Raw genomic sequence first — 72,089 nt, 5'->3', positions numbered from 1 at the left:
CAACGTCGTTTTAGTAAACAAAATAGTGTAATTTTAGTAAAAAAAAAAAAAAGTCAATGAGTTGTAATCAAATTTTTTACCGAATCAGCTCGTCGGGTCGCACCAGGTTTTTCCTTCCCCTATTTTTTTTCAACCCGCCCCAGTTTTAATCTCAGGTCTACCTGCTGAACTGAACCGGGTTTTAAAATTATGGTATAAACAACTTGTAAAATTAGGTATTTGAAGTCTAAAACCTTGAGCCCTGATTTTTTATAATAAAAGATAACCAGAAAATATTAAACTATGCAACATATAGCCCAGTTCAAAAAAATAAAAGAGATGACATACTCTTGAGAAGAAGAAAAATAGGTGTTGGCTTGGGCTTTGTGGGCCTAGCCAACATCATCTAATTTGTTTTTGGTTAGTTTTTTAATAAAAAATTAATTAATATCCTTGTGTTTTATTTTTATATTAATTTTTTATTTAAATTTCAATTAATATCAATTTTTCTCTTTAATTTTTAAATTTTCTTGTTTATTTTTTTTAAAATAGTAGTTATATTTTTAATTATTTTGTACTTTTATAACATTTCAAAAAGATTGATTTAATTTATATTTTAAATTGTTTTCTTTTATATTTGATATAAATAGAATTATATTTGCATGATGTATTTATAAAAATAAAAACTTGTCATCTAAAATAAAAAAAAAATGTATAAATTAAAAGAAAAGGTTATGTTTAAATGTTTGCATACTCTTGTCACGGGAGCTGCGACGTCGTCTAGCGACAACGGAGGCTCTTTGTTGTGCCTCATGTCTGAGGTATGGTGTATTGGGAAGGGTTTTTTTATTTAATCATAAAATTATGATTAATATTTAGGAGTCGTCACCTAGTATTATGGTCACTAGGAACCTATGGTTTGCGAAAGTCTGAGTAAAGGACTAGTTGTGCAAGCGGAAGACGCATCACCTTCAATGCACCCTACCTAAGGTAAGCTGCATTGTTGTTTGATTGTTTTGTGTTGGTCTTTTCTAAGGTTCAAGGTAAATCTCTCTTCATGAGAGAGTCTCTACCTTATCGGGTTAAATCCTTAATCATTCTAAAGTCTGAACTTTAGCATCTCTTTGTATCTTTAAAGCCTGAAGGTGTACTTTATTATATAATTTTACACTCCATAAATATTAAAGTCTACATTTGGACCCTAAAAAAGATTGGAAAAAGATTTTTCACATGTTGGCCAAATCCTAATGAATAATCGTAAATTGGTTACGATATCCATTTTTGGAATTTAAAAAAAAAACATGAAAAATATGCAATTATTTATTTTTTTTGTATGAAAAATATGCTTGGAAAAATTTTAGAATTTGGCCGAATACAATAAAATATTTTTTTGAAAATGTTTTGATTTTTTTTTTGAAACATTTCGGAAAAAACCGGGTATTTTAATACCGAATTTGTATTTTACAGTGTAAATATACAACCAGATATTATGCAAAATCGGTAGGAAAATTTTTGAGAAAATCAAAAAAAATTTTTTTCAAATGATTTTTGAAATTTTTTTTTGAATTTTTTCGTTTTTTTTTTTTAAATATATATATAATATAGTATATTTATTAATTAAATATTATTTAAAACAGTTGGGCCCGCCCGACCCAGATAACTGGGCCAGGCATAAAACCAGGAAACAGTTGGGCCGATTTCGGCCCAAAATGGTTGGGCCGATCGTGGCCCAACATATTTTCTTCTCCTTTTGGGGCCGGGCCAGACCCAGCCAAACATTTGGGCTAGGCCATAGCTGGGCCGGCCCAAGTGAGAGATGAATTAATTGCAAAACGTGAACAGTAAGTTCACGTTCTGCATGCAACTTTGCAGTTGCAGCCAGTGGAGTGAAGTCGGAGGCAACCTTGCGGAGGAGAAGAAGCTGTTGTCGTTGGATTGGAGTGAGGTTGGATGTGGTCTGGTCGTGGAAGACGTGAGGCTGATGCTGGCATTGGCAGAGAGTTTTGGGCGGTAGAGTCGTTGTGGGAGAAAGAAGAAATCAGTTTACAGGGGAGAGAGAAAGGTTCACAGTGGCTCTCGATGGTCGGTTGGTGGCTTACTGTGGTGGAGCTAGTGGTGGAGAAGCCGATGGTGGCTCTGTTAGGAGGCTGGAACGGCGGGGAGAGAGAGGGAGAGAAAAAAAAAACTGTAGAGATGGGGCTGAGAGGCTGGTTTTTTATGATTTTTTGGACCTGATTTTCTCCTCCCTCAGGCCATCAATTGCACATCTATTTGTAAGCGGTGGAAGAGGGCAATATTGTCTACATAAGGAAAAAATTTCAGCCCTTGATTCTGTTAGGAATGATCCCAACTGTTGGCTCAAAGTAGGCATCATGAGTTGTCAATTCTACAGAAAAAGCTGCATGAGTGGGTATGTTTAGGCCGACTCTGATGCCAATTGGTTGTCATTCAGACTGAGAGATTCACATGGGGATGTAGAATGACTGTAGAGGATCATTTTCGTGCAAGTTTGGTTAAATTTGGTGGACGTTTGGTGCATTAAATGCACCTGCAAAGTAGGCGACCGAACCAACTTTATCCGGTTAAAAGAAGAAGACAATGAATAGTGACCACATAACGCGTCGTGTGGTTCTTTTTTTATATATATACATGTAAAACAACGCCGTTTTGGACTGAATTATGGATTTTTATTGAATTTCAATTTAGTCCTTATTCTTTCAATTGAACCCTTAATTGACCCCCTGAACTTTTGATTTAATGCAATTAAGCCCCTTCTAAACTTCAATTGCAACCCTGTATTTACGTCTTTTACAATATGGTCCTTGGTCTCGAATTTTATCAATTTAACCCCTGATTGACCATTAAACTTTCAATTTCTTCAATTTCACCCCTGGATTTTTGTCAATTAAGCTCCTCAAGTTTGGCGCCTTTTGCAGATTGGTCCTTGGCTCTAAATTTCTTCAATTTAGCCTCTAATTGACCCCAAAACTTCAATTTTCTTGCAATTTGGCCCTTGATTTCAATCAATTAAATTATATTTGGTCTCTTAAAATTCCAATCTTCTCAATTAAGTCTAAATTAGGCTCTCAAACTTAATTTTTTACCAATTAAGCCCCAAATAAAATTAATTTGACCCATTTAAAGTATAATTAAGTCCTTGCACTTAGTTATATCCTTTAATTGGACCCAAATTAATTCTTAAACATAATTAAGAATTCAATTTGGCCCATGATTAAATCAAATTGACCTATTAAAAATTTAATTATGTCCTTGGACTTAATTTTTCACTAATTAAATCCAAAATGAAATTAATTTGACCCATTTAAAGTATAATTAAGTTCTTACACTTAATTAAATCCTCTAATTGGACCCAAATTAAGTCTTAAACATAATTAAAAATTCAATTTGGCCCATGATTAAATCAAATTGGCCTATTAAAAATTTAATTATGTCATTGGACTTAATTTTTATGCAAATTCGTCCAATAATCATTTAATTTGACCTTGAATTTGCATTGTTTTCTTCTTTTTTGGGAATAATAGAGTACAATTAGACCTTGAATTTCCTTTAAAAAATTACAGCTTAATTCCCCGGTCTACTTTCTCCATATTGCCAGTCTTTATTTTATTTTTTGATTTTTATTTTTTTAAAAAATTATTTTTTTGGGAATAACCCAGAATTGGGTTGTGACAACTCTCATGTATCTTTGTCTTTTAAGAGAAAGATTAATTTTCTATATAGCTTTTAAATAATATTAATAACTATTTCTCAGTGGATGATGAATTTTTTTTATTTAAATTTAAATCAATACCTTCTCTCTCTAATCTTTTAAGTTTTTAGTTTATATTTTTTAAATAGTACTTATTTTTTAAATTATCTTATATTTTTATAATGTTTTCAAAGATTTTTTTTTCTTTTATGTTTGAAATAAATAGAATTTATTTCATGATGTATTTATAACAATAAAAATCATGTGTTCACGGTAAAAAAAAAAAAAAAAAAACTTCTAAGATTCAAAAAATATATAAAAAAGTTAAAGAGAATAGCTAGAGTTAAATATTTGCATATTCAGTTATCTTTTGCTTTAAGAAGAAAGATTAGATTTTTATTTAAGTATTCAATTAGTATTAAAAGCTCTTTTATAGTTTATAAATACATATATTTTTATAATTTATTTTTTAAGCACAAATAACATCTTTGTTTTCTCAATTAAAAAAAATATGATACAATAAAACATATTTGTAACTTTGACATTCTACTGCATTAAAATTTGACTTGAAATATTACTTGCAATGTAAATAACATGTTTGCTTTTCTAAATTTAAAAAACAAATCATGATATTTTAAAACACTTCTAAGTACGAGATAAAACTAGTAAATTATAAATTAGTTGTTCTTGTCTTGTTAAATGAATTATATGAAAATATAACTAAAACCTGTGAGAACTAAAAATTAATATCCATAAAGCTCACAAATGGAAATATTGTTAAAAAAAAACTCTAAAATAATTGGGAAATTTACTAATTATATATGACACTATGATAACATTTGTGGTTGTGATTTGAAAAAATCAGTTTTATAAAAATCATTTTTAGTTGAGGATTGTTTTATAAATTTAAGTGTTTGGTTAAAACTATGATTGAGATTGATTTTAAACAAAAAACAATTTAACGTGTTTGGTTAATATGCTTCTCGTATTGATGTTTGGAAATGAAATTACTTAAAAAGACATATAATATTATTGGACATTTTTAATTTAAATATTGTAGATTTAATTATTATTATATAATTAATTAATAATCCATTTAAAAGGTTCTCTTTTTATTGTCCCATCAAACTATTTCTAATTTCATTGCGTACAAAATCCATACGTGAATGCCTCTACAATCCTTGGCTATTTGAGCGAGTAATAAAATCTGGTAAAAACTCATTGAGGACAAAATTGGGACTGCGATCATATTCTGCAAGAGTCACATCATCTTGTGATCTCCTTCTAATAAAGTTATGTAGCGTCATTGATGCAGTTATAATCTAAACTTGCGTTTTGTATGGATAAACATGCATGTTTTGTAAAATTCTCTACCTCTGTTTCCATACTCTAAAAGAACATTCTATTAGATTACATAGTGATGAGAGTGCAAGATTAAACACTTTTTCCTTGACTCTTGGTTGTCCATGACACCTAAAATCCTATAAGTAATACTTCTCACATTTATATGGATCTAAATACCCATACTCGCTGGGATATCCAGAATCAACTAAATAATATTTAATTGCAATTGAGAACAACATGACAAGTTTTTCATTAAAAATCAATAACTAAAAAGCATTTTATTAAACTTACAGTAGTTGTTCTTCAATTTATATCATATGAATACCTTTCGGTGGTTTAGAAAATTTTATACTACTATTGTAAATAACCTCAAGAAAAATACGTGTATTGTGTGCACTGCTTTCTCATCCTACCCACATAAACATGAACGACATGTCACAAGCAGCCATAATATTTTGTGTTAGTACATCTTTTCTTCTAATAAATGGAATTTGATTTTTAAATAATATGTAGGCATGAACATGTGTGCCATCAATTGCACCGACATAATTCTACATGTAAAAAAACATATTTAGATTGTTAATAATTACAAACATTCATTAAACAATTAAGATTTATTGTACCAACAATAAATAAAATACATCTTACCTTGAAATGTGGCATAAATCTTGGATTCATTGCAATTTCTCTTCAGGTGTTTGTAAATTTAGAATTTACTAGTTTTATGACATCTACAACAAACAAACATACTACTATAAGGACTTCATTTATGTATCTATTAACAGTTTTACCTGAATGTTGAAATCTCTTATACACTTCCTTATTCAAAGCCCCTAATGCTATCATATATAAAATTGATGCCACATTTTCACTAATGCTCATCCTTTTTAGAGGTTTTAACCCATATTGCATTTCTAAATCATTACATAAGCTCAACAAAGTCATTGTGTTCATCTCGAACATGTTAACACATCATTTCAAATTACCTCTAAAAACTTCGTTCAACCAACACATGTCTATGTTGTATGAAATAATATAAGGTTTTTTATGCATATAATTAATATAATACATGTCCATACTCTAGTTGTGCATAAAATTAATTTATGCATATCAAATTGTCTCCTTATAAAAGATTCATCATCCTCATCACCGTCATTGTCGTCGTCGTTGTTGTTTTCATCATTGTACCAAGGCATCATTCCTTCACATCTACGATAATTAATGTGGTCTACAATGCTGTTCATTATATTTTTATAATAGTCATTAAAATCTTCATTAAATATAGCATTAAACCGTGCATCATTCATATCTTTAATGACATGTAAATAGAAACATTAATAGTTTTTTAATATAATAGCATAATTACAAAAAATATGCATCCTTGAAAAAATTAATTAAAGACTTGGAACGAATGATTTTATGACTGACCTAGCAAAACCAAAAAAGTTGATTCACTTGCTAATAACTATTTTAGTTGAGATGTTTGTTGTGAACATAGATTTTTTTTTTTTTTTATCATAATACATAATAGAAGCCTTCCCCTTGTATATATAAAAAAGGAAATGCAACCTAGCATGAAACATTTGAAATTATATGCTGACATTGATTAATTATTATTTATGCATCTTCTATATATATTTTTCATTGCAAATAATTGTCTGCACAACTTATATTTATGAGCTGGAAAAATTATATTTCAATGTCCTATCATATCAAACCTCTCTTTTTTTCATGTGGTTTTTGCCAAGCTATTATTCCTTCTCTATTTTTCACGAGATCAAATCCTTACATATTTGGACTATTTATGCATGCACATCTATATATATATAAAGGAATATAACATTATCATATGCTTTATATTCACATGTGAGTCCCTAAAGAATGTAGCTCATCAACTTTTTTTATCTTTTATTTTGTTAAAAATGCATTCATTGCAGGTTGTGTCATCCTATTTTACATATTTTTGTATTTTGTATTTTTTCTTCTTTGTTTAATTTTTGTAGTTTGACAAATTGTGTCATAAAGTTTTGCTTCTTTCTTTATTTCATGTTTTTTTTTAGCATCATTATTCTTGTTATGCTAGATTGTGTGATCAATAATTGCTTCTTTATCTATTTTCTTTTTCTTTTTATGGTATTTGATAATATAAAATGTTTTAATTTATCATATTATTTTCACCAAATTTCACAATAGAAATACAAATTGAGTTATTGAAACCAATATACATAAAAATAAAAATTTTGATTTAATTAAAATTTAATTCTCAAACTAATCGATGCTTTATTTCATTTCAAGTTTATTTTGAAATAGTTATACTCTCTAATTTATTACATGTCTAAGGTTAATTAAACAAAGTTCACCTAACAATGCATTAATACAACATCAATAAAAGGTGAATTTTTCTAAAACTAATAGCTAGTCTCTTAAATTACAATTCAAATACAAACAAACATATATAAACCTGCAATAAAATAACTCATATAACAAGCTCATAACTTCAATGACATTTCAATAAAGAAATAATGCAATGATAACCAACTGAAATGCAAATGACCATAACTAACAAGTTGAGATGTTGAATAATAATACATACCAACTTCAAGGATTCATTAAATGGCAACTAATCTTCTCAAATTTGTAAGCATGTTTGAATAATATAATTAGGGGTGATTATTTTCGGTTCGGTTCGGTTTTTATCAAAAAAAAGTAACTAAATCAAATTTTTTTTTTTAAAAAAAAAACCAAAACCAGTTCAAACCGACCTGTTTCGGTTCGGTTTTTTAAGACAAAACTAGTTTAAACTGATTTGGCTCGGTTTTGGCTTGTTTTTTTTGTTTGGCTTGGATTTTTTGGTTTGGCTTGGTTTTCCCCTAATTTGGTTCAGTTTTTCCTCGATTTGGCTTGATTTGGCTTGGATTTTTTTGGTTTGGCTTGGTTTTTCCACAGTTTGGCTTAGTTTTTCCTCAGTTTGGCTTGGTTTGTTTTCTAGTTTTTTTTTCGGTTTGGGTTTGGTTCGATTTGATTTTAGGCTTATAAAATCAAAATGGTCGATTTTTTCAAAATCATAATCGGTTTTTTTGGTTTTTTTTGTTCTGGTTTTCTTGGTTTAATCGGTTTTTTGGTTTTTTTGCTCACCCCTAAACATAACACATTGAATTTAGCTAACATTTCAAAAGAATAAATAAGTTAATGCATCAAGGAAAAAAAAAGGCATATCATGTTAGCTAAGCCTATTTACTCCATCCATGTATACATTCTTTGCTTCCATTTGAATATTTTCCCAAGATTTTTCATACTTGACCACATTTCTCTCTTTCTTTTTAAACTTAGATATTCAACAACGAAGTCATGAAAATCATCTTTAATTGTGACTCTTGGAATTGAGTGTAACTCGGCCATAACCTCTAAGATACTACATTTTTTTTTTTATCCATATACAAAGATGTGGAATCACTCTTGGTTAACATGCTCTTAACAAGCTGATCCCACCTCGATAATAGTTGTAAGCCAATTTTAGAAGTCTTCTTCTTTCCAGCTCGAACCTCTGAATGATCTTTTTCTTTTCGCTTGTCACTATTCCGCTGTTGTTGTTCAACATATTAACTCTACTAACTATTCGAGAAATGTCATTTTTTAAATTTGAAATCATATCTGATCTGAATCACCGTTTCCTTATTTCAAATCATCCTTATCAACGTTGGCATTGCTAATGCTAGCATCAACACCATCATGGCCACCAAAAACTTCTGACAATGGTGCCCACACATATTCTCTAGTAGTAACAATGTTGAAGTATATTTGGTCAAATTTAAATTTCAAAGACGACTCAATACCAACATTGTTTTAATTTTTTTTGCTTCTCTTATTTCTTACATAAAAGAATTACACATAATTAATGCAATATTAAATAGTATAGAAATTTAAGAAACATGACAACAACAAATGAAATAGTTAAGATCATGAAAAATAACCTGAATTTTCATTTCCCACCACTCATCACTAACCCATATTTTTTCTAATTCACTACTCCAACTCACATCAGTTTTAGAAATAAGTTTTGTCCATATCATCCAATCCTTTTTGCATCAATCTCATTTGTTTTTCAATTTTGTTTTGGTGAATGTATGGTCAGTTTGTTCTTTGAATGATGTTATAAGAAATTTCCAACCCGTTTTATTAAAATAAGTAATAGGTCTTATTCCCATGTCAATTGCCTTAATGCATAACATTTATGCAACATTTTCTTTGTCCAAGCAACCTTATCCATAGATTCAAGACCTTCCATTGTATCTTTTAAAACATTTAGCAAAGGAAACAACCAATGATATCATGCTTATGTGCAAAATTCAACATTAATACAAACATTGAATATTTATTATAAATAATAAGATAAATTGAATAATATAAAATGCATGTTGTGGAACACTTTAGTTTATTGAATAATTGACAAGGTGATTAGTACTTAAAAGTGCATTTTTATCAAGGTTTTATATCATCATTTTGCACTTGAAGTATTAATAACTCCTTAACTAAAGCATGTTTTATAATAACATATCTAATAATATAAGATAGCTTTAATTTATGGTAAATGTTCATCTTAAATGCAGGCCTATCACATAAATAAAAGGATTGATTGATGAGTTTAAGTACTGAAATTGAAAGGACAAAGAGAAGGCCAAACTTAGAAAAGAGATGTTGGTGTAGTCCAAACTGGAACACTGTTCGGTAATTGAGTCATATCTAGAGCTGTAGATCTTGGATTTAGATCTGTTTTATATAGATGGAAAGGTAAGACATAGGCTGACACGACCAAAAGATTGATGTCTTCTCCCAAGTGCAGGAGAGTCGAAGTAATAAATAACCTGGCAAGACCAGGGTCGAACCACAAAGAGGTTAATTGCATAAATTATAAACAACAACAACAACAACAACAACAACAATAATAATAATAATACTCAGTACATGACGTTGTTATACCTCAGAATGATCTAAAAGATCGGGTCACAGGTTTCCAGCCTATATACTGAGTTTATGAAAATATCAAAGAGATATATTATATAATATAAACAGATTTCTGATGTGAATGAACAAGGCAAGACCAACAATATCAGGATCCTTGATCAAACACAGAGCATACTTAACGTACATAAAATATGACAAGAATATAAATAATAATAATAATAGAAGTAGTAGTAAGTAGTAGTAGTAGTAGTAGTAAAAAAAGAGAAGAGGAAGAAATTAATGAGAACTTTGAGATGGAAGATTACTGTAAGGATTAAACAATGATAAAAACAAATGTCAAGGTTAAAGGATACACTAATGGTATTTCAAACAAGTATAGTATAAACTCTTATTACTTAATTTGGAAACCACACACGAAGGAGGTTCCAATCGGATGATTTGTCATTAATAACTCATTATAAATTGTTAACATGATCATATTAATTATCTTATTTACATAACACCAAACTTTTAAATATTTTCAGGAATTCATGATGCTAACTTATATTAACAACAAAGCAAGTTCCGTTCATAGCACAGGTGTAGGTAATACCATACGGTTGGGCTATGAGAGTGCCAAGCATTTGTTGTACTAAGTGTTATACAACACAAATCTAGATCAACCATTTAACAAGCAAGGTATTAAGAATTAGTAAGATAAAAATATAAGACATGTTAATATTAAACATTAAGGTCCATGTTGAGTTTATACTATACTTATTCTTACAACATTAGTGTAACCTTTTCACCTTGACACAATAAACTTAGCTAAACATAATGAAGAAGAGAAACATAAATAAACAAAACAAGAACATAAATAAGATACAAGTTAACTAAGGAAAGGAAAGGAAATGAAAAGCATAAACAAGATATTAATGAAAGCAAAACTTAAAAATTATATAAAAAAAATATATAAAGAGAGAAAGGAAGAGCAAGTTCTTGATCTGAACAATCAAGCCCCTAAATACATGACAAATGCCTCCTTTTATAGGCCAAAATTCAGAATTATTGATTTGATGACTAATTATTGAGTGGGTGGCCAACTCTTGACTTTGTGAAAATCCTTATCTTCTTGTCTGAATAAAACGAAATTGTTAGCATCAGAACTGGGACCACTTGAAAACATGAAAGTTGTAGGAACTTAACTCAGCTTTCTAGAAAAAAAAATGGAGGTCATTTGGACTTCTAAAACTCTAGATATAGGCCAAACACTAAACAGTATTCGAGCTGCAGGACAGATACGGACTTCTCCGTTGTTGCTATAATTTGGACTTGCAAACGGCCTTCTTAGATCTTGGTGTCCACATGAAAGTTGTAGGCCCATGTCTTACTGAATTTTTGTAAAAAGTTGAGATCATTTTGATATCTAGAACTTGAGATATGACCCAATTACCGAACAGTGTTCCAGATTGCACCAACATCTCTTTTTCTAAATTTGACCATCTCTTTGTCCTTTCAATTTCCATACTTGAACTCATCAATAAATCCTTTGATTTATATGATAGGCCTGCATTTAAGATGAACATTTACCATATATTAAGACATTTTATAGTATTAGACTTGATGCTTAAGTTAAGGAGTTCTTGATATTTTAAGTGCAAAATGATGATATAAAACCTTGATAAATATGCATTTTGAAGTACTAATTATAGGCCTACAACTTTCATGTGAAGTCCAATATTTAAAAAAGCTATTTTCAAGTCCAAATTATAACAATAACGGAGAAGTCTGAATATGTCTTGCAGCCCAGACATTGTTTAGTGTTTAGCCCATATCTCGAGTTCTAGAAGTCCAACTGACCTTAATTGTTTTTCCTGAAAAGATAAGACAATTTTCTATAACTTTCATGAGTACAGGTGGTTCTAGTTTTGATGCTAGCAATGATGTTTTATTCAGACAAGAAGATAAAGATTTTCACCAAGTCAAGAGTTGGCCACCCTCTCAACAATTAGTCATCACATCAATAGTTCCAAATTTTGGCCTATAAAAAGAGGCATTTGCCATGTATTTAGGGGCTTAGTTGTTCAGATCAAGAACTTACTCTTGCTTTCTCTCTTTATATTTTTTTTTGTAATTTTTAAGTTTTGTTTTCATTAATATCTTGTTTATGCTTTTCATTTCATTTCCTTTACTTAGTTAACTTGTATCTTATTTATGTTTTTATTTTGTTTATTTTTGTTTCTCTTCTTCATTATGTTTAGCTAAGTTTATTATGTTAAAGTGAAAAGGCTACACTAATGGTGTAAGAATAAGTATAGTGTAAACTCAACATGGACCTTAATGTTTAATATTAACATGCCTTATCTTTTTATCTTACTAATTCTTAATACCTTGCTTGTTAAATGGTTAATCTAGATTTGTGTTGTATAACACTTGGTACAACAAATGCGTGGCACTCTCATAGCCCAACCGTATGGTATAACCTACACATGTGCTATGAAAGGAACTTGATTTGTTGTTAACATAAGTTAGCATCATAAATTCCTGACAATATTTAAAAGTTTGGTGTTACTTAAATAAGATAATTAATATGATCATGTTAATAATTTATAATGAGCTATTAATGACAAATCATCCGATTGGAACCTCATATGTGTGTGGTTTCCAGTTGAATAATAAGAGTTTATACTATACTTGATTGAAATACCATTAGTGGATCTAACATTGACATTTGTTTTTATCATTATTTAATCCTTACATTAATCTTCCATCTCAAAGTTCTCATCAACTTCTTCTTCTTCTTCTTCTTTATTATTATTATTATTGTTGTTGTTGTATTATTGTTGTCTATAATTTATATAATTAACCTCCTTGTGGTTCAATCCCGGTCTTGCCGGGTTATTTATTACTTTGACACTCTTACACATGGGAGAAGACATCAATCTTTTGGTCGTGTTACAAGGCAACATCAATTTTAAGACCATGATCAAAATTGTTATTGTTATCATAATTTTCCAATCTTAACTATTGCCAGCTTTAAAAGTCTTTGCCCAAATTAACAACCAAATTTAACATGCATATATTCAGTATGCAACTTCAAAACCTATATCAGACAATAAATGATGAATATAAGCATGTATGTTTCTCATCTCCAGTTATAATTAGCTGAAATGGATATTGCAAAGTAAATGAAAGCAACAATGCTATATGATTAATACTTAAAAGTGCATATTTATCAAGATTTTATATCATCATTTTGCATTTAAAGTATCAATAACTCCTTAACTTAAGCATGTTTTATAATAACAAGTCTAATACTATAAAATGCCTTAATATATGGTAAATGTTCATCTTAAATGCAGGCCTATCACATAAATCAAAGGATGATTGATGAGTTCAAGTATGGAAATTGAAAGGACAAAGAGAGGGCCAAACTTAGAAAAGAGATGTTGGTGCAGTCCAAAATGGAACACTATTTGGTAATGGGGTCATATCTCGAGTTCTAGATGTCCAAATGACCTCACATTTTTACACAGATTCAGTAAGACATAGGCTTACAACTTTCATGTTTTTACTAAGATCTAAGAAGGCCGTTTGAAAGTCCAAATTACAGTAACAACGAAGAAGTCCGAATTTGTCCTGCAACCCGAATACTATTACGTGATTGGCCTATATCTGGAGTTCTAGAAGTCCAAATCACCTTCATTTTTTTTTTTCTGGAAAGCTGAGTCAATTTTCTACAACTTTTATGTTTTCAAGTGGACCCAGTTCTGATGCTAGCATTTTTGTTTTATTCAGACAAGAAGATAAGGATTTTCACAAAGTCAAAAGTTGGCCACCCACTCAACATTTAGTCATCAAATCAATAATTCTGAATTTTAGCCGATAAAAGAAGGCATTTGCCATGTATTTGGGGGCTTAGTTGTTCAGATCAAGTTCATGCTCTTTATTTCTCTCTTTATATTTTTTTTTTGTAATTTTTAAGTTTTGCTTTCATTAATATCTTGTTTATGCTTTTCATTTCCTTTCCTTTCCTTAGTTAACTTATATCTTATTTATGTTCTTGTTTGTTTATTTATGTTTCTCTTCTTCATTATGTTTATCTAAGTTTATTATGTCAAGGTGAAAAGGTTACACTAATGGTGTAAACTCAACATGAACCTTAATGTTTAATATTAACATGTCTTATATTTTTATCTTACTAATTCTTAATACCTTGTTTGTTAAATGGTTAATCTAGATTTGTGTTGTATAACACTTGGTACAACAAATGCTTGGCACTCTCATAGCCCAATCGTATGGTATTACCTACACCTAGGCTATAAAAGGAACTTGATTTGTTGTTAACATTAGTTAACAACATGAATTCCTGACAATATTTAAGAGTTTGGTGTTATGTAAATAAGATAATTAATATGATCATGTTAATAATTTATAATGAGCTATTAATGACAAATCATCCCATTGGAACCTCCTCCATGTGTGGTTTCCAAATTGAATAATAAGAGTTTATATTATACTTGTTTGAAATACCATTGGTGGATCCTCTAACCTTGACATTTGTTTTTATCATTGTTTAATCCTTACATTAATCTTCCATCTCAAAGTTCTCATTAATTTCTTCTTCTTCTTCTTCTTCTTCTTCTTCTTCTTTATTATTATTACTATTACTATTACTATTACTATTACTATTACTATTATTATTATTATTATTATTATTATTATTATTATTATTATTTACATTTTGTTTATATTATATAATATATCTCTTTGATCTTTTCATAAAACTTAGTATATAGGCTGGAAACCTGTGACCCGATCTTTTAGATCATTCTCAGGTATAACAACACCATGTACTGAGTATTATTATTATTGTTGTTGTTGTTGTTGTTGTTGTTGTTGTTGTTGTTGTTGTTGTTGTATTATTGTTATTTATAATTTGTACAATGAACCTCTCTGTAGTTCGACTCCGGTCTTGCCGGGTTATTTATTACTTCGACACTCCTACACTTGGAAGAAGACATCAATCTTTTGGTCGTGTCAAGTTTTTGGCATCGTTGTTGGGGAGGTAAATTCTTGTACAAATCATAGTATTTATTTTGTTTTCTCTTTTCACTTTTCTTGTATCTAACTTTGTTTCTTTTTCTTTTGTTTTCTTCTTCCTTTTATTCTCTTTCTACACGTGCATGAGTGTTTGGTCATATACATTAAGTGGTAGACTTCGTAGGGTATCCTCATCATTTTCAGAAAATATGGTTGAAAAAGATAACCGGTCACTTCATAATGAGAATAATGAGAATAACCGTGTTAGGACACTTAGAGACCACATGAATCCTGCAAAAATAAGTGCATCCTCATACATAGTTTTCCCTCTTGATGCATCCCATTTTAATTTTAAGCCATACATTATTCAACTTTTTTCCTTCTTTTCATGGCTTAGATCTAGAAAATCCATACTTACATTTGAGAGAATTTGAAGAAGTTTGTAACACCTATAATGACTTAAATTCTAGCATAAAAACCATTAGATTAAAGCTTTTTCCTTTTTCATTAAAAGATAAAGCTAAAACATGGCTACAAAATCTTAGGTCAGGATCCATTCATGCTTGGGATGAAATGCAACAACAATTTTTAAAGAAGTTTTTTCCATTTCACAGAACCAACTCTTTCAAAAAACAAATCATCACTTTCACTCAAAAACCAGGTGAAACATTTTACCAATGTTGGGATAGGTATCGAGACTTGCTTAATACTTGCCCTCATCATGGTTTTGAAACATGGAGATTAGTTTCATAATTTTATGAAGGATTAGCACCTAAAGATACGCAAATAATTGAATTGATGTGCAATGGAACTTTTGAAGATAAAAACCCTAATGAAGCAATGGAGTACCTAGACTTGCTAGCTGAAAATGCGCAAAATTAGGACACTACAGGCACTTATGAGGCACCAAGTAAAACCCAACCTCATACATCTAGTGGAGGTATGTATAACCTTAGGGAAGATTATGACCTCCAAGCCAAGTTTACATCTTTAGCTAGAAAAGTCGAGGCACTAGAATTGAAAAAGAGTGGTCAATTAAAATCTATTCAAGACATTGTGTGTCAAATCTGTGAAACAAATGAACATGCAACCAATGATTGTCTAACTTTGCCTTCTTTCAAGGAATGCCTCCATGAACAAACTCATGCTTTAAACAGTTTCCAAAGGCCCAATCATAACTCATACTCGCAAACATACAACCCTGGTTGGAGAAATCACCCGAATTTCAGTTAGAAGAGTGATAACAACAATGCACAAACTTCACAGCCACCATTTCAAGCACACCATAATTTCCAAAATTCTCATGGATATGCACCTCCTTATGCTCCACCTCCTAGAAGAAATCTTGAGGAAACATTGCATGCATTCATTGAAAAGCAAGAGACAATCAACACTCAACTTGCTCAAAGCATGACAAATTTTAAAGATGCTCTTGCAAAATTCACATCTGCTCTCAGTTTTCAAGAGAAAGGTAAGTTTCCATCTCAACCACAGCAAAATCCAAAGGGGCAATACAATGCAAATGCAAGTAGTTTCAGAAGCCAACACATGGATCAAGTGAAATCAGTCATCACTCTTCGCAGTGGTAAGGTTATTGAAAAACCCACTCTTGAACCTTGTGAGAAAGATGATGAGTCAATCTCTGAGGGTAAGGAAGGGATTGAATCTGAACATTGTAAAGAAAAGACTGATTCTCCGCCATCACTTCAATTTCCTCATGCCATGACCAAACAAAGGAAAGTCAATCACAATTCTGAAATCCTTGAAACTTTCAAACAGGTAAGGATTAATATACTTTTGTTGGATGCTATTAAACAGGTACCTTCCTATGCTAAATTTTTGAAAGATCTATGCACTGTGAAGAGAAAACTGAATGTGAAAAAGAAAGCATTTTTAGCCGAACAAGTAAGTGTTATTCTTCAGAACAATAATGCTTTGAAATATAAAAACCCTGGTTGTCCCACAATTTCTAGCTTTATTAGAGAACATAAAATTGAAAGAGCTTTACTTGATCTTGGAGCTAGTGTGAATTTACTTCCATATTCAATTTTTCAAAGTCTCAATCTAGGTGAGTTAAAACCAACTTCTGTAACTCTTTTACTTGCTGATAGATCTGTAAAAGTGCCTAGAGGAATAGTTGAGGATGTGTTAGTACAAGTTGATAAATTCATTTACTCTGTAGATTTTATTGTATTGGATACACAACCTGTTGAAGCATGTAATTCAATTGCTGTTATTTTAGGACGTCCATTTCTTACAACTTCTAATGCATTGATTAATTGTAGGAATGGACTAATGAAGCTATCATTTGCGAACATGACATTGGAGATGAATATTTTCAACATTTGCAAGCAACCTGGAGATAATAATGATTTACAAGAAGTGGAATTTATTGAAAAAATTAGTTCATGATTAATTTTAAACCACTTCTAGTGAAACTGAGATTGATGAACCTGACGAGTTGCAAATGGTTTATTTTCAAGAAGAAGTAAAGGCATGTAATTGGAGACCACAAATTGAAGAATTAGTACCACAATCAATTGAGTCCATACCTTCAAGTGTTCAACCACCAAAACCTGATTTGAAGCCGTTACCAATCAATCTCAAATACTCATTTTTGGGAGAAAATGAAACTTTTCCGGTAATAATCTCCTCCAAACTTAATGCACATCAAGAAGGTAAGTTATTACAGACTCTGAAAATGCACAAAAATACATTATGATGGACCATAGCTGACATAAAAGGAATTAGTCCTTTGATTTGCACACACAGGATTTATTTGGAGGAAAATGCTAAACCATCTAGAGAAATGCAACGAAGACTTAATCCTAATATGAAAGAAGTAGTGAAAAATGAAGTCATTAAGCTTCTAAATAATAGAATCATTTATCCTACTTCTGACAGCAAATGGGTAAGTCCTACCCAAGTTGTACCCAAAAAGTCTGGAGTCACTGTGATAACAAATGAGAAAAATGAGTTAATTCCAACTCGGACTATTACTGGTTGGCGCATGTGCATTGACTATAGGAAACTTAATTTAATGACTAGAAAAGATCATTTTCCTTTACCTTTCATGGATCAAATCCTAGAAAGAGTTGCAGATCATGAATTTTATTGTTTCCTAGATGGCTATTCAGGTTACAATCAAATTGAAATTGCATTAGAAGACCAAGAGAAGACTACTTTCACTTGTCCATTTGGTACTTTTGCATATCGAAGAATGCCTTTTGGGTTATGTAATGCACCAGCCATATTTCAAAGATGCATGCTTAGCATATTCAGTGATATGGTTGAACGTTTTCTTGAGATTTTTATGGATTATTTTTCTGTTTTTGGTGATTCATTTGATGATTGTTTAACTAACTTGGAAAAGGTTTTGAACAGGTGTGAAGAGAAGAATCTTGTACTGAATTGGGAAAAATATCACTTTATGGTAACAAACAGCATTGTACTTGGTCACATTGTTTCATCAAAAGGAATTGAGGTTGACAAATCTAAAATCGAGCTAATTGCCAACTTACCAACACCAAAATCTGTTAAAGATGTTAGATCATTCTTAGGACATGCTGGTTTTTACAGAAGGTTCATCAAAGATTTTAGTGTAATATCTAAACCATTGTGTAACCTTCTAACAAAGAAAAATGTTTTTGAATGCACTGAACAATGTGAAAAAGCCTTTGTTAAACTTAAAAGCTTGCTTACTTCTGCTCCTGTCATTCAACCTCCTGATTGGTCATTACCTTTTGAAATAATGTGTGACACTAGTGATTATGCCGTTGGTGCTGTCTTGGGACAAAGGAAAGATAAGAAACCTTATGTGATTTACTATGCAAGTAAAACTTTAAATAGTGCTCAAATGAATTACACTACCACTGAAAAAGAATTACTTGCAGTAGTATTTACATGTGACAAGTTCAGATCTTATCTTGTTGGCTCACCTGTTGTTGTTTTTAGTGATCATGCAGCATTGAAATATCTTCTCTCTAAGAAAGATTCTAAGGCTAGATTGGTGCGGTGGATTTTGTTACTTCAAGAATTTGATATCACAATCAAAGACAAGAAAGGCACCGAAAATGTTGTCGCAGATCATTTGTCAAGATTGACAACCGATTCGAGATCTGACATCACACCAATCGATGACTACTTTCCTGATGAATCTTTATTTTCTGTCTCTATAATGCCTTGGTTTGCTAATATTGTTAATTTTCTTGTTACAGGACAATTGTCAGCTCATTGGAGTACCCAAGACAGAAGAAAGTTCTTAAACGAAGTGAAGAACTTTTATTGGGATGACCCTTATTTATTCAAATATTATCCTGATCAAATATTTTGAAGATGCATTCCTGACAATCAGGTAAGTAGTGTCATTAAATTTTGTCATTCTAAGACATGTGGGGGTCATTTCTCATCCAGAAAGACAACTGAAAAAATCTTACAAAGTGGATTTTACTGGCCCACCATGTTCAAAGACTCACATGCATTCTGCAAGACTTGTGAAAATTGTTAAAAGTTGGGATCTATTTCAAAATGTCACATGATGCCTTTAAATCCTATTCTTGTCATTAAGATCTTTGACTGTTGGGGTATAGATTTTATGTGTCCATTTCCTCCATCATTTGGTTTCTTGTATATATTGGTCACAGTAGATTATGTTTCAAAATGGATAGAGGCAATTCCAAGTCGAACCAATGATCACAAAATAGTGATAAAGTTTTTGAAAGAAAATATTTTAAGTCGATTTAGAATCCCTCGAGCCATGATAAGTGATGGTGGAACACATTTTTCCAACAAGCCATTTGAGTCTTTAATGAAGAAATATGGAATCACACACAAAGTTGTCACCCCTTATCACCCTCAAACGAGTGGACAGGTAGAACTTGCTAATAGGGAGATCAAACAGATCTTCAAGAAAACGGTGAACCCTAATCGTAAAGACTGGTCTTTAAGACTTAATGATGCATTTTGGGCTTATCGAACTGCGTATAAAACATCATTAGGTATGTCACCTTATAGACTAGTATATGGAAAACCTTGTCACTTGCCTGTGGAAATTGAACATAAAGCTTATTGGGTTATTAAAGCTTTCAATTCAAACATTGATGATGCTAGTCAGCTGCGAAAATTGCAAATAAATGAGCTTGAGGAAATAAGAAATGATGCATATGACAATTCAAGAATTCATAAAGCAAGAATCAAAGAGTTTCATGACAAGAAAATACTGACATTCAATGTTGATCAAAAAGTCTTGCTTTATAATTCTCGATTCCATCTATTTCTTGGAAAACTAAGATCAAGATGGAGCGGTCCTTTTATTGTGAAAGATGTGTATCCATATGGGGCCTGTGATATCGAAAATCCAAAGAATGGTAATGTTTTCAAAGTAAATGGCCATCGTTTGAAAGTTTATTTTGATAATTTTTCAGTTGAAAATGACTCTATTGAATTGGTTGATTCTGTATATAAAGATTGATTCTTTTTCTCACATTGTTTTTGTGTGACTTTTGTTTTGCTAGTCTCTCACCCCGGTTAAATGGCAGATAACGGTGCTCCGTGACTTTTAAGTCGATTTTTTCAGTTTCCCATGATAACTGATATTTGTGTATATATTTGTGCAATTCTTTGCTCTTTCTCCTTTCTTTGAATCTCTCCCCTAATTCTCAGTTGAAAAAGGACACCACTCTTGAAAAATTGAAAAAGTTTTTTCCCGCTCTGCCTTAGAATGCGATTACAAAAATTTACCGTGCTAGATGTGAAAGATTGAGTTTGTTAATGAACCATGGAATTCCTGAAGATATTCGTTGGCTAATTGAAGCAAAGGTCCGATTATCAGGTGAGTCCTCCAATTCTTTCATTTCATACATGCCTTGAATAGGTAAAAGCGCTTTTGCAAAGAAACGTCGTGCAAAACGACTGAAAATCTGTCATAAATATGCCAGATGGATTTGTAATGCGACATGTCGTGCTTTAGGAATGATATCTGTAAACCGTGAAGATAAAATATAATTCATTAAGGATGGCCTGAGTAAGGGGTCTTTAAATAATCTTCTATTGACTCTTGAGACGCACCCTATTGGAGATGTGCATCATGCAATTTATGATTTATGGCCACAATTTCATAAAGAACATGCTCGACTTAGTCTTGGGAATCTAACTAAAAAAAACCATGTTTGCCGGTTTTTAAGAAAACTGGATGGAAAGCCTATCCCCGACCCATAGAAGGCATTTAAGCTGTTCTTGAACGTAAAACCAAGGAAAGATGTGAGCCACAATCACAACTACCTGTACATACACATGCTTTTTCAAAATAAATAAATAAATAAATAAATAGAGAGAGAGAGAGAGTGAGACTACGGTTGGCCTATATATAGGTGGTATGATTGCATTTTCAATTTCTCATCTATAAATTCTTCTCTTCCTTCCCTTCATTTCTACTCAACCCGTACATTTATCAAATATAGAAGTGTGTAGAAATGGAAGGTTCCTCAAGTCATCACATAAACAATATTTGTGTTTTCGGTGGATCCAGTCCTAGGAAAGAAAAAGAGTTTTTAGAATTAGCAAATCATCTTGGTTAGGTGCTAGCTGAGCGAAAGATTCATTTAGTGTATGGAGGAGACAGCCTTGGGTTAATGTGGGGAGTGTCAATAGCTACATTTTTAGGAGGTAGTCAAGTTTTGGGGGTAGTCCCTAAAGCTTTAGCACAAGGGGACATCATTGAAAAAACAATTAGAGAGGAATTACAGGTCCCCACAATGTCTAATTGACTGAATGCAATGTTTAACCATGCTGATGCCTTCATTACCTTACCAGGTGGTTTGGGCACATTGAAAGAGATCTTTTATATTTCCTCGTGGGCCCAACTGCACATTCACCATAAACCCATAGGTTTGTTAAATGTTAATGGTTTTTATGATAAGTTGTTGTTTTTTCTTGATCATGTTGTGGAACAGGAATTTCTAACATTTTCATTACGACAAATCATAATCTCTACTGCTACTGCTGAACAATTGATTGACCAACTACAATCTTTTATCCCTGTAATTAATCCCTCCATGAGTCGCATAAATTGGTCAACTAAGGAAAGCCGTAAAAGATTAGATTGGATTCGAGCCTGTGTTTGTAAATATTTACGTCTTTTGGTTTTATTATTGTGTTTTATTGTTTCTTATATTTGTTTAACTATATATCAGGTTTGTCAGTGTTCGCTATTTCAGGTGATGTCTTCTATACTCTATCTTTCTACCTTAAGACATTGAGGACAATGTCTCATTTTGGTTAGGGGGAAAGGGTAGTAGTTAAAAAAAAAAAACTGTGTTTTCTATTTCATAAACTATTTGCAAAACTGTTGTTACTAGGATGGAAGAGTAAAAGGAGTTTTTTTGTTAAAGTGACTCTTGAGACGCATCTTAGTAAACATTCTTAACAAGGTCTATCAGAATACTTCTTGAAATATTCAGGTTTACAAACTCTCGTATTGTTAGCACTTGATTCTGCTCATATGCTCATTTAACAAGTATTCTTAAATCTTCATTTTCACACACATACTTTAACATATGATTGTGGGTTGCACATTGGATTATTACATTATTTATGTTCTTTTGTTAAAGGTAACAACTAAGGGAAAGGGATAGTATATAATTTGCAAAAAAAAAACAAAAAAAAATAATGATAATAAAAAGGTAGATAAGTTTGGTTTCGTAGCCTCCCTAACCTAAGCAATTAAGCCCAAATGGGTGTTTTAACACTTAATACCCTAAAATCAATTGACTTGGGAGCTATTGACCCAATGATTGTTACATGGGTTGAGGAGAAAAGCTTAAAGGAATCAAACATTGCACTATCTACATATCAATATCTGCAACCCAAGTTACTAAGCTCGTAGGGGTGTCTCAACACCTAATACCCGAAGACCAACTGGTCTGGGAGTCATTAGCCGAAAGCTCGTTATATGGGTTAAAGATGCATTGTGTTTTAAGTTATATATATATATATATATAAAGATAATAATCTTAACCAAAGGATGTTAACCTTAAACATTAGAGCAAAAATTTGTTTTTCTTCCAAGTAAAGCCCCATAACTATATGTTGATATTTTGAGCATAAAAGAAAGGTTTAGTAATATCTTGTTTAAGAGGTATTGAGTAGATATATGAATTTAATGAGAGTTTGTTTATCTTAGTAGATTAATGGAAGTTGAATGATGAATGCCTTGCTTTATGGAATTTACAAATTGTTTTTCTATTTTAACGCTTTGATTACTAGGGACTAGTAATAAGCTGGTTGGGGGGTGTGATTAGTACTTAAAAGTGCATATTTATCAAGGTTTTATATCATCATTTTGCACTTAAAGTATCAATAACTCCTTAACTAAAGCATGTTTTATAATAACAAGTCTAATACTATAAAAATGCTTTAATATATGGTAAATGTTCATCTTAAATGCAGGCCTATCACATAAATCAAAGTATTGATTGATGAGTTCAAGTATGGAAATTGAAAGGACAAAGAGAGGGCCAAACTTAGAAAAGAGATGTTGGTGCAGTCCAAACTAGAACACTGTTCGGTAATGGGGTCATATCTCGAGTTCTAGATGTCCAAATGACCTTATATTTTTACACAGATTTAGTAAGACATAGGCCTACAACTTTCATGTTTTTACCAAGATCTAAGAAGGTCGTTTGCAAGTCCAAATTATAGTAACAACGGAGAAGTCCGAATCTGTCCTGCAGCACGAATATTGTTCAGTGTTTGGCCTATATCTGGAGTTCTAGAAGTCCAAATCACCTCCATTTTTTTCCTGGAAAGCTGAGTCAATTTCCTACAACTTTTATGTTTTCAAGTGGACTCAGTTCTGATGCTAGCATTTTCGTTTTATTCAGACAAGAAGATAAGGATTTTCACAAAGTCAAAAGTTGGCCACCCACTCAACAATTAGTCATCAAATCAATAATTCTGAATTTTGGCCTATAAAAGGAGGCATTTGCCATGTATTTAGGGGCTTAGTTGTTCAGATCAAGTTCATGCTCTTTATTTCTCTCTTTATATTTTGTTTATTTATGTTTCTCTTCTTCATTATGTTTAGCTAAGTTTATTATGTCAAGGTGAAAAGGTTACACTGATAGTGCAAACTCAACATGGACCTTAATGTTTAATATTAACATATCTTATCTTTTTATCTTACTAATTCTTAATACCTTGCTTGTTAAATGGTTAATCTAGATTTGTGTTGTATAACACTTGGTACAACAAATGATTGGCACTCTCATAGCCCAACCGTATGGTATTACCTATACCTAGGCTATGAAAGGAACTTGATTTGTTGTTAACATCAGTTAACATCATGAATTCCTGACAATATTTAAAAGTCTGGTGTTATGTAAATAAGATAATTAATATGATCATGTTAATAATTTATAATGAGCTATTAATGACAAATCATCCGATTGGAACCTCCTCCGTGTGTGGTTTCCAAATTGAGTAATAAGAGTTTATACTATACTTGTTTGAAATACCATTGGTGGATCCTCTAACCTTGACATTTGTTTTTATCATTGTTTAATCCTTACATTAATCTTCCATCTCAAAGTTCTCATTAATTTATTCCTCCTCCTCTTCTTCTTCTTCTTCTTTATTACTATTACTATTATTATTATTATTATTATTATTATTATTATTATTATTATTATTATTATTTACATTTTGTTTATATTATATAATATATCTCTTTGATCTTTTCATAAACTCAGTATATAGGCTGGAAATTTGTGACTCGATCTTTTAGATCATTCTCAGGTATAACAACGCCACGTACTGAGTATTATTATTATTATTATTATTATTATTATTACTACTACTACTACTACTACTACTACTACTACTACTATTTCAATTATTGTTATTATTGTTGTTTATAATTTGTACAATTAACCTCTCTGTGATTTGACTCTAGTCTTGCCGGGTTATTTATTACTTCGACACTCCTACACTTGGGAGAAGACATCAATCTTTTGGTCGTGTTACTATACATAATTTAGATACCTTAAAAACCCCTAATAATTTAAATAATTGCTGAAAAATATAATGTTTCAAATTATTCAACAAAATCCAGTCATTAAAAAGTGTTAAACTAGGCTATAGAATAAACAAATTTGAAGGGAAGAGATTAATAAGAATGGAAAGAAAATAAGGAAAACTAAAAGACCTGAAACAACAATAAAGACTAAACTTAATGTTATTTAGTATAACAATTAAAAAGTCAAGAAAAAACATTGTCCAAAACAATTTTATCAATTTAAATGATGAGAGAGTAGCAAGTTATTGAAAAAAGTGTTGAGATCTTATCTAATAAAAACCTTATAGTTCATAAAAAATCATTAGTAGAAGTGAGACCAAAATAGTACTTTTTATTATTAAAAAAGAAGAAGAAAAAAACCTTTCAAAAATCAATGTTATGAAAAAACATTGGACTGTGTTAATAACCCTTCTTTAAGGAAAAGTAAAAGCACGAGGTGTTAATGCAATGTAGTTTTAATAATTTATACGAAAAAACAAAACAAAAACATCAAGTTGTGGGGGGAAAATATGAAGATTAATAAAGACACGTCACATGCTTGCTTTTACCATCGAATGCCTTTTACAGTGCCATGTTTCCCCATCTAAAGTGCAAACTAAAAGTATGAGCAACTTATAGAAGGGCTAACAACAAACTAATATAGTACAGACCAAGGTCCAAAGTTCAAAGAGGATAAGAGCATTAGACTTACTTTTTCAAAAGAAATGCTTAAATTTCTTGCAACTCTCCTTTCTTTAATTCAATCGTAACCAGGTTACCTAGTTACAACAAACATTGCTTTCTATAAATGAAACCCAATACGTAATTCAAGACTTTGTCTCTTATAAACAAGATGATTATTTACTCATCTTTTTGAAAAAAAATCAAAACTTCATCAATTATACAACACCCTAATTCAATTCATACAAAACAAAATATTCCATTTCCTTTTAGTTATATACAAAAAGAAAATAAAAAAACAACAGCTAAATCCAAGCATTAAGCAAAAAAAAAAAAAACCCATTTTAGAGCAAACAAAACCATTGTTAATTAATACAAAACTCAAAACCAAAACATACAAAAACTCAAGAACAATATATTTTGGTTATATCAAACATGACTAAATAAACATAAATTAATCAAGAAAAGAAAGAGAATTTTTTAGTTTTTTTACAAGTTTTACACCACTTCCCCAATACAATTCTATTGTTTATTTATGCAAAAATAAAAAAATATCAGAAACATCATAGGCAAATCTTAAGTTAAATTTGATTTGATTTGAAGAAAAATGAAAAAAGGGGGTACGGGGATATCAAATTTGACTTTATAAAAAAATCATTATAGTGTTTATTTTTTTGAACGAGTAATCACTGAAAATACTTTTGTAGAATGAATCTGACAAAGTGTTGTCAAAGAAATATTCAAAAGTTGAAGGGGAATAAGAAAGATACACATGACTAAATAAACATAAATTAATCAAGCATCACAAAAATTAGAGTTTATAGTTAATTAGAACATATTTTTGGATGGAGATAAGGAAGAAACTCATAGTCAGTGTTTGTTATGAGAGAACAAGTTTACCAACACCTTTACTTGTTGGTGTTTGAGTTTCCCCAATACAATTCTATTGTTTATTTATGCAAAATAAAAAAAAATATCAGAAACATCATAGGCAAATCTAAGTTAAATTTGATTTGATTTGAAGAAAAATGAAAAAGGAGGTGCGGGGATATCAAATTTGACTTTATAAAAAATATCATTATAGTGTTTAATTTTTTGATGAACGAGCCTACATAATCACTGAAAATTAACTTTTGTAGAATGAATCTGACAAGGTAATGTCAAAGAAATAGAAGGAGGCAAGCAAGAAAAAATATCAAAAGAAGAGAAGAGAATGAAGGGGAATAACAAGGCTAAACTTTTTTTTGGAATGAGATGATAAATCTTAAACAGTGGTTAACAATGGTGGTAAAGCAATATTTTCAAATCTACTAAAGGTTGTTTTGGAATTTTTTTCCAACAGTTAATTTCTCCATAATTTTATGGCTTTTTATTATTATTATTATTATTGAGAGTGAAAGAAGGTCTTCAAGTTGTCGATGGAGAGGTAAGAGAGAGGTAAAACATGTGTGGGTTACTTTTCAAAAATCAAGATTCAACCTTTATTTCTGGTGGGACCCACATAAAAAAAGGTTCATGAGTAACCAAACACTAGATTTTTATGTTTTAACACAACCTCACCCATGACTGCAACACCAAACACCTTCTTATTATGTGAGTATTTTGTATCAAGATTCAATAAACTATAAACTTACATAATGGGTCTTCATACCTCTTCACTTCCTAGGACGTAAGTCCATTCTCTCTTCGCTGTAATGTGATTTGATTTTGGAGGGTTTTGGCCGGGACTTGTTTTCTCTTCTCTAAGCTTTGGTTGGTGAAAATTCTTATGGTTGCATTTGGTTTGTTCTGACTAAAAAGAGTCATTTACATCTATCTCTCTCAGTTTTCTTATAGGGTTTGGGTGAGCTGGGTTGGGTTTGGCTTAGGTTTTCTTTTGGTCTGTTCAAACACCTTTAAAGCAATGTTTCTAGGATTTCCTAATGACTTAAGGATTAAAAGGATCTTTAGTGTTGTCATGGATGTGTTCAGTTTCATTCGATTATAGATTTTGGCTTGGAAAAGATGGCTCATAATGATGATAATACATTTAATGCACTACCCATTTAGAAGGACCTATGCTCCTGCAACATTGGAAAAGATGATGTTTACTGGGTGAGATTGGACGTTCGCTTGCATCTGAGTAATTGATTTCTCATTTATGTTATTAAGCTAATTGGTTCGCAATAGGTTTGTGAAGTTTTTCTATTGTTCTAGTGTAGTTTGTCTTTTTATCGACCTTAGTTTGATATGTTTTCATTTTAATTCTTGTTTAATTGGACTTCTTTACTCCAACATGCTACTACTTTTCCTAGGCTTTCCATGTTGGGGATATTTATTTTATTTCTGGAGTTTTTCCATTATAGGTTCATTATTTTCTCTTTTCCTTTTTCTTAGCCTTGCTCGTGGTTCCTTTGTTGTTATTCAGTTATTTGTTGAACCATTGATTATTTTTTAGGCTTTGACTATGAAGAGATTTTTTTTTTATGTGGATGAATTATTACTTGATAGCAGAGGCACAATTTATAGTTTTTTTAAGCATATTTGCTTTTAACTTAATGTTGATTACAAATTAGTTTTGATGATGTATTGATTGTTATTAAAGAATCCTTCTATCTAAAACCTCGAAACTTGAAACCCACCTTTTCTTATTTTATGTCACCTAAAATGCTTTTAACCAAGTGTTCTTAAGTGGGAAGGTGGGTTTATATATATATATATATATATATATATATATAGAGAGAGAGAGAGAGAGATACTTGTCAATCAAAAAGAGGCTGCCAAGCCGACACTACAACAGGGAACTTCAACTCGAGCTTAGTCGTTATGTAATTATGCAATGCTTGAATTTATTATTGGTCAATATATATTTTTATTTGATTAATTGTGGGTAATAAATTAGTAGTTGTTATATCATTTACTTGAGAAAATAAGATATATGATGCAAAACTGGTTCGCTGGCACACAGAATCATCTGCGAAACTGGTTTACTGGAACACAGAATAGTTAGTGAAACTGGTTCTTTGGTGATGCAAACTTGTCAATAAACTAATTCACTAGAGCAAAAAATAGTCCCCTAGAACATAAAATTCAAAAGAAATCACAAACGCATGCAGGCCACTGTTGATGCAAAAATCATTGACAAAAATTGAGTCGTTGTCGACTCAGAATTCATCAACGCAACACAATTTTATAGTTGACACTGAAATTATCAGTGCATATGGTTCACAGCTGACTTAGAAATCGTTGACAAAAACTGAGTCGCTGTGAACTCAGAAATCATTAAAGCAACACAATTTCATAACTAACGCTTAAATCATCAGTGCATATGGTGCACAACTGACTTAAAAATCATTAACGAAAACTAAGTCACTACTGACTAAAAAATTATCAACGCAACATAATTTCACAGCTAACGCTGAAATCGTCAGTGCATATGGTCCACAGTTGGCTCAGAAATTATTAACGAAAACTGAGTTGTTGCCGACTCAGAAATCGTCAACATAATATAATTTCATAGTTGATGCTGAAATCACAGTGCATATAGTCCACAGTTGACTCATAAATCGTTGATAAAAAACGAGTAGCTACCAACTCAGAAATCGTTAATGCAATATAATTTCACAGCTGACGCCAAAATCATTAGCGTGATCCATGTTGCTGTTGATTCGAAAATTTTTAGTAATGATGGAGTTGTTTCTAGTTCTACTTCTTTCCTTCAGCCGAAACATCCTTACTCTTTTATCCCCAACTTGGACATACAATTCATCACATTTTATCATAAACCATACTCGAAACTATAATTCACAAACATATGTGACACTACCAAAAGCTTGATGTCTTCTTCCAAGTGCAGGAGTGTCGAAGTAATAAATAATTCGGTAAGACCGGGGTCGAACCATAGGGAGGTTAACTATATAAATTATAAACAACAACAACAATTAGTAGTAGTAGTAGTAGTAGTAGTAGTAGTAGTAATAACAATAATAGTAATAATAATAGTAGTAGTAGTAGTAATGATATTAATAACAATAATAGTAATAATAAAAAGAGCTTTGAGATGTAAGATTGATTTAAGGATTAAACAATAATAAAAACAAATGTCAAGGTTAGAGGATCCACTAATGATACTTCAAACAAATATAATATAAACTCTTATTACTCAATTGGAAACCACACACAACGGAGGTTCCAATTAGACTATAATTGTTAACATGATTACATGAATTATCTTATTCGAGTAATGCCAATACTTGTAAATATTATCAGGTATTCATGGTGATAACTTATGTTAACAACAAATCAAGTTCCTTTCATAGCACAAGTGTAGGTTATACCATAAGGTTGGGCTATGAAAGTGCCAAACATTTATTGTACCAAGGGTTGTTTAACGTAAATCTAGATTAACCATTTAACAAGCAAGGTATTAAGAGTGAGCAAGATAATAAATATAAAACATGTTAGTATCAAGCATTAAAATCCATGTTGAGTTTATACTATACTTATTCTTACACCATTAGTGTAACCTTTTCACCTTGACATAATAGATTTAGCTAAACATAATGAAAGAAATAGATTTAGCTAAACATAATGAAAGAAAGAAACATAAATAAACAAGATAAGAACATAATTATATAAATAAAGGAAAAGAAATGAAAAGCATAAACAAAAGATTAATATAACATTAAATAAAACTTAAACATTACAAAATACAAAGAAAAAGAGCAAGAGCATGATCTTGATCTGAACACCAAGATGTCTAAATGCATGGCAAATGCCTCCTTTTATAGGTCAAAATTTGGAACTATTAATTTGATGAATAATTGTTGGGTGGGTGGCCACATGTTGACTTGGTAACAATCCTTATCTTCTTATCTGAACAAAATATCATTGCTAATGTAAGAACTAGAACCACCTTTACCATGAAAGTTCTAGGAAATTCTCTTAGCTTTCCAGGAAAAAAAAATTGAGGTCATTTGGACTTCTAGAACTCAAGATATGACCTAATTACCAAACAGTGTTCCAGTTTGGACTGCACCAACATCTTTTTTCTAAGCTTCACCCTCTCTTTATCTTCACAATTTCAGTAGTTGAATTCATCAATGAATCCTTTGATTTATGTGATAGGCCTGCATTTAAGATAAACATTTACCATATATTAAGGTATCTTATAGTATCAGACTTGTTATTATAAAACATGATTTAGTTAAGGAGTTATTGATACTTCAAGTGCAAAATGATGATATAAAACCTTGATAAACACGCACTTTAAAGTACTAATCAACATGCTTACTTTATTGATTCATAAACACATATGTCCATTCAACACATCAATAAAACCAAGGCATTAACTAGAAGGAGTCCTATTTCAGTTACAACATGCCCTTTCAAGGTTTACCAATAGCATAATTGCATTTCAACAACATTTCAACATGTTTTCACTGAATTTTATCAATGACATATGCAGAAATTACATCATTTATACATATATAATTATGTTTTCTAGTTTAGGTATGACTTTAAGGTCTTGACAGGGTCATCTTTCAAGTATTTGGTCACCTAAGTTTATGGTTTGTCAAGCTTTCATTATGGCTGGCCATTTAATTAAGTTTGTACATTCAAAATTATACATCTCCCTTGTTGAATTTTTTTGTATATAGATCTCTAATCCGGACCCATTTTCATCCCTTTTCCTAGTCTAATTTTCCTTGGCAGCTATTGGAAAATCCTAGGTCATTTAGTTGAGGTTTTCATCTTCCTTTTTAGTCTCAAAATCACAAAAACGATGGAAAAGAGTCCTTGTTCATACCTTATGGTTCTCAATAGCTTTAGGAAGTGGTTTGGTGGTTTGTTCTTCTCTTTTAGTCTAGTTTCTTCCCTTTCTCACCTGTTATCCAGCTAGCTAGTTACACCCCTTCTCCTTCCTAGATTTTAGCCATTAACCTCACTCTCTAGCTCTTTTTTTACTCACACAATCAATGAAGGGGGCATGTAGCTGGATTGGGTCTGGTTTTTTATAGAGAAGAGTTTGAGGAGCAAGAGCATGCAACTGGACACATGTAGCTGATGCAGCTGGTCATTGGGAAGATGATGGGTCACCCTTTTTCTCTCCTTGTATTTATAGCCCCTACAAGTGTGCTAGAGGTGTTTGAGGGTTGTTCTACCTTATCCTTGTTCCTTTTTAAGTTATCTCATAACTAGTTTTCCCCTTTTCCAAGGTCTCTCAAGAATAAACCAGTCTGGTTCCTTTAATTTTATTTAGTATTTGTTGGCCTTTTGTTTAAGTTTTCATCAGGATTTCATTTTTTCTCTAAAGTTGGCTGGTTTTTCACCCCTTAATTCTTCCAAGTATAGTTTGGCCAAAGACAAGAATTGTCGGGTTTTACAAAACACATAGATTCATCAATACATATAGCCATTGTTGACTTAGAAATTGTCAACAAAAACAGCGCCATTGTTGATTCAGAAAATCATCAACGAAGATGATCTCACAGCTAACACATGGATTCATTAGCGCACACAGCCCCTGTTGGCTTAGAAGTCGTCAATGACAACTATGTCGCTGCCAATTAAAAAGTCAGCAGCAATGGTGAAGTCGTTTCTGGCTTTACCTTTTTTTTTTTTATTGGGTGATAACAATATTTGAAAATATAAATGTTTAAATTTGTAATAAGTAATTAATTTTTATATTATTTTAATTCCATTTTATATATTTGATTTTAATGTTTTTTAATTATTCTTCTACTTCTAGTCATATAATATATATATATATATATATATATATTTTAAAAATATTATAATTTATTACTGATGGGGCTACCGACAAAACACTTCCGTAGGTATATATTTCAAAGAGTTGGAAAATAATTATTGCAAATATCATTATTATTGTTAACTCTTTGATGGAATTATAGATGATATTTCTTTGATGATATGTTACATTTACCGACAAATATACCGACAAACAAATAAAAACACTGATAGAATTGCATACGGTATTTTGTTAGTTACATGACAAACATCTCGAGGGAAATATTAGCGGAATGAACCGACAAGAGTTTTGCTGATTGACAGTTTTCATTCGTGAACTCGTTGGTAAAATACTTATTAACAAACTATGAGTGTAAATACTGATAAAAATTTCCATTAATAAAACTGTAAAATCTAGTGATGCAAGTTTTGAATTGAACAGAGCAATATCCATTATCTATTTAAAACCCAACTTTGTCCTTGTTATCTATACTCAAATCCATCATGAACTCGAACTATCTTTAAAATATTATACCATTCAAACAAATATCCATCAAATTCCAATGAAATTGATATTTTGTAAAGACTTGTTTAAAACTAGATTATATACTAAATTGAATTTAACTTGTAAGCATATTTTGATAACTTAATATATATTTTATGTTTGGGATAAAATATTAAGCCATATAATTGCATTCAATTATACTGTTTGTAATTCTTATAGAAATAAATTGAATTAACAATTTTAAATATTTTACTCTTAATTTAGAAATATAATTTTTGTTATAAGACAACTTCTCATTACCCTAAGAGGTATTGATATCTCCCTTTGATAATTTCTTAGTAGTGTTGATCGTAATGCAAGAAGAAGATTTAGAGCATGTTTGGATCCTATTTTAAAAAAGTTTTGAATTTTTTTTTAAATAATTTTTTTTATGTTTTAAAATTGTTTTAATATGTTAATATTAAAAATAATTTTTAAAAAATAAAAAAAATTATTTTAATATATTTCTAAATAAAAAATATTTTATATCAATATTATTATCATCGCAATTTCAAATAATCATTTCGAAAAATCACTTTCGCTATTTCTTCAGAATAATTAAGCACTCGAAACATGTTAATTTACTATCGGAATCAAGCACCCGAGGCTCCCAAGTTCAAGGTTTTCAATGTGGCTCCATTCAATGCTGAGCTATAATTGAAGAAATACCCCGTTAAGAAATTGCATAACATTTGTCAAAATCCCATCCCAAATGTGATTAGATAAAACTTTTAAATTAGAAGTGTTTGTAAAATATAACTGTAATTATAGTTTTTTTAAAAATATTTTTGTTTAAAAATATATTAAAATAATATTTTTTTTTTTTTAAAAAATTATTTTTAATACTGATATAACTGTAATTAAATATAACTTTAATTATGGTTTTTTTTTAAATATTTTTTGTTTGGAAATACATTAAAATAATATTTTTTTATTTTAAAAAAATTATTTTTAATACTGATATATAAAAAAAAATAATATGAAATATTTAAAAAATATTAATTTAAAATAAAAAAAATTTAAAATTTTTTAAAATACAAAAACAAATAGTAAAAATAAAAAAAATCCTTAAAAAGCCATTTATAAGAAATATGAAGCTCAATCTCGACTGATAAACTAGGGATCTCATCGCTAAAATCCAGATTCATCGCAGCCAGCACGTACCCCCAGTAAAAAAAAAAAAAAAAAAAAAAGTCAATAGGAGAAGAGTGTTATTCAGACCTGCACTTCCCATTGGTCTAGAACCCCGCAGCGTATCAAGGATCGATGATGTGTCTGCAGCCATTTCCTTCACCCGCGATACAAAATATCACGTGCTTTAATTCATCTATATATATATATATTTGATAATATTTTTTAAAATATTTTTTATTTAAAAATATATTAAAATAATTTTTTTATTTTTATTTAACACATCAAAATATTAAAAAAAATACTATTTTTAAAGAAAAATATATATTTTTTTAAAAAAACCGAATACCCAATAGGTACAAACAATGTTGTCAAAAAATCGAGTTTCACTTTTAAAATCTTACGATTTTACGAATCAACATGTATTTAATATGTCAAATCGGATTAAAACTCAAAAACTAGTAAAATAGGTCAAATTTGTTCAAATCTGGTAAAGTCGGGTCGATTTTACAAGTTTGAAAAATATATAAAATGTGCAATTTGATAATCAATGTCTCGATTTTAACTATAATTATTATAATTTTTTAATAACACAAGTTACTTGTGGATTTCATTTTTATAAAATTAAAATACCTATTCATTCTTATGTAAATTATTAACATATTAATTGATATATTACTTTGTTTTAGCTGGCAAATATATAAAATAAAAATTGTAAATTGACATACTTGATATTTGAAGTAATTAATGTTAAATGGTCTATCAAAATTTAAAGGGTCTCATTTATCGTAAATGACAAAATAAGTGGATCGATTTGTTCAAAAAATAGAGGAATCAATGTGAAAAAAAATAAAGATATTTAAAATTTTCTATTATTTATTTTATTTTTATTTTAATTATATTATGTTATTAATTGTCACTTGATTAAAATTATTAATATATAATTAATTAAAATATTTTACTTATCATTTTACAATTTTAATTTATATTATTAAAAAAGCATTTCAGACAACATCGGGCACGGAAGCCGTCCCCACTGCGCTTCCCAACATAGAAGACAGACACCACGAGCAAAGACAAATAACAAAACCGTAATTCGCCTCGATCATAAAAGGGCCGGCAAATTAAAATACACACGTGTCACCATAATCTTAGCGGCCCGGAACCCACTCCATCGAACGTGCCTCTCCTCTCTCTCTGTGGCATCCTTTTGTACTTTAATTCCCCACAGCTCAAAAAGAAAAAAGAAAAAGAAAAAAGAAAAAAGAAAAAAGAATCCCTCCAAGTTTTCGACTTTCTCGGAAACCAAGCACACTCTCCCACGCACGAAACACTCTCTTTGTTCTCTCTAGAATCTACCGTCAGATCTGGATCAGAACAAGAAGAGCTCGCCGGAGCCGGTTGCTGCGATGGCGGAGTCGCAGCAACGGAGTTCGTCTTCTTCGAGTTCCGGCGAAATCTCGGTAAGAATCGAAGGGGAAATCAGCATTGGTGTTGAAACCAGCGGTGATGGTAATGAATTGGAGAGAAGAGATGCAGTTGATGTTGCTTCAGTTAGTAACGGTAATTCGTCAAGTTGTTGAATTTAATTCTGTTGTCAAAAACAGAATTCTGTAGTTCGTTTCTAATTAGTAGATTCTGATAACATTGTTGAGCATAGGGATGATAAATTTCCGTTGACAGTTTGTTTCTTATTGTGTTTGCCTCATTTCTTGGTTTTATGGGCTTATAGATTTCTTTGTTTAGGAATCAGCGGCGGCGGGACATCAAACACTTCAAGGGTTGAAAAGCCTGGTGTCAACGAATCAGAATCAACTCCGAGTCGGCTTAAGTTAGAAAGATCCAAAACTGAGGGGCAAAGACATCAAAATATACTTGCTGAAGAGGCTGCAAAAATTTACGATGACAAGCTTCCTGATCAGGAGAAGGTATTATTAGCCTTCTGCTAATATTCGGTCTCCAATTCCTAATTACGATGGCTATTCAAGATGTGGAATAATTTTAGTTAATTTTGGGACAGTGATTAGTTGTTCCTAGTTGATTTAGGTTTTTATTTCCTATAATTGTGGTGTTTTAAGTTCTTGAAGATGATGGAACCATGGTTAGAGTTTTTATTTGATTTTTTTTTTTTAAATATGCAGCGTATATTGTTGAACAGAATGGCAACTGTCAAAGATAATGGAACTGTAGAAGTTGTGGTTCCAGGGGATGTCGAACCCCGAACTCTTGGGGTCGAATCTGATTATGCATGTAATACAGTTGCTGATGACGAGCCTCTTGATGCAACAGACCAGTATGTACCGCCACTGCAAATAGTAATACTCATTGTTGGCACGCGAGGAGATGTGCAGCCATTTATTGCGATAGGTAAACGTCTACAGGTTAGTCGATGATTCTTATTATCAGCTTTTCAATGGGAGCCCTATTCATGAACAGTTGTTTGAACTTTTAATCTTCAAATTTAAGCATGTGTAATATGTTTGCTATTTATTCCACAGAAGCTTTTAAAAAAAAATGAAGGTTGGGTTGACTTAGCCATTATTCATTCTTTTGCTGCATTTGATCACCCCCATCATTTTTGGCCTATCTTTCTAATGGTTTTATTTATGTACAATGCTGATTGTGTGCTTTCTTAAGTATTGGTTGCTGAAAAAGCTTGCTTCTTGCTATGTTATGTGAACAAAGAAAATCTAAAGTTCCGTGTTGTTCACTGTATTGTTTTCAATGAAAATGCTAGTAAATATAAGGTCGGATTATTATCTACTATTTTGTTTTCAAGGCTTAATCAGTTGCAAATATCGGTTCATTTACAAGGGCTTTTTGTGCAGGATTATGGCCATCGTGTTAGACTGGCAACTCATTCAAATTTCAGAGAATTTGTCTTGACAGCTGGGTTGGAGTTTTTTCCTTTGGGTGGAGATCCTAAAGTTCTTGCTGGCTGTATGTATTTAGAAATGCCACTTCTTTTAAGTTATTGGGCTCTTTTCCCCCCTCAGTCTTTATGTTAAGTCTTTTGGAATAGTTCCATATCTCTTAAGTCATTGAAAGAATTCCAGGAAATGGTTTTCATTGTTCATGCTGCAGCCTATGAACCATTCTTTTTGTGCAAAATGCACTGTTTGTTTATTATAACAAAGTGCAGTTCGGATGATATTTTGTCAAATTTGTAGGATTCTACCTGTGGATTACTCAGCATGGACAAAAAGTTTTAAGTTATACTTCAACAATAATAGTAACCCGGTCTCACTAGCAACAGATAATGCATACTTTTGTCTTTGTATTTATTTCTGTATGTTCAAAAGAGTGCTATAGACAAATTTTTTATTGCAAAAGTTTTGACTGGAGAATTTTGGAGTTTATCTGAAACATTTAATTTTTCTTTCAAAGCAGCTTTCTAGCCCCAGTAAGTGGCTTTGTGTACAAGTTTCTGTTACAAATTTCTTCAAATATTTTTGAGACTGATTCTCCAAAAGAATACATTGTCGATTGCAACTCTGATTTACTAGAGTTTATGCTTTATTGGATGCTTGCAAATTCAGAATTTAAATTCCTTCACTAACTTTCATGTTTTGTTTGGCTTTAATGAGCAGACATGGTAAAAAATAAAGGATTCTTGCCATCAGGGCCTTCTGAGGTATCCATTCAACGAAATCAAATAAAAGAAATTATATACTCCTTACTTCCTGCCTGCAAGGATCCTGATATTGATTCCAAAATCCCTTTTACGGCAGATGCTATCATTGCCAATCCTCCAGCATATGGTAAAACTTCTTCTGAAACTCTCATAATGTTTTGTGCTTCAGTTGAAATCTGCTGAGTTTCCAGCACCTCTGTAACTCTTCCTGACTATAATCAACTGTTTGACATAAACCCTAATTGTACTCGTTCTTCCATTAAATGGGATCATGATTTTGTAAATGGTGCGTCACTGTACCTTAGGATAAATTCCTCCATTTCCCCTCGTTTATTCATTCTCAATTTTTTTCTGTTCTTTATCGATTTTTGGTTTCATATCTGGCATCTCACTTGTTATGTCTAAAATTGCTTTCCTAGTACACGAAGATCAAGGTAATTGAAGCATTTATTTTTTAACTCCCTCATTTGGCATTGTTCTCCCTTTTATTTTGAAGTGGGGGTTGAGGAATGGGAGTTTTTTTTTGGTTTGTGAAATGATTCTTATATTTCTCTGTTCACTCAACTTTGTTTTAGGAAAGGGCAATCCTCTTGCTCTTGTTCCTCCTGTGGTAATATTTTGTAAACTCCTTGGATGTGCATCCTCTCTCTCTCTCAGTTTTCTTCAAGTTTTAGCCATTATATTGCTGTTTTGCATCATCTTCTCTTCCACCTCTACATTTCTTTCTCTTGTGTGTCTATTATGCAGATGTGGCATGTGTATTTTTCTTTTGCATGGAACATCTCTGTTTGTTTCTTACATAGATACATTCAACTTGTATTTATATTTTCATGTTCAATATTCTACAACTTACCCCTGTAATGTTTTCTTTAGGTCATACTCATGTGGCAGAGGCCCTAAAAGTACCGCTTCATATATTCTTCACCATGCCATGGACGTAAGTCTTCTTTGGGTAATGGAATCTTGATTAGTAGGATGTAGCTTCAACATTCTTACTGTTTGTCAATGTTGACATATATAAATCTCTTTAATGGGTAAATCCTCAACTGTTTTAAGCAATTTTTTTTGTATCTTTTTTTGCCAGGCCAACTAGTGAATTTCCTCATCCCTTGTCGCATGTCAAGCAATCAGCTGGATATCGAGTAAGCCCACTGGATTTTTTTCCCTTTTAGCTCTCCTTGTAGCTTCGATTTCTTTAAAATATCTGGTTATTTCTGACTTACTTTTGACCACGTGCAATTTCTGTAGCTTTCATATCAAATAGTCGATTCGATGGTTTGGCTTGGAATACGGGACATGATAAATGATTTAAGGAAAAAAAAGTTGAGGCTACGACCTGTCACTTATCTCAGTGGTTCTCAGGGATCTGATTCTGACGTGCCATATGGATACATATGGAGTCCTCACCTTGTCCCTAAACCAAAAGGTGCTGCATACAGGGAGAATGTCGAAAGTTTGCATTAAAGTTTTACCTGCATCTGCTAATCTTCTGCCATACTAAATAATTATAGCTAACATTTCATATTGAGTGCTTTTCCTGTTGCAGGACAAATATAGGAGAATGTTTGTAGCTGGATGTTTATTAGGTTAGGTTGCATAATATGAAGTTTTAGGGCTTTAGGAATAGAAAAGCAGAACAGAGAGAATAAACTTCTACCCTCACACTAAAAGGTTTAGGACTCACTTCTAGATTGGAAGCCTCACTCTCACATAGCCTAGCAAAAGCTGCAATTTATTCAATAGAAAAATTCTCTACTAGAAATCAAAATACTAAAAGCATATTTATAATGCTCGAATGACTCCTAATCCTGATGGGACTTGGATTCCTATGTAGGAAAACATAAGGATTCCAATATAAGAAACATAAACAAGTCCACTTTTTTAAGGACGAAATAAAGTATCTGAACAGGAAAAATAGAACAATAGACTCCTATCAAAATTCCAGCGATTCAGTAAAATTATAGAATTGCCCTGGACAACTTTGATGCAGCTCTTTTGGAACTAAACAACATCAGAAACTTAAACCAACTCCCACAAGGAGTCCCCTCCTTTATCCCACCAAATTATGGCGCGTGCCTCGAGGCTTGCATATCTCTCCCATATCCCTTTTGTATACTTTAGACTGTTTTCTACCATGTCCGCTCGTGTGTCTTTGTGAATTTTACACAACCAGGGTTATTGTTTTAGACAAAAGAATGATTATTTGGTAGCACCTGAACCTTAAAATGTTTTGTTTGTGATAACTAATTGTATCCCCTTAGGTAATTGGATTAGGGTGTTTGTGGTCAGCGAGCTTCTAATTTCTTTGCTTTGCTTTGAGCATCTAGTGTCTTTTCTTGATATGCTTGAAAGTTGTCTTGGAATGATTTTTTTGGTCACTAAATGCTTTGCCTTTTATAAATTTTTGAAAAACATAAGGAACTTGTGCTATTATCCAAGCTTCAAGGTACCCTTTTTTCCTTCGTAAGGTTGCAACAAGTCAAAGCAATGCTTTGGACTGCTCACACTGGGTTTGGTAAAATCTTTTTTGAGTTTGAGGTTGAATGAATCTCCACTATGCTGTTGCCTAATATGACAAATCATAGAATGTTTTAAGGATGATTCCTTCTGCAGCGGTGATTTTTTTTTTTTAAATTCAAATGGCTTTAATGGATATAACTATAAATCAATGTTTACTGGGATCTATAAAATGATCCTGAGATGGAGCATATAAATAGTTTGTTCTTGATCTTCCTTGCAAATCTAAAACTGTAGACCCTAGTCTTATCCAAGCTTCGATCCTTTACTGAACAAGTTTGAGGTCACGTTTGAGTGAGTTTATTAATATTCATAACTGATCACAAATGAGTTTTTATCAGTCATGAGTCATGCTGTTTATGGATGGTTTATTTCATATTATGTGCGATTTCATATTAAACAAGCTGGTATGCAAGCTGGCATGACTTTTAATGGAAAGATTCTAATTTATAGTTTGCATTTTTCTTCTTGGTGTGCAGATTGGGGGCCTAAAATTGACGTGGTAGGCTTCTGCTTTCTTGACCTAGCATCAAATTATGAACCTCCTGAATCGCTTTTGAAATGGCTTGAGGCTGGTCAGAAACCTATTTATATTGGATTTGGTAGTCTTGTGAGTTCATTTCCTAGTTCTTTCTTTGATTTTGTTATTTAAAGGAAATTTAAGGTCTATTTTCTATCCAAACATTAAAGAATTGTAAATGTATGTTCTGACATGCGCATTATGGAATCTTGAACATAATTCTTATATCTTATGTTGTTCTGACATGGGCATGAGAGAGATTCTTGAACATCAAGAGTTCCTATGTGTTTTCTGGCGAAGATGATACCTATTTATTCATATTTGGTTTGTTTGAAGTGGATTATTGTTGAAGTTTAAGCAACTGCAGTTCAAAAAGAATCAACTGCGGCGGAACCTTTTCGTGTTCAGATACTACCATTTGATGTAATCCGCTGGCTGTCTCATGTGATAAAAATAGTCCATATTGTTTTCATAGGACTTGAAACCTGTTGTTTCCTCCCCGGGACATAACTGATCTTATATGTAATAATTTGTTAGCACGCTGATGTCTCAACTATGTGTGGATTAGTGTGTGAATTGAGATATAATCATAATTGCGTATTTGGTCCACATCAAAGTGTCAGTGCCCAATAATTGAGTGCGGAATTGATACCAAGAAGATCAACTCTGCAATAGGATTACACTAGTTGTTATCATACATGCTCTTTTTTCCCCTCCATTTTCTTAATTTATTTTCTCAGTTCACTCTATTTTTTTAGATGTTGTCCTTACGTTCTTCTTATTCATGTCAGCCTCTCCAAGAACCAGAAAAAATGACCCAAACAATTGTTGAAGCACTGGAGCAAACTGGGCAGAGGGGCATCATTAATAAAGGCTGGGGTGGCCTGGGCAACTGTAAGTTTCTGGTCCCCCCTTTAGAGTTTAGTATGTTTACTAGCTGTTTCTTTTTCCTGCTGTACTGTCCGTGTGCACAGCATATGCATCTTTAGGTTTTCGAACGCAATCCATTTAGCTTAATTTTGGTTCCTCTCAGTGGCAGAACCGAAGGACTTTATATACCCACTGGATAACTGCCCTCATGATTGGCTATTCTTGCAATGCAAGGCAGTGGTAAGGCTTAATTTTTCAGCTTTGTCAGTTGGATATAATACTTGAGAAACAACTGTCACTCATCAAAATCTATAAAATGCAAAAGAGTAGGGAGGTGAAAAGTTTGAGTAGTTGATGATGTTGACTGGGTATTGTATATTCTTCAATTTTTGCGTTTCCTTTTTCAATCTTGTTGTCCCATTGTTGATAGCTTGCACTTTGCTGTCAGGTTCATCATGGAGGTGCTGGAACAACAGCTGCTGGTCTTAAAGCTGCGGTAATAGCTGCGGCTTGTTCGTATTGTAGATTTCTGTGTCCTGTCCTTTCTGTCTTTTTTCTTTATCCTTCTTCTCTCGTGAATGTAGTGCCCTACAACCATTGTGCCTTTCTTTGGTGACCAACCCTTCTGGGGTGAGCGGGTGCATGCGAGAGGAGTAGGTCCTCCACCCATACCTGTTGATGAGTTCTCACTTACCAAGTTGGTTGAGGCGATACATTTCATGCTAGATCCCAAGGTAATGTCAAATCACTGGACATATATATACTAGCTGAGGATAAAAAGAAAGAAAAAAAAAAAGGTCAAAATCTACAATCCACATGCACAGTCCTCTTTTCCTTTCTGGCCAGGCAGAATTTATGATCTTGCGAAAAGCTTGACAAGGAACTCTTTTTGATAAACTCAAGTTCATTTTGGGAAGGGGGGGAAAATGCATGTGCCGGGACCTCCTTATATTCATTTACTCATCCAGGGAACTCCTTTTGATGGGATTAAGTTCACTTCATCATGTATGAAGGGCATTAAGAGAGTTTGAACTTGGGCAATCTCCTTCAGCTAGAGTACATAGGTTTTTAGACCCTCCGATCTGGAATTAAAAGCATGATCCTTCTAAACTTGGCAAAAAGATACAGTTTATGGCTGCTGTCATCAAGGAGCTCAAGCTTTAATATTTACTCATGTGGCTTTAAAAACACTTCTAGTTATTTTGAGCTAAAAAAGCAAACCGTAAGCTTTCCAAAACATGTCAAGCTTGCCTCTACATCAATTACAGTCGCCGCAAAAGTAGGATCACTGTCATTTAGAACTAGAAGAAACTATATTTAACGGATTCTAGGCGAGGGATTTACCCGATTAACTTAACATGTCAGGTCAAGGAGCGCGCGGTGGAGCTTGCCAAAGACATGGAGAATGAGGATGGTGTTGCTGGAGCTGTAAAAGCATTCTTCAAGCATCTCCCTCCAAAGAAGCCCGAGCCCGAGCCAGAGCCGTCACCGGAACCATCAAGTATTTTCTCCTTCAGTAAATGTTTTGGTTGTCCCTGAATCTCAACCGGATCCATCTGGACTTGGCGGAGGGGTACTCATCTACCTGTATAGCATGATAAGATTCCTCGGTAGTGGTGTGTCTACTGAGTACTAACCGAGATAGAATATACCTGTTTCGTGAACCGCCCGAGGAATTTTCGACAATACTTGTTAAATTGTAATTATCTCCATTTATTGCGGTCAGTAGGCACGTACTCGGTGCAACAGTTGAGCCGTTCCCAGAGTTTGCATGTTCGTTTGTTTATAGCTTAACCGTTTTCGTTTCCTTTTGGTTTCATGAGAGGATGGGTCATGATCAAGGGTCTCTCTCTCTTGGCGTCACCTGCCCAGGTGGATTCTGAATTTGTGGTTTATGTTTGTGGCAGTCTTTTTATTCTTTAAAGAAAAAGAAAAAAGAAAATCGAAAACTGAATATAGGCGGCGTCTTTTGCTTGACTCTTTTATGTCGCTTCCCTGCAGATGAATGTCTCGATTTGCGGTCCTTGTCTAATTGGAGTGGGTCCCATGTTGCCTTAAATCTGGCCATCGTCCCCCGTTATGTTGTATCGAAACCGTGTGAATAATCACCGCCGAACCAAGATGATCTTAATTGAAGTTCTTAATGGTTGCGACGTGTGCGGAGGCGATGTACTGGAAGCGAAGCTCTGGGTTCTCCCTGGTCGGGGGCATGACAGAGGCTTCGGCGCATGCCAGAAGTGGATGAAAAGGTGACAGATTGCACGGAAATGGCGGTGGAGAATGCAGGACGAGTGGCTGTTAGCCCCATAACTATTATTTATAGAAAGCAGAGGAAAAAAACAGCCTTTTGCATGGACAGAGCATTTAACACAACCAATTACTGCGGTTCAGACCAAGTGGGCACTGGTTTTAGCTTCTAAGTCACCCGATCCTACCACGTAGGCCATGAAAGTTGATCGTCCAAGCGCAGCTTCTCTGACAAATCTGACTCTCCTCTTTCTCCAAAACTGATTAGGCTATCCATCGTGACCATTTCAATTTCTTGACACAAGAAAAAAAAACAAATCCCTCTATCGAATGCTCCTTATTGGAGAGTGTAGCCCTTGCTTGATCGGGAGAACTGTGCATTGGAACCTGTGGGAACCTGATTAATCCAAAGATAAACCAGAGGATTAAGTTCTCACTGCCCTTCACTTGTGACAAGAAACTTTAGAGTGGACGAACCAGACAAACAGTTAACTCCTTCCAAGATGAAATGCATTTGCCCATGAAACTGATCATTGTCAGAGAGGAAGAGAGAGAGAGATTCCTCCAGTAGCAATGCAGAAACTTCCCCGCTTCTCTCTCTCTCTCTCTCTCTCTTCTTATCTCTTCTGTTCCCGAGCCCATGCAGCACCCTATTTAATGATGTTACACAGAGACTCCTTGCATCTTCCAATTCTCCTGAGAACTTAGCTTCCGAACTCTCTTCTCTGCTACTCTTTTTTCAGATCAAAGTATATATCAAACACCAAGTCAGCACATTTGGGTATTTCGTCCTTCTGCCTTTCTTTTCAAGCGTTTTTATCTGCTATTCTTCTTCAACGTTTCTTATCAATAAAATAGATTTAACAAAAAGAAAGGTTTCTCTTTCTTTTTAGTCTCACTACAGTCCATTTTGTGACTTTTATTTCATGATGACAGTTGACCTTTGATGATTTCTTTTTTCTCCTGGTAGCAGACATGGAGCCCGAAGAAGAGGTCTGTCCAATCAACGCAGGAGAAGACACAACAGCACGAGTGTTTCCTTGTTTATTCTGTTCAAGAAAGTTTTACAGTTCTCAAGCCTTAGGAGGCCACCAAAATGCTCACAAGAAGGAGAGACATGCAGCAAGGAAGGCAAAAAGAGCATCTGAAATATTCCCACCACCACCATTCCCTATGATGTTTGCTCCTAGTCATCATTTAGGGCTTTTGCATCCTTCATTGTACATAACTGCTCATGCAGCCACCCTCCCGTGTCCTCCTACTCGCCAGTTTTCCGATCGTTTTGGATCCAATAATGCAGCGAGGTTTGATAATGTGCTGTTTAATGGGAGCAGCAGGTATCGTCAATATGATCAAGAAGATGAGCAGAGTTTCTTGAACTGGCAAAGAAGCATGAGATTCAATGGATTCAACGAAGGTGGGTCCAACCAATATCTTTCAAGGGTGAATGGCAATCCCAACATGGGGATCAGGAATGATAAAGATCAGAAACTTGATTTGACTCTTCATTTATGAAGAAAAATATGGTAAGATAATGACCTTGGCCGAACGGGCTGGATTAACTTTTGTAGCGACAAGCTTGAGAACTAATTAACTTTTAGTTATGGAATAAAGGGATTTGTATATTTAATTTTCAATTATCTTTATCATTTGTTCATATGGTGGCCATTAAGGAAGGTTCTTGACCTCCAGACATTTTTAGACATTTTTAATCTTTTGTCTGTGGTAAACTAATCATCAGACTGGACTGGTTTACGTGTTAATCAAGATTAAGTTCTTCTAGATCTTGCATGTTTGTTTTTTCATTTTACAAATGCTTTTTGAATTTTTTTATTTTAAATTAATATATTTTTTAGTGATTTTAAATAATTTAATGTATTATATTAAAAATAATTTTTAAAAAATAAAAAAATATATTATTTTAATACATTTCTAAATAAAAAATATTAAAAAAAATATTTATCATACTTCCAAACAAAAATACATCTCTCTCGTATCAATTCATCTTCTTCTTTTTTATCTTTGAATAACCAAGTTTTATTTTTTTTTTATTAAAGAATTATATAACTTAATAATTTAAATTATTAGATAAGATTTCAATATATAATTTATATTATTATTTAATATATCCTCTAAAGTAAAAAAAAATTTTAGGCTTGAAATTTACATAAGTCACACGTGTTTAATTTTTATCAAATAAATATGAATAATAAGATTTGAATTTATGATTGCTTGGTTATCAAAGTTTTGATACCATGTTAAAGAATAATCTCAATCTAATAGCTTAAATTATTAGGTGATGTTACAAGATATGATTTATATTATCCTTTAATATTTTTTATTTTTTATTTTTTGATAACATGCGCCTTATTATTTTATTTATTAAAAAAAAATTGAGTTAAAAAAATTAAAAAAAAAAATGTTTTTTTTTTTTTTTACAGAATTGTTTTTGGGAATTCTGTTTTTATCCCTGCTTGTATTTTTGGAGTATACGATCACAAATATTTAATAAAAAGGAGAGATTTTGATATTTAATACTTATTACTAACCTTTATAACCCTTATTGAGAAAATTATTGGGCCGCTCTAAACTGGGTCACTAAGGCTGGCTTCCATCGATGTTAGAGAGAACCCAGTTGGGCGCTTCAGCTGCTTCTCCAGTCGCTGGCTTACACGGCTGGCTTGATGAAACGAGTGACAAGAATTTCATAATGTTTAATTATCAGCTTGACGATTCATTTCGTGAAAGATTATCGAAGATAAAGTCAGAGATGAGGACATGATTTTTAGGGAAACAAGTGAGATATTCAGTGATTATTTTTTTGTTAGATTTAGTTTTTATTTAAAAAAATAATTAAACTATTAAATTGGTTTTTTTAAAAAAAACTGTAATCGAACTGCTTTAAATTGATTAGCTTTGGTTCGGTTATTTTTAAATAAAAACTGGTTTAAACTGATTTGACTCGGTTTTTTTGTTTGGGTTTGGTTTGGTTTTTTCGATTTTCAGATTTATAAAACCGAACCGATAAATATTTTTAAAATTATAATTAGTTTAATCGAATTTTTTTTTATGGTTTGATTTTTTTAATTTTTTTCTGATTTTTTTAGTTTAATCAATTTTTTCAGTATTTTTACTTACCCCTAGATCAAAGGGCAACTCAGTGAAATCTTGGTTGGTCTTTCACAGTATGCATATGAGAATTCAGTTCCCATTTTCAATTGCTTTGAAATTTAGGTCTTTTATTTGTTTTGTAATTTTTTTTTTTTTACATTTGTTCATTGTTTTCCGATGCATCTATAAATTAATGTTAATGATGTCTAGGTGACCTATGCAAGTGTGATGAAAAATAGTGGTTAGGGTTTTATGTTTGGTAAAGAGAGAGGGAGACTTTCTTTATTTTAACATAGCAGGAGTTTTTTTAGTTATTAATTGAAATAAAATGAAAATTTTATAAATAATTATAATTTTTTTGTTGATTTTTTTTTCTTGCAAATGTAAAGTGTTACATAATTTATAATGTAAAGTGTAATTCTTAAAAAAAATAAAGACAAAAAAAAAAAAAAACAATCAAACTATAAGAACTAAAATTAAAAAGATTTCAAACAAAACTCATTGGTGGGTTTATTGTTAACACTGTAGATGACATTGTTCAATCAACAAAGTTTTTTTTTCCCCTTTAATTTTTTTTTATTTCATCTTTATACTTAATGTTTGCATCAATTTATGATTCACTTTTATTTGCTTTCTATATGCGCTTAAGGGTTCCTCATATGTATTGACTATCAATTTTATATAAAAAAAATTTATTACTTGGGAAATAATTGAAAAAAAGAAGGATTAAAAAAAAAAACATGTATTTTTATTGTTTTGAAGGCTTAGAAAACAATAGTATGGTCCCTGAAGTTTTAAATTTATGCATATTTGATCATATTATTTGAGGATTTTACGATTAGGTCCTAAACTTTATTTTATTTGCATTTTGGTCCCTATGTGTTAAAGGATAAGAGAGAAAATCATTGGAAACAAAAAAAAGAAGAAGATAGGAAATGTTTGGTTATCTGCATTTTAACAATAATAATAAAAAAAAAATCTTGGTATCAATAAGTTTATCATGAAAAACAGAGTTTCATGGAAATGGTTTGAGACTTTTATATTGTTATAAAAAGTAGATCCAACCTTGGATATATAGTACTGCAGGGGCAAATGTGCTTCTTTTTTTGGTCCAGATACATAGCCCAATCCTTCTTAGAGTTTGTTTAGAAGTGTGGTTGTGGTTGCTTTTTCAAAATGCTTTTCGTGTTGAAATGCATCAAAATTATGTTTTTTTATTTTTAAAAATCAATTTTGAAATTAGCGTATCAAAATAATTCAAAACACATAAAAAAAATATATTTTAATAAAAAAAATTAAATTTTTAGGGAACTTGGTTCATGTTCCCCAACGGTGCCTTAATCTATTACCTTGCTTTTTTATATATATTACCTCACAATTCTTTTTTTGTTTTTTTTAATAAAGTTCATTGTGAATTAAATAATTAAAATGTTATTTAAAATATGATTTAATTTTGCAATAATTCTCAAATAAAATAATATTTTTTATAATAATATTAATAATTATTATGTGAATCTAATATATAAAACAATATGCTCATGAATATTTTATTTTTGAATAAAATATTTTTTTTATGCAAGCCTGACATTGTGTGGCTAAAAAAACTAGTCAATAACTATATATAAAATCAAAATTTCTGTAATTTTTGATATACTACTAAAATTAAAATTCACACCAATATTGATATGCAATCGTGCTCCACCTCTTAAATAATATGCGCTGAAACATTACCGATATACCAAACAAACGGGTATTCGACTATGCAACCACCTCGTAGCTGAAAAAATACTTACACTTGAGGGTCTAGCTATTGGTGCTTGTTCAAATAGTCCGTGGTGCGCGTAAGCTGGCCCGGAACCCCGGGTTATGTTGTTCTTATAATTTATTTATTTTTTTGTATATTTCGTCCCTATAGTTTTAGGTTTTTTAGAAAACTATGGTTTAGTCCTTGTAGTTTTTTTTTCATCTTTGGTCCTTATAATTTTAGTTGCTTGCATTTTAGTCATAAACTTCATTTTCCTCATGTTTCTTTCGGTGGATGTCGTGAAAAAGTTCAATTGGTCCCTAAAGTTTTAGATTATCATATTTTTTACCCTTGCAATTTTAGATGTTTATGTTTTTTGCCCTAAAACTTCATTTCTCTCACATTTCAACCCTTAGATGTCACAAAAAAAATATTTTGTTCCTTTGAGTTTTAGTTATTTACTAGATTCTTGGCTCGTATTATATCACAAGTCAGATTGTTTTTTTCGTAACCTTACAAAAAATTCTAAAGATGTTACATGAAGTAAAAAATTCAATGCATACTAGATGAAACACTTTCAAGGTATTGAGATGATGATATATTGGTTGAGATTACAACACATTAACTTGATCCAAACCAGCCATGGTTAACTTGTGAAACCCATGATTTGGGGTATGAAACCGTGATAACCCCATGAATATAAATCTAAACAAAATAGGGAGCTCAATTCTAACCAACCATATACTGAAGGCCAAAAAAGAAAATTTTTTTTTTAAAAAAGTACACAAAAAAGCTATATCTAAGTAAAGAAAAATATCGTGAAGTGAGTATAAAATGCTTATATTTAAGCAATTGATTTAATTTAATTCAAAACAAGAATTTATTTTTTTAAAAAGCTAAACTTAACAAAGATCGACAAATAAAAAAACTCAAGATAACCAGATTTATTTTAAAAATTAGTGAAAAATCCTATAGAAAGTAAATTTTAAAAAAAAAATAAGCGGAGCCTCGTCTTTAATTAAATCAAATGTTGAAGGATGAAATTGAAAAAAAAAACTGATCTTAAAAAAAAAAACAAATGAACCAAATAAATCTCCTAAACCTGTGGTAATCTCCAAAATTCACAATCCATTAAATCATAAACATGGGCTTCATTAAGAAGCTCAATTTAATGTTAAAAATAAAATAAAAAATATCAATTTAAAAAAATTTGTCAAAGTAAATAATAGCAATAAAAAAATGAAGGAGGATGAAATTGTAAACAAAAAGTAATTTTAAAAAAATGATCTCAAATAAAATAAATAACAATAAAAGAATGAGGATCAAATTTGACATATTAAAAAAATTAAAAAAAGATGAAATTGAAAAAAAAATAATTATACAAAATAATTCAAATAAAAAATAATCAATGAAAGCAATCAAAAGAATAAAGACCAAATATGTCAAATTAAAATATTAAAGAAGGATGAGATTAAAAACAAATTTTAAATCTATAAATAATTCAAATTAAAAAATTTAATTGAAAAAATAAAAATCGAATCCGAAGAAAAAACAATTAAGGGGTTCTTTAGAAGTTTTGGAAGGTTAGGTGTAGAAATCAATGAGGAATCAATCGGAAAGAATCACATCACACACGTCGCCTATGGAGTAGCCTTGCCATGATGAAAAAAAAAAAAACACTAAAGAATTCAATTTTTAACCGCCAAAAGCCACTTTACATGTTGTTTGAGCAACACGGAGTGACATATTTACATGCGCCAACAACTTTTTTTTTTCTTTATATATATATATAATTATTAAAATATTAAATTTCTCCTAAGACCAGATGATAATTACAAAAAGTCAAAAACACCAAAATGAAAGTATGAATAAGCCTTTGGATGCAAGGTAAGGAGACTTTGATTTCAAAGTAATAAGTCATTTTACTATGCTTTCTTTTAAGGGCAATTAAGTAATTATATTGTGAAAAAAAATTAAAAAGACCAAGTTGTCCTTGCTCAAATACAAAATGACAAATGATCCTTGTGAAATGACTCAATGACCCTTGTCATAAACTAATTTTGGATTCCCCCAAAACTATCCATTTCTTTTAAATTAAAAAAAAAAGAAAAAAGATTGAAAAAATATGTAGGAAGACAAGCGACTTGATTGGCAAGAACAAGTTGAAGAATGATCTACATGCATAAATGAGAGATGAAAATATCAAATTAGATCTTTGATTTTATATAGAAACTCAATTATACTATTAAAGGATGTAAATATTGTCATAACCCAATTCTGGGTTATTCCCTAAAAATCATTTTTTTTTCAAAATAAAAATAAAAAAATAAAATAAAAGTTGGTAACGTGGAGAAAGCAGAGCAAGGAAGGCTATAAAAATAGAAAAAAATCAAGCTGTAATTTTTGAACGAAATTCAAGACCTAATTATTCCCCATTATGCCCCAAAAAATGGAGAAAAATGCAAATTCAAGGTCAAATTAAATGATTATTGGATGAATTTGCATAAAAATTAAGTTCAATGACATAATTAAATTTTTAATAGGCCAATTTGATTTAATCATGGGCCAAATTGAATTTTAATTATGTTTGAGAATTAATTATGGTTCAATTAAAGGATTTAATTAAGTGTGAGGCTTAATTATACTTTAAATGGGTGAAATTAATTTTATTTGGAGCTTAATTAGTGAAAAATTAAGTCCAAGGACATAATTAAATTTTTAATAGGCCAATTTTGGTTTAATCATGAGCCAAATTAAATTTTAAATATGTTTTAGAATTGCTTTGGGTCCAATTGAAGGATTTAATTAAGTGCAAGCACTTAATTATACTTTAAATTGGTCAAATTAATTTTATTTGGGGCTTAATTGGTGAAAAAATTAAGTTTGGAAGGTTAATTTGGGCTTAATTGAGAAGATTGGAATTTTAAAAGATCAAATTTAATTTTTACCAAGTTAATTGATTGAAATTAGGGGCCAAATTGCAAGAAAATTGAAGAAATTCGGGACCAGGGACCAATCTGCAACAGGCGGCAAACAATGGGGTTCAATTGAAAAAAAACCAGGGGTGAAATTGAAGAAATCCTATACCAGGGACCAATTTGCAACAGGCGGCAAACTATGGGGTTCAATTGAAAAAAAAACCAGGGGTGAAATTGAAGAAATTGAACGTTTGATGGTCAATTAGGGGTTAAATTGGCAATTTCCGAGACCAAGGACCATAATGTAAAAGGCGCGTAACTTCGGGGTTCCAATTGAAGTTCATCAGGAGCTTAATTGTATTAAATCAGAAGTTTATGGTCAATTGGGGGTTCAATTGAAAGCTATTGGAAGCTTGAGGACTAAATTAAAAATCAGTTTAAATCCCTAATTCAAACCCAAAACGACGTTGTTTTGGAAAAAAAATAGAGAGAGGACCAGACGACGTGTCGTCTGGTCACTATTCATTGTATTCCCCGTTTTATCCGAAAGAAACAACATGGGAGCCTGCTTTACAGGTGCATTTAATGCTTGATTTCTCCATCAAATCGAACAAATCTTGCACGAAAAAAATCCCTTGAAGTTCCTCTACAACCCCATGTGAATGTTTTAGGATGAATGACAGCACGGTGACGGCGACGACGGCGTGAAGAGGTCAACTCAGGCAACCTTTACCTGCAGATTTGACAACTCAGGGAGGCTACTTTGAACCAACGGTTGGGATCCTTCCCAACCAAATCAAGGTCTGAAATTTTATCCCGGTATAGACGAGATTACCCTCTTCAACCACCTATAAATAGAATCTCTGTTGATGACCTGAGGGAGGAGAAAATTGAACTCAAATTCAGCCGAAAACCAACCTTTCCTGCTCATTTTTTTTGCAACCGGCCCTTTCTCTGCTTTCTCTCTCCACTGTGGCATTCAGTCACCACCAACTTCATCAACCGTCTGCTCACCATCATCCCCACCTCAAGTATCCATCAAACCACCTCACGTGGTGGTTGCACCACTTCTCTCTCTCTCTCTCTTCTCTGTAAAAATCTTCTTCTCTACCACTGTGACCTCGGCAGCAGCGGCAAGAACAAAAGCGGCGGCCACCACCTTGCCCAGAAGCTCTTTTCCTTCCCAAATGCAGCCATGGTAGTAGCTCTCTCCTTAGCCATTCCAACTGCCCCAACCGCGAGCTTCCCTTCTCCTCCTCGGCTTGCGCTTTCTTCTTCTTCCAGTGGTGACCAGAGCCAGCAGCCGGTCTCACCACCGCGCCGGTAGCCTTCTCCTCCGCCCATCTCCAACTTCTGCAACCATTCGGTTGCATGCAGAATGTGAACAGTAATTGTTTGCAGAACACTGTTCACGTTCTGCAACTGTGCAACGTATTAATATAATAATATATTATATGTTATTATTATACATATTTAAAAAAAAAAAAAAACAAAAAAATTCAAAAAATCCTTTGAAAAAATTCTTGATTTTCTCAAATATTTTTCTACCAATTTTGCATAATATCAGGCTTTATATTTACACTGTAAAATACAAATTTGGTATTAAAATACCCGGTTTTCTCTGAAATATTAAAAAAAGAAAGAAAAAAAATTTCAAAACATTTTCACAAATAAAAAATATCTTATTGCATACGACCAAATCCTAAATATTTTCCAAGCATATTTTGAATATATATATATAAACAAAAACAAAAACTGCATCTTTTTCATGTTTTTTTTTTAAATCCAAAAATAAATATCATAACCGGTTTATGATTATCCATTAGGATTTGACCAACATGTCAAAAAACAATAATAAAAAATAAATAAAATTAGGGTCTAGACGTAGACTTTAATATTTGTGGAGTGTAAAATTATATAATAAAGTACACCCTCAAGTATTAAAGATACAAAGTGTAAAAATGCGATGCTAAAATTCAGACTTTAGAACAGTTAGAATTTAACCCAATAAGGTAGAGACTTTCTCATGAAGAGAGATCTGCCTTGAACCTTAGAAAAGACCAATGAATAGAAACTTGACTCAGAAAAAAACAATCAAACAACAATGCAGCTTACCTTAGGTAGGGTGCACTAGGGGTGATGCGTATTTTCCTTGCACAACTAATCCCTTACTCAGACTCTCGCAGACCATAGATTCCTAGTGACCATAATACTAGGTGGCGACTCCTGACATTAATCATAATTTTATGATTAAATCCAAAAACCTTTCCCAACATACAACACACCTCACACAGGAGACACGACAAAGAGCCTCCGCCGTCGCCAGACGACGTCGCGGCCCCCGCGACAAATATAAAAGGCAGTGTAAATTCAAATTCAAGGTTAACTTAAAAAACAAATTGGACGAATTTGCATAAAAATTCAAGGTTAACTTAAATCTAATTAGATTTTTAATAGGGTGATTTGATTTAATCATAGGTACACTTAAATGTTTAATTAATTTTATAAATTAATTTAGGCCAAATTAAAATAATTAATTAAGTGCAAGGACTTAATTAGACTTTTAATGGGTCAAATTAATTTTATTAAAGAATTAATTGGTGATAAATTAAGTTTGGAAGCTTAATTTGAGCTTAATTGATAATATTTAAATTTTAAAGGACCATATTTAATTTTTATAAGCTTATCAAGATGAAATCAAGGTTGAAATTGCAAGAAAATCAAAGTTCGGGGGTCAATTAAGAGCCATATTGAAGAATCTCAAAATCAAGGATCAAAGTGCAAAAGACGTGTAAGTTCGGGGACTACAATCAATCAAAAGCACGGGTCATCTTGAAAGAAATTGAAAGTTTGATGGTTGATGGTGGTCAAATTAAACAAATTAGAAACTAAGAACCAATTTGAAAAATACACTCAAATTAAAAGAGTCAAATCAAAGTTTTCAAGGTTGCAATTGCAAAAATTAAGAAATTTAAGAGTCAATTGAGAGTGCATATGCTAGATTTGAAACAACAAAGACCAAATTGAAGTTTGCGAATTCCCAATTAGAAAACCCTAATTTCTAGGATTTAATCTGAACGATATGTCACTTATCTTTAATGAAGAGAATGAATGACACGTCATCTAATCCTTGTTTATTATCTTCTTCAACCGAGAAGGCTAATCGGGTTGCCACCTTCAGGCGAATGAACAAGGTATCTCTAACCACCTTAATGGATTGAGAAACACCTCATCTATAAGGATTAGTTATTCTTATTACATGTTCATACCTCCTTTGATTCAATGAACTCAACAACATCTTGTTCCTAATAAACTTTTCAATCAATGAATGTGGAGTTTTGAACCTTCAAATTAAATGAGATTTGATCCCCATGGTAGATATACATTTCCTATGATCAATAAAACAATGCTTATGCATAGAGAACTTGTTGTCATTATAGTTCTTGCTTGCTGTTTTTGCCTTTAATCTTTTGTTTTTTTTTAAAAAAATTTTTTGTTTTGATTATTCCAATAATTCATGGTAAGCATGCTTAAGCTTAGGTTGCTAGGTTTATGTTGTTTTATTGCAATTTTCTGGGTTTAGACCTTTTGTTGACCTTTTGGGTTTACTGACTTTCCGGGTTGACATTTATCTATTACATGTTTATGTGCCTTTATCTCGACTTGATCTAGTCTACTTTTTGAGTCTTTGCTTTTGGGTTTCTTCACAAGTTCTTAAGCAAATTCAAATTCTTTCCCTTTTTATCTTTTTTTTCTTATTTTTGGTTTTAGGTCATGTTTATGGGTTTGGGTTTTGGGGTCAGGAAGCCTAACCCACGTGGTTGGGTTGAGCCTATTTTTCAATAAGGAAATGTTTGGCATAATTATTTTGATCAAAGAAAAAACACAATATTTTGTTCTTAAGTTATGTTTTTAAAATGTGTCCTTAAGACATTTTTTATGCCTTCAAATTTTAGTTAAAGACGTGTTTGGCAAACAAGCTCCACTGATTTTCAAACAGTGTTTATATTCTTATTTTTTTGTGTTTTTTCCAAATAAACTCTCAAATAATTTTCAAAAATCTTGAAAAAATTCGGGATTATTTTAAAATTATTTGTGAGTTCCTTGCATATTTTCCCAACAATTTCACTTAATATCGGGGATATAGACTTATATTGTAAGATACTGACTCAATATTACAAATTCCCGCTTTTCTCGTTAATTTCAACGATTCCAAAAATTCTAAAAAAATTTCTTATTTAAAAAATATAAATATATATTTTTTTTGCATGCACACGGCCAACTTTTAAAATATTTATGCATATTTCATTAAATACAATATATAAATTGCATTTTTTCATACTTTGAAAAATACAAAATTTAATGGGTATCATAATAAGTCTGTGATTTTCCATTAGGATTTGGTTATAATTTCAAATAAAAAAACCTTTTTTATTTTATTTTGTGGGCTTTAGAATGGTTAGTGTTTAACCTAATGAGATAAAAATTCTCTTATCGATATGAACTTTTCTTAAACCTTAAACAAACATTTTTTTGGAATTTAGAATGATTAGGTTTTAACCTGATAAAATAATAATCTATTTACTGAGGAAGACTTTTCTTAAACCTTAATTAGCTAATGAATAGAAACATGACTTTGAATAATCAACAATATAGCTTACCATATGTAGGGTGTCCTAGGGTGAGCAAAAAATTTGAAAATTGATTAAATCGAGAAAATAAAAAAAAAACCGAAAAAACTGAATTGAGAAAAAAATTAAATTAATCGATTAAAAAATCCAAAATAATTTCCGGTTCGGTTCGGTTTCGGTTTCAAATGCCTGAAACCGATTGAACCGAATCGGTTCAACCATAACTCATTAACTCTGAAAAAATAAAAAAGACTATAAATAATCTCTATCCTAAAGGTTCTAAACCACGCCGCCACCCCTCTCCTTCTTTCTGCCTCTCATCATCTTCGCGCAGCCCCCCTTTTTTTTCTCATTTTTTCTCTATGCTTTTCATCTCTCCCCGTAGCCCCCCCTCCTTTTCTCTCTATCTCTCATCTCTCCACATCTTTGCATTTTATCTTCTCCATCATATTCTCTTCTCTCTTTGGCAACAAATTCATGAGCTCTCCCTATATCTTCTCTTCTTCATAACTTCACAATTTACTTCAATCAAACTACATCACAATGGGCAGATCAGTTTTCCTTCCAATCTTAAGCTCTCATTTGGATCCCACTCATTCACTATAGGCATATTTGTTTTCCTTTCAATCTTGATTAATCTTTGTTTCTATTTTTCTTGATATTTTGTGGGTTTTTTCTTTTTTTATTATGTTATAATTTGCAACTCTGGTTATGCTTGTATTTTAACTAGAATTCCTAAACAACAGAAACCGAGATTTGTTTGTATTTTGTGGGCAAATCTGTTTTCCTTTCAATTATGTCTTGGTTATGTAAATTGGAACAAGTTTCTAAACAACAGAAACGAGATTTGCATTTTGATTTTACCAGTTTTTGAACAACAAAAATCAGACCGGACTGAACCGAAACCAGTCGGTCCGAACTGATTTTGATTTTAAATTTAAAAAAATAATAATGTCGGTTTGGTTAATTTTTTCATGTAAAAACCAAACCAAACCGAAAATGATCACCTCTACTAGGGTGATACGTTTTTCCCTTACTTAATCAGTTCTCTTACCCAAACTCTCGCGGATCATTAGGGTTTCCAGTGATCATAATACTAGGTAGTGACCCTTGAATCCTTTCAAATCATAATTTTATGTTTTATTTCAATACATCCAAAACTTATTCGATCTAGAAAGCATGACCCACCATCCAATGTTGTGCATGACATAACAACCTCTAATAAATAATTTACTTTTTTTAGAAGGGAAAATTGTAATTAATTTAACTAATTCAATCCACGATAAATGAAGGCCTCTTCATAGTACTTTTCTCACGAGCTTTAGGTTTTTGTTAATGTTTTAATCATAAACTTTATTTTTCTTATGTTTAGGTACTCAGACTCTGAGAGAAGAGAGTGAGAGTCACTGGAAAAGGAAGAGGAGAGAAAAAGATTTTGTTTACCGCATTCAAATCAATAAATTAATCCTATCCTTAAAGTGGATAACGTTGTGGATCTTGGCCTGCTAAAATGATGGACAACCACACAACAAATGACCAACATAAAGTACACCCTCTTGCACCTTTTGTTCTCGGAATCTTTTTATACACATTTTCCTCCAAAATCCTAATTCAATTTGGAGTTTTTCCACATTGATCTTAATTTCATGTTCCAAAAACATCTAGAAGTTTGACCTCCGCTCATCATGACCATCGCAGAGTATTGGGTTTGGTTTCACTGCATATAAAAAAGAACTAGTTTAAATCAAACTACCAAGTAACTGGGTTGATATGATCAACCATGACATAAGAGTTACACAAGTGCTCCATTAGGTATTTGTAGCCTGCAAAGTGTTTGGTTTCTAAAAGCAGCCAAGTTAGGTTGGCGTTCGTAAAACAATCACTTCATAACTATGGTGAATTGTAACTAATTAGTTTCTTGACTAATTTGATAAACCTAACGACACAAAGTTAGGTTTTTATGACATGATCATCCTGGCTGTTCCCTGTTTCTGCTGGTTTTTCTTTGATAGGAGTGGACAGTGTGGAACCATGACAATTACAATTAGTCACTCTCCACACTCATCAACTATTTGTTTGTTTAATGTGAAGTCGATCCACAAATCTTTGCGAGGACGACTTCTGTCATTTGCTGTGGAAGGAGGACAGGAGCAATTAACAGTTGACTTGCGGGTGTTTGATTCTAGCATAATAGATCATGTTCTTGCCATTTTGTCGAGTTAATAATGGCTTCCCATCATATGTTTTGTATGTGGAGAAGCGACTAATTTAGCAAGGAGTTGGTGGAGATATATAAGCAACTGATCACTGCCATTTCCTCGGACCTATCAACACAAATTACAATCGGGTGCTTGATAGCGCATTTCTAGCTGTTTTTAAGTATTTTTTACTTGAAAATATATTAAATTAATAAAAAAAAAACATGCACACCGCAGTTTCAAACACAAATAAGTCAACACGTACGGAAGTGGCTTTTGAGTTTCTGAAATTGAACTCCCACAAGTTTCATAAACCACTTTTGTTTTATCAAAGAGACGACGAAATTGGTGGGATTAGTATTTCGTATTAAGGAAGGAATCAATTAACAGGCTCTAGCCCCCCTGATTAGCGGGGAACAGACATGCGACCTTTTTTTTTCTCGAGTTGTGCAGGCAACGAAGAATCCACACACCTAATAAACAAACCAGCAGCTTACCCCCCACCAACCCCAGTTCGATTCTGATCAATATTCAATTTTACCAGTGAGGTTGGTCGGAAACGTCACCCCTGAAACCTCCCGTAACACGTTAACTACAACTTAGAAGACGTATATTTGACAAAACAAGGGAACATGCATGCATGCTGATGCGCAGGCAACACGGAAATAAAGCCATTCCATGGATATATATATATATATATATATATATATATTCGTACAGACACACTGATTATTAATTATGGCCAGGCATTGCTTCGAGCAATTAGAAAATGGAAACATGGTGAGTGCCATTTCGATATGGTTCTTGTGGGCGGTTCACTTCACCACCAAACTTGAGAGTTGATCAGTACGTCCAATTAGCTAGTCAAAGTTTTTGTGGAGCTTTGAATTGAATGAAGAAATGGTGGTCCACGTTCATTACAACTACAAAACTGTGTGTTTGTATCTTATTTTTTTCACATTTCTTGGATTTTGAAGCAATTTCCAGAGATTCAATGAGAACATTCTTGACTCCCCCCTCCTCCCAGTGCAGCAGCAGACACAAACATAGAGTGACGTTGACCCTCCGGCACCATTAACACAGACGAATCGCAATAAAACAATGATTTAGAACAGAATTTTGAGTTGATGACATTTGCAAATCATCACGAGAGGTAGGTGAATAAAGCAACGAAACAGTGCTAGAGCTAAAGTCCAAAAGTCTCTCTTTCACCATCATTTTGGAACAAGAAATCAACCACGGCTGCCATATGCCCTTGCTATGTTCTGCACAGTCAATGCAAGTGTAGTTTTTTTTTTTTTTTTATTATTTTCTCTTTAGACAATTCAAGTACTGAAAGTATCATTGATAATTAAACAAGTGCCTTGTCAAGAGTTTTTTCTAATTCGAGTAATAGCAGACGTTGAGAGGCTTTCATTATCCTTGCAAGAGTTTTTTGTTATGTTTATGATTCAGGAACTCAAGATCAATGGCGTGCAGAGTCCAAGACATGCGCCATACTTTTATGTCAATTAAGTTCTTGTGTGATTAAGGAAGCCGGTTAAGTTATCAAGCTTACTTTAATTAATTTCTGACAGCGAGACATTGCTTCAACAATACTGCTGTCTGCGTTGTACCTTCTCCCTCAATTTAACACTACAGAGCACAGAAGCGGAAAAATCAAAGTGAGCGAGGTTTTGGTGGGGGTAGCAAAACATCTAGCCTTCATGGGGGCCAATCTAGCCTGGCTTGCATCTCAAGGGATTGGCTAGCTAAAATGCGGGGTTCCATCTAAATTTTGCAAGGACATGCACGTTTGATGAAGTGATTGTATATGTTTTTTGTTATTTTATTTTATTAAAGTGAATGTATGAATTAACTTGTTTGTATTATGATTAATTCCATGAATTTTAAAGTTAACGACTATGTAAGTTTTTAGTGGTCCTGAGATTTATGAGACGTGAACTTGTGATATCTAAAAAATAAATTTAAAATCTGACCAATTAAACTATATTCCTAATTATATATATTTATAAATGTAAGATATGAAAGTGATGACCAATTAAAGAAAAAAAAAAACTTCTTCCAACCCAAAACTTTATAGACATGTGAAGATCTTTAAAAAAAAATTATATTATAGCACAAATTTTTTAAATGAAATTTTTTAAATTTAAAACTTAAACAAGTGTTTATACTAAAATTTAATTAGAAATAACGAAAATAGAAGGATTTGAATTTGTAATATTTGGTCAAAGAGAATCTAATATTATATTAAAAAATAACTTTAATTCAAGAGTTTAAACTAGTAATTTAGACTCTAAAATGATATGATTGATTGATGAACACTGGCTTTGATCGTAACTCTTTGCACTTGCTTTGACTATCAAAAGCCTTTAAGGTTAAGCGTCCAGACTGGGAAAACATTAAAAAAAAAAAAAAAAAAAAAAAGGTGAAAAGAGGTGGCTTTTTCATGGATGATCCGCCTTTAGACGACCAGCTCAATATTAATATGCTTAAATTTCAACAATATAGTATATAAATTAAAAATAGAAAAGGAAAAAAAGTAGAGGAAATCACACCTTATATTGATGATTATAGCCATTATTACTTTTTTTTGAACTAGTCACAGCGATTATTACTTAGCAGGGACGCAAACTCTCATGATTATGAACATAAGTGGCAATTGTTGTCTGCCCTAATTTTGACAAACAAAGGAAAGGGGTGGAAATTTGTTCTTTTTATTTTACTTTTTAATAAGCTAATCTTATGTTTGTGATGTGTATAGTGTTTCGCATTGTATTTCAGAAATGTTTCTAAAAAAAAATTTAAAATTTTATTTTTTATTTTTGTTTTAAATTAATATATTTTTGTTTTTTCATAACATTTTGATGTACTAATATTAAAAATAATTTTTAAAAATTTAAAATAAATATTATTTTAATATATTTTTAAAATAAAAAACACATTGAAAAACAACTACTACTGTATTTTAAAACACTCTAATATAAAATCATTTACTAATCTCTCTGGTTTTTTTTACTAGGAAAGGCCAAACTCAAAGCCTCTTAATTGTAACGATGAACAAATTTGTTGTGTTCTAGCTCAATGCATACACTGGTCTTGGATTTCATATTAGATTTGTAAGAGCTCTCGAGCTCTAATTAATTAATGGACCATTTGAATCCACAACGTCCTGGGAAAGACAAATGTAGACCCATCTCACGTTATGGGCACTGTACATTGAATGTCTAATCATGCTGTTGCTACAAAAAAAAAAAAAAAAAGATAAGAGAAAGGATGCAATGATTTGAATTTTGTTGAAGCCAAGCTAGCCAGATTTGAGATTGAGACCTTTTCTCTAGTCAAATTCTGTTGTGATACAAAATAATAGCTTCAAAACTTCTCTCCCTTTTTATTTTTGTAATTTTAAGATGGGTTTGGATGCCCGTCACATTTCATGTTGAGATACATTAACAATCAAATCATTTTTATAATCGATAATGTTTTTAAAAAAATTTAACAAAATTTATGTATTAAATAATTGATTAATTTTATTGATATTAAATAGGATACAATTATTTTATTTTTAAAAAGAAACTTGCTTCTATAAAAAATAGTGTATCCTATGTGATTTATTAGGTTTTAGAGAGCCGTCTGACCTATCTATTGGATAGTGGCTTTTTATTAGGTTTTTATAAATGGCGTCAATAATAATATCCTAAAAAATCAAATTAATTTAGAAATAAAACTTATGTCTTGAATAATTAATTAATCTCTTGATTCTAACAATTCGATTTATTTTTCCTAGTCAAGATGACTATTGGTAGCTTATATCTAGTGCCATAGGTAAGTCAATGTGGCTAATAAAAAAATCCCTTTAATAAATTTAGAAATTTTATATGCTAAAATAAATATATTTTTTAAAAATAAAACATAATAATATTTTAAAAAGAGTTACTTTGAAAATATTTACATATTAAAAAATGAAAATTATGGTCATGAAGTTTTGAAGATTTAATGGGAATATATAGATAATGAGTCTTGTATTTTATGGAGATATATTTTATGGAGATAAGGAACTGAAAAAATTATCTTATCCTAATGAAAAATAAATATTTTATATATATATATATTAATAAAATAAAAATAATATACTCTCGAGAGAATTTTTATATTACAATCAGCCTATAAAAATTAGGCTAATTCCCTCGGCTAAGCTTATAAAAACTAAACTTTTTTTTTCTAAATTGAGCCAAACACACTGCCTCCGCCTAGTTTAGTTAATCATGTTAGGAGGTAGGACAACCACTTATAAGTAGTTGGTTTCGATTACACATCCAGCGGCTCTATATTAGTGTCTTTTGAGATTTAAAACTTTTTTTAACAAAAAAGAAATTCATGAATATGACTATTCAAATCAATAAAATAAAACATAATGTATTTAGTTTGATCAGTATAACAAATCTCGGAGAAAATACTTAATTGATTTTTAATCTCTAACTGTAATAAAAAAATATATTAACGTATATTAAATTTTATCAGAACTTTAGTTGGAAGCTAAATAAAATATTTATCTTATTTTTTTTTAAAAAAAAAAATTTATTTTTATTTATAAATTCTATAAAAATAAAAAAAAGCAATTATTTTTAAGTTTGGATGAGGCTCTAAAATAGCATATTATTATATAATATATTAAAAGAACTTAGTGTTTTTATTAATGTTTACCCAAATATAAATCACCTATGGATTAATAGATTAAAACAGTGTAATGGTGAAACTGTCCTTGCCACATAGAGTTGTAAAAACTACATAGAAAAGTGAAGTTGTTTTTTTATTAGGATGCATTTGACTTTAAAATAATGGTTGAGGAGAAAATTGTCAGTTTGGTTTTTTCTTGGGTTGCCGCCAGACTCACTTACTCTTGGGTAAGTTTAATATTGTTATTAATATTAAAAATATTATTATTTGTATTAAAAATATTCTTATTTTTATTATAATTAATATTATTAATATAATAATTAACGAATTTGAAAAAACAACCATATATTTGATTTGAAGGGTAAACTTAAAAAATCATTATTGTTATTATCATTATCATTAATAATTTTTTAAAAAATATTATTACCATGAAAAAAAAACCATAATTTTTTTTAATAGATTAAAAAAATATATAAACTTAAGTCAGACAACCATAGTTTTGAAATCATGCCCTGGCGGGTTGACCCAGAACCGGCCGACCTGGAGTTGGAATCGGGTCAGGTTCAAGAAAAAATAGGGTAAGGAAAAACCCAGTGTGACCCGATTAATCCGACAAGACTCGTCAAAACCCGGTTGCAATCCATTAACTTTTTTTTTAACCTAAAACGACGTGTTTTAATTTAAAAAAAAAAAAAATTGACCCGGCCAACTTAATGAACCGGTCAAAACCCGGAACCGAGCCTTAGACCGGGCTGGGTTTGAAAACTATACAAACAAGTTTATATATATTATTATTAATATTATAAATATTATTATTGGGTTTAACGTTGTAGCCAGACCCAAGAACTCTTAGATTCAAATAAAAACAACACTTTCTAAATTTTAAATTTTTTTATGAAAAATAAATAGCTTATTATATAATGCGCGGAATACCTAACTAATAATAATTATACATAAAAGCAAGCCTAACACACGAGTCAAAACTAAGCAAATTTGTATTGAGAAAGGAAGAAAGGAAAAGGAGAAGCGCGGTAAACTAGCGGGAAACATTTTACGTGGGGATTTGCACAGAGACACAAACCAGAAGAACCTGTAACCTTGAAGAACATAGACCCCTTTTACCGTACTCATGAGCTGGACAGCTGTCAACGACGTACATCTTATAATCAACAGTCAAATTCGTACGAAACCGGATTCTGAAAACATGTGACAACGTGGCAAACATAACTAGCGAGTACCAATAACCCCACGTCAAAGGCGAGTACCAAATACCAGTAAATCAAAATAAATTAGCTGACAAGGCCACGGTGGTCCCCAGTGATTGTGGGCTGATGTGTCAGAGAGGAGGTGATCAGGCACGTGATGGACCGACACACATGAGACGTGGAGACTTAAAGGCTCTCTATCTCTCTCTCTCACTCTTTCTTTGGGAGAGAGAGAAGAAATCAGTTAGTAGCGGTTAGGGAGGTAGGGTGGCGGTTAAATGTGGTTACTATTAGAGGGTCAATTGACTTAACTAGAGTTAAAAGGAGGGTTAAATAAAAAAGTTAGGCAAGTGATTTTAGGCTTGACAGGCGTTTAATTTTCACTATAAAAAGAGAGCTCAGCTTCACCTCTTCTCTGACTCCATCTTCTTCTTCTTCTTCTTCTTCTCTTCATCAGTACACAGAAAAAGAAACAGAGAGATTTTCTCTTTTCTAGAGAAAGAGAGAATAGAAAGAGCAATTATAAGAGAGTGTGTGTTCTTTGATTCAACAATGGCGGTTTCGCTAAGATGCTTTTGTACATGGACATTGCTGGTTCTAGTTATGTTTCTCAGTGTAAACGCTGCGGAAGAGAAAGACGAACTGAAATTGAGGTACATCTTGATGAGAATTCATTCAATATAGAAGACTGCAGTAGGAATTAATGGAAACAGAGGTGCATTTTTTTCACATTTGAATCACCGTGATCTTCATTGCAAGCTCCAAAAGAATCTCCGTATACGAGCATTTTCTATTTGCTTAATGTCTAGTGCATTGAATGAATTAAGAAGAAAATGTTAGCGTTCTACGCAGAGTCGTCATGATATTTTGTATTTATTCCATCAGGTTGAAGGAAACGCAGGAGTTGCTAAGCTCAAAGAACTCGTCGATGGCAGAGTGGTGAGTAACAGACAAGTTAAAATCTGAACAGAGGTCCCAATCGTAAACGTTGAAAATGGTGGGACTCGGACCGTTGGATGAAATCGAGCGGAATCTGTCTAACATCCGTTAATTTTAAGCCATTGAGATCGCGCCCGGAAAATTAATCCGGACCGATCGTTAATTCGTTATGCTTAGATTTGTTAGAATCGCACTCTTTGGATTTTTTTAATGTACGAAAATGACCTTACTCGAGTAACAGGATTTTGTGAGGCATCAAATATGTGAAAATCTCTTCATTTTGAATTAAAATTCAGTCTTACCTGTATGTTTTCAGGTCTGATGATGCATGGAACGAGCACACTGTAGAGGATTCAGAGGAGGTGGCTGCAATGGTTGATGAGTGAGTGCCTCTCTCCTTCTCTCTGGTTTGTTTTTTGTTTTTTATTTTATTTATTTTGGATCCCTCTTCCCATGAGAATTACTAAGAGCAAGTCTAATGCATGCTAAGTTATTATTTTATTGGGAAAATGCCATTCTATTTCCATAAATCTCGTGATTCCATTTAATGAACTTCGTTCTTAAGTTTTAGAGCTACGAAGAGACCACATGACTTGTGCATATTTAAACTCAAAAGTAAACCCTGATCTAGTCTTCTTTATTTAACATTAAGTATAGTTTTTAGTTCTTACTGCTCCTTTGGAACATTAGATGTCATTCTCACCTCGCTGGTGCTGAAATTCCTGCCAAACACTAAAGAGTCAACGACAAATGATGTGGCTAGTTTGAAGCTATATTTGTTGGAGAAGAGCCCTGTTGTTGGAGATAGTAAGGGAGAAAATAAATAAAAAAAATAAATATAGGATATGTATATCAAGCATAGTCTCTACTGGTCTTTCGGAACGTTAGATGTATTTTTTACCTCACTGGTGTTGAAGTTTCAGTCAAAAGAGTCAATGACAAATGGTATATATGAAGCCTCAATACAGGATACGTCAAATTAATTTGAGAAAAATGCGTTACTAACTACTAATCAGGTGGGAAAAAAAAAGGGAAAAATAAGAGAGGGGATAATTTCTAGCTGTTTTGCTTCATCTATGTTAAAAGGTTTTTGTGATAAATAAAAGACCCTTTAAATTATTGTTCAAGAAGCTCCCCTCTATCTTTTGAGGATCAATCAACAACCATGTTCTCTACTGTTGCGTTCTCTCCTTCCACCTTTTAATCTTGCTGCCAGTTTATGCACATGCACATGCACATGTCCTGAGATCCGCGCACCACGCCCTTAATTTATTTCCTGTCCTCCTCTTCTTTCCCAGTCCAAATCTCATTCACAAGCACACTAGCTTTTAAGAAAGTCATTGTTGAGTTTGAGTGTACATTAAACGAGAGAGAAGAAAAAAATATTCAGAGGAGATGCTGACTTTTGCTTTACCAGATTGCAGGATATCTAGCATACCAAACCATTCTGATGGTAGAGTTTATATCTTTTTGCATCGAGTCTTCTAATTTTACTGATAAGTTAGTTTCTTGAATCAAATTATGGGTGCTGATCTGCGTTTTTTATATATAATATAGGATTCCACCTCGAGTTCTGTCCCACTTCTAAAGAATTGAGCTGTTGTTATTCTTTCACACCATTATAAATTCATAAATTTTTCCAGCAAGGCTAAAATTCACATTTTAGATTTATTGGAACTGTATTAATTACGTACATTGCCCTGTAAAAAGACCAGGTGGGGAAGACAACTTAGATTCTGCTCCTGTTCTCCAGCCTGTCAAGAGACAGGAGACACAAGTCACATAGCACAGATCTGGCTTCATACCGTATGCCTTTATCCAAGCCCTTTTTGTTGATCCAGCAGCTGCTCAATTTATCCAATAGGGCCACCATGAACTCACTAAATGTCCACATTTTTATTGTCCACCGACACACTAAGTACCAGACAGGAATTAGTTCCCCCAGCCTTGCATTTATTTCTTAGACAGCAAATTGAGGGAGAGAATCACACGCTTTTCCGTACGCACCGTATCCACCTCCCATCACATGGCCTGCAAATCTTGAAGCGGGACAGCCTGCTTTAACTTCCAAGTGTTTGATTAAATACTTGCACTATATTGGTCCGCGACTTTGAACGCATTTAATGTTGTTGCGATAAATGTACATAACTGTTTGCCTTTTCGTTCTTATTTTTCTGCTACACGTGCTTTAACTTGGACTTCAGACTGGTTCCTCGTGGATAATTAGTAACTCGCGTGTCAACTCATTGGAAAAGGAAAGGAACAATTTGATTAATTAGACGACGGTGATAGCAATTTCATAACCGTGATTTCTGTTTTTACCAGGAGCATACGCAACAGCACTGAAAGGAGGAAATTGGGATTTTTCTCCTGCGTAACTGGCAATCCTATTGATGATTGTTGGCGATGTGATCCCCATTGGCAACTCCACAGAAAGCGCCTTGCTAACTGTGGCATTGGTTTTGGACGCAATGCTGTCGGAGGTCGCGATGGAAAATACTACGTTGTTAGTAACCCTGGCGATGATGACCCTGTTAACCCAAGACCAGGGACTCTACGACACGCTGTCATTCAAGTCCAGCCTTTGTGGATTGTGTTCAAGAGGGACATGGTGATTACCCTCAAGCAAGAGCTTATCATGAACAGCTTCAAGACCATAGATGCTCGTGGAACCAATGTCCACATTGCCAATGGGGCTTGCATCACCATCCAGTTTGTCTCGAATGTCATAATTCACGGTCTCCATATACATGATTGTAAGAGCACAGGCAACGCGATGGTTCGTAGCTCGCCTAGCCATTATGGGTGGAGAACTATGGCTGACGGAGATGGCATCTCCATTTTCGGAGCAAGCCACATCTGGATTGATCACAATTCTCTTTCAAATTGCGCAGATGGCCTTATCGATGCTATAATGGGGTCCACCGCCATTACCATCTCAAACAACTACTTCACTCACCATAACGAGGTCAATCATACTTTCTATCCATCAATTTTTTTTTATTATTATTATATGAGCTTATAACAGTGTGGAATGACTGAGTTTTTCTTCAAAAATTAATTAACAGGTTATGCTATTAGGCCACAGTGACTCCTATAAAAGAGATAAGCAGATGCAAGTGACCATTGCCTATAACCATTTTGGTGAAGGTCTTATCCAGAGAATGCCCAGGTAACTCACCATCCATCAATATATATATATATATATATATATATATAGAATGATCTTAACGAGGTCAATTCACAAACCTTGCAGGTGCAGGCATGGGTATTTCCACGTGGTGAACAATGACTACACGCACTGGGAAATGTATGCCATTGGAGGGAGTGCTAATCCCACGATTAATAGCCAGGGCAACAGATATCTTGCCCCTGCCAACGCTTTTGCCAAAGAGGTACATACTAAATGAACATGCAATTTCTCGTGATAGCGATGATCATGTGATGATTACAGTCATGAGAGAAAAATTGATACTGGCAGGTGACAAAAAGGGTAGACACGGAAACTGGAGTATGGAGGCATTGGAATTGGAGATCAGAAGGCGACCTCCTGCTAAACGGAGCCTTCTTCATTCCATCAGGAGCTGGAGCTGCAGCCAGCTATGCCAGGGCCTCAAGCTTAGGGGCCAAGTCCTCATCGATGATCGGGGTCATCACTTCAAATGCTGGAGCCCTGGTCTGCCGCAGGGGTCGCCGATGTTAATTCTCAATCCCATCAATAGTTTTTAAAAAACAAGAAAAAAGTTGAGTACAAAAAAAAAAAAAAAATCAAAATTCCTCATTTTCCTTCCCTGTAATTGTTCTAGCAGTATCCAGTAAGCTTGCAGCTACTCCGTTTACAATATCATCCCCTTCTCTGTATTTCTCCCCGATGCCCTGCCCACCAAATATCTGGCAAATGTACATTTATACTACATGTGCCATACTGCTGTCCTGTCACGCCATTATGCAATATTCCACCTGTAACCTTGCCACCGATCGACCTCGGCCTGCTTTAAAATGCTGCAGTGTTGTTCCACATCTCTATTCCTCATAGAGTATAGTCCATTTGCTTCTTCTCTATTGTATAATTCAATTCTCTGTTGGATCAACCATGCCACACATATTGTTTAATTTGCTAGCACCAAGGTGCTTTTCTCTAATCATTTGGTCTCTTTATTTTTTTACCGACCCTATTTTTAAAAGTATTTTTAAGGAAAAAAAACCAAACCAATAAAATAATAAAAACCTAAAACAACTATGTTCTTGATATATTTACGTTGTTTTTAGTATTTTCAGCATATTTTCACTGACTAGACCACTGCCTCCTCCAGCATGCTAACACAACACAGCCTCCCATCACTTATCATAATCACCACGCCAGCAAGACAACCACAGTTACCGTCCCCATTCTCCTAACCCAACCATCACGCCACCATCACAACAATCCAAGCTCCTCTGTGACCCATCCTACAGCAGCCCCAACAAACAACCAACCATGACACATCATCTCTTTCTAACATCATTACATACACTTTTGCCACCCAAAACAACCATTTCTTCATCTCCTTCTCATCATAACGTTCATCCAAAAAAGATTTGAGCAAATTCCTTCCCTTAAACTGAAGATATTGTATTCAATTTACTTCTGGATCTTCACAAACACTCATCAACATACGCAGCTTCTCAAAAACAACTCATGTCAATGGTTTGGTCATGATATCAGCTAATTGTTCTTGAGAGCGACAGTGCAGAAGTGTTACTACTCCATCTCGAGTCAAATCACAAAGGAAGTGGAAACGAACATCAATATGTTTGCTTCTACCATCTATGATAGGATTTTTGGAGAGTTTAATAGTAGAACTATTATCATAGTATATTATCGTAATCCCAGCAGAGACATGATCAAGTTTTTCCAACATTCTTCTCAACCACGCAGCTTGACAGGTATAGGAGGCAGCATCAATGAACTCGGCTTCGATGGTGGAGAGTGTGACGACAAGTTGCTTCTTTGAAGACCAAGATACAGCTCCAGAACTTAGCACAAACAAGAAACCCGATGTACTTTTCCTATCCTTCAAATCTCCTGCATAATCGATGTCGGTGTAGGCAAGAAGCTCCGCATTGCCACTTTGTTTATAAAAGATGCCATATGAAAGTGTCCCCTTAATATAGCGAAGTACTCTCTTAACAGCTTGAAGGTGGAATTCTGCAGGATGTGCCAGATATCTACTAAGCAAATTTACAGCAAACATAATGTCAGGTCTGATGGATGTCAAATACATCAGACTGCCTACCATTTGCATGTACTGGGTGTTGTTAATTGTCATGCCAGTAGAGTATGTAACTAACTTGAATCCTGGAACTATAGGATTATATACAGCATTGCACCTAGCCATATTAAAATGTTCCAACACCTCCTAGGCATATTTTCTTTGGAAAATAAAAATACCATCAACTCGTTATAGCACTTCTAAACCAAAAAAATACCACATTCTACCCATATTCGTCATATCAAATTCCTTCATCATGGAATGTTTAAAAGAGTTGAACAATGTCTCATCATTTCCAGTAAAAATGAGATCATCTACATAAAAACACACAAGCAATAAAGAGGTACCCTGTGAAGATTTCTTGATGAACAAAGTATGTTCATAAGGACATTTCTCAAATGCTTCCTTCAGAAAATAGGCTTTAATGTGGTTGTACCATGCCCGTGGAGCTTGTTTCAAACCGTACAAAGCTCTTCGTAAATGATACATTTTGTTTTCTGCTCCTTTTATTATATAACCAGAAGGTTGCTCAACACACACCTCCTTATTCAACTCACCATGAAGAAAAGCAGACTTGACATCTAACTAGAACAGAGACCATCCTTTTTAGCAGCTAGAGCAAGCACCAATCGTATAGTATCCATACGAGTCACATGAGCAAATACCTTCGTGTAATCCACCCCATGTTGTTGCGTGTATCCTTTAACAATAAGACGAGCTTTGTATTTATCGACTTCTCGATGTTCATTTAGCTTAGTTTTATATATCCATTTCATCCCAACTATTGTTGCACCACAAGGAAGATTTGTGAGGTCCCATGTATTGTTTTTTGTAATGGTTGCAATTTCAAACTCCATGGCACATCTCTATTTGTTATTGCGAGTTGCATCTTCATATGATAGAGGATTTGCATCAACAAATAGAGCAAAATTACCTTGATGATCGTTATCAGAGAAACCTTCCCCATTATTATAGTCTCGTAGCCATACTGGTGGTTGTTGAGAACACCTTTCAAAAGAGCTGAAAAGTTGATCAGTCTTAGCAGTTGTATGTGCATGAGCAACATCTATAGTTGTATGTGCATTGATTGTTTGATGCTGCTCCAAATCTCCCTCTGAAAGCCCAACATGATGATTAGTATTAGTGGATCCACTAGTATGATCTTTGACATGACCAATCCCACCCAAATTGTTGTTGTTTATAATTTCATTATGGACACTATAGGTGTTTTCTTCATCTATATCCCCCTACTCAAGAGATGCATGAATGGCCGCAGCATGATCTTCACTCTAGGGCCAACTGTCCTTTTCTTTAAAGATAACATCACAACTAATAATTATCTTTTGAGAAAAGGGATCATATAAGCGGTAAGCCTTAGACTCCTCGTTAATTCCCAGCAAAACACTTTTCAAGCTCTTACTGTCCAATTTGGTACATTTGTTATTCGGGACATGAGTATAAGAGACACACCCAA

General features: G+C 32.5%; 3 protein-coding genes across 3 annotated transcripts; all 3 read left to right on the top strand.

Annotated features, from left to right (window-relative positions):
• The first annotated feature begins 35,271 nt into the window (after positions 1-35,271).
• LOC118063422 (sterol 3-beta-glucosyltransferase UGT80A2) lies at positions 35,272-43,577 on the top strand. The gene is made up of 14 exons (XM_035077444.2): positions 35,272-35,715; positions 35,899-36,080; positions 36,294-36,533; positions 36,981-37,092; positions 37,743-37,913; positions 38,660-38,723; positions 38,871-38,928; positions 39,035-39,212; positions 40,783-40,913; positions 41,615-41,717; positions 41,857-41,933; positions 42,142-42,189; positions 42,278-42,427; positions 43,059-43,577. The coding sequence occupies exons 1-14, from the start codon at positions 35,562-35,564 to the stop codon at positions 43,230-43,232; spliced, it is 1,842 nt and encodes a 613-aa protein (XP_034933335.1). The 5' UTR covers positions 35,272-35,561; the 3' UTR covers positions 43,233-43,577.
• Positions 43,578-44,915: 1,338 nt separating this feature from the next.
• Positions 44,916-45,455, top strand: LOC118063404 (protein LATE FLOWERING-like). The gene has a single exon (XM_035077421.1). It carries the CDS (start codon positions 44,916-44,918, stop codon positions 45,453-45,455), a length of 540 nt encoding a protein of 179 aa, XP_034933312.1.
• Positions 45,456-64,852: 19,397 nt separating this feature from the next.
• Positions 64,853-69,525, top strand: LOC118063421 (probable pectate lyase 20). Its single transcript, XM_035077443.2, has 7 exons — positions 64,853-65,077; positions 65,310-65,363; positions 65,680-65,745; positions 67,689-68,331; positions 68,432-68,535; positions 68,620-68,758; positions 68,845-69,525. Exons 1-7 carry the CDS (start codon positions 64,977-64,979, stop codon positions 69,064-69,066), a joined length of 1,329 nt encoding a protein of 442 aa, XP_034933334.1. The 5' UTR covers positions 64,853-64,976; the 3' UTR covers positions 69,067-69,525.
• Positions 69,526-72,089: the final 2,564 nt, after the last annotated feature.

Source organism: Populus alba, chromosome 14 (assembly GCF_005239225.2).
Source record: "Populus alba chromosome 14, ASM523922v2, whole genome shotgun sequence".
Taxonomy (NCBI): Eukaryota; Viridiplantae; Streptophyta; class Magnoliopsida; order Malpighiales; family Salicaceae; genus Populus; species Populus alba.
The sequence above is the reverse complement of the archived record's forward strand: the minus strand, read 5'-3'. Positions and strand labels throughout refer to the sequence as shown.

Bases quoted from the DNA above. Each gene is read 5' to 3' on its own strand.
- LOC118063421 (XM_035077443.2), top strand. From the start codon at position 64,977: ATGGCGGTTTCGCTAAGATGCTTTTGTACATGGACATTGCTGGTTCTA. The intron at 65,078-65,309 runs GTACATCTTGAT...TTATTCCATCAG, and splicing joins AAAGACGAACTGAAATTGAG to GTTGAAGGAAACGCAGGAGT. The intron at 68,332-68,431 runs GTCAATCATACT...ATTAATTAACAG, and splicing joins ACTTCACTCACCATAACGAG to GTTATGCTATTAGGCCACAG.
- LOC118063404 (XM_035077421.1), top strand. From the start codon at position 44,916: ATGGAGCCCGAAGAAGAGGTCTGTCCAATCAACGCAGGAGAAGACACA.
- LOC118063422 (XM_035077444.2), top strand. From the start codon at position 35,562: ATGGCGGAGTCGCAGCAACGGAGTTCGTCTTCTTCGAGTTCCGGCGAA. The intron at 38,724-38,870 runs GTAAGTCTTCTT...TTTTTTTGCCAG, and splicing joins TTCTTCACCATGCCATGGAC to GCCAACTAGTGAATTTCCTC. The intron at 40,914-41,614 runs GTGAGTTCATTT...TATTCATGTCAG, and splicing joins ATATTGGATTTGGTAGTCTT to CCTCTCCAAGAACCAGAAAA.